Raw genomic sequence first — 72,089 nt, forward strand, 5'->3', positions numbered from 1 at the left:
TATAAATGTAGATGTAAATGTAGATCCATATGCGGACCGACTCTCTGGGACAAAGCCATAGAAAACGCAAACGGGGTGGTTGCGTACGCAGGTGTATGCAAACTCCAGGTCTCAATTAGAGAGTAAAGTCACGCGTTCATCTGTGAGTGATGCACGAACTGGTTGGTTCAAATGGCTCTGAGCACTATGGGACTCAACTGCTGAGGTCATCAGTCCCCTAGAACTTAGAACTACTTAAACCTAACTAACCTAAGGACATCACACACATCCATGCCCGAGGCAGGATTCGAACCTGCGACCGTAGCAGTCGCACGGTTCCGGACTGCGCGCCTAGAACCGCGAGACCGCCGCGGCCGGCCCAATGCACGAACTACAAACTCGCAATAGCAACAAATAAAATTCTTTACCTACTTATGAGGGGCACACTGAAGTGAAATCGATTTATTAGGTTAAACAACGTATCTATAAATAGGAAAGGTATGACAAGATACCTTGGCATTTACACTGAAGAGCGAAAGAAACTGGTACACCTGCCTAATATCGTGTACGGGTCCCGCGACCACGCCGAACAGCCGCAACACGACATGGCATGGACTCGACTAATGTCTGAAGCACTGCTGGAGGCAACTGACACCAATAAACCTGCAGGGCTGTCCATAAATCCTTAAGAGTACGAGGGCGTGGAGATCCCTTCTGAACAGCATGTTGCAAGGCATCCAGATATGCTCACTAATGTTCAGGTCTGAGGAGTTTGGTGGCCAGTTGAAGGGTTTAAACTCATAATAGTATTCCTGGAGCCAGTCTGTTGCAATTCTGTACGTGTTGGATGTCGCATTGTCCTGCCGGAACTGTCCAAATCCGTCGGAATGCACTATGGACATGAAAGGATGCAGGTGATCAGACAGGATGGTTATGCGCTTGTCACCTGTCAAGAGTCGTTACTAGACGTATCAGGATCCCCATATCATTCCAACTGCACACGTCGCACACCGTTACAGGGCCTCTACCAGCTTGAGCAGTCCCCTGCTGACATGCAGGGTCCATGGATTCATGAGATTGTCTCCTAACCCGTACACGTCCATCCGCTCGATATAATTTGAAACCAACAGTCCACTGTCGGTGTTGACGGGCCCAGGCAAGGCGTAAATCTTTGTGTCGTGTAGTCTTCAATGGTATAGGAGTGACCCTTCGGCTCCAAAAGCCCATATCGATGACGTTTCTTTGGATGATTTCCCTGCTGACACTTGATGGCCCAGCCTTGAAATCTGCAGCAATTTGCGGAAGGGTTGCAATACTGTCATGCTGAACGATTCTCTTCAGTCATCGTCGGTCCCCTAGTTGCAGGATCTGTTTCGGCCGCAGCGATGTCGGAGATTTGATGTTTTACCGGATTCCTGATATTCACGGTACACTCGTCAAATGGTCGTACGGGAAAATCTACACTTCATCGTTAACTCGGAGATGCTGAGTCCCACCGCTCGTGCACCGACTATAAAACCACGTCCGAACTTACTTAAATCTTGATAGCCTGCCAGTGCAGCAGACACTAGATCTCTTATATAGCCGTCGCCGACAGCAGCGCCATATTTTGCCTGTTTACATATCTGTGTACGAGGTGTGGCTAGAAAAAAACCGGACTAGTACTGGTGAAACAATAAAACGAATGCAATAAGGCTGAAAGTCGCGTGGCCTGTCACGTGACTCTCGCTCCGCCTACTGCTCGAGTTTCATCTGCCTCCTGCACTCAGTCTGCCCGTGGCGTCTGTTTTAAGTAGTTGACGTTTTGTCTGTGCGTCGGAAAATGTTGAGTGTACAGAAAGAACAGCGTGTTAACATCAAATTTTGTTTCAAACTAGGAAAATCTGCAAGTGAAACGTTTGTAATGTTACAACACGTGTACGGCGATGATTGTTTATCGCGAACACAAGTGTTTGAGTGGTTTAAACGATTTAAAGATGGCCGCGAAGACACCAGTGATGACACTCGCACTGGCAGACCGTTGTCAGCAAAAACTGATGCAAACATTGAAAAAATCGGTAAACTGGTTCGACGAGATCGCCGTTTAACAATCAGAGCAGTGTCTGAGTTAACAGGAGTTGACAAGGAAAGTGTTAGGCAGATTCTTCATGAAAGTTTCAACATGAACAAAGTGTGTTCAAAAATGGTTCCAAAGTGTCTCACAATTGAACAGAAGGAACGCCGAAGAATGATTTGTTCTGACATCCTGGAAAACATTGAAAGTGATCCCACCTTCTTACAAAATGTTATTACTTGCGATAAATCGTGGTTTTTTACTTACGATCCCGAAACTAAACGCCAATCGATGCATTGGAAAACTCCTGGTTCTCCACGACAAAAAAAAAGCACGAATGTCAAAATCGAAATTCAAGGCAATGATGACTGTTTTTTTTTTTTTTTTTTTTTTTTTGACATCAAAGGGATTGTGCACATTGATTGGGTACCAGAGGGACAAACAGTGAATCAGCATTACTAAATTAGCGTCCTGGCTACCCTACGTGAGCGAGTACGGAGAAAACGGAACGATTTGTGGAGAAAAAAGTCATGGATCCTTCACCAAGACAATGCCCCAGCTCACAGTGCGTTGTCAGTGAAGACGTTTTTGGCAAAACACAACATTCCCATCTTAGATCATCCACCCTACTCACCTGATTTGGCCCCCTGTGACTTTTTTCTTTTCCCTAAAGTAAAGTCAGCTTTGAAAGGAACTAGATTTGAGACTGTTGAAGCAGTAAAAGAAAAAGCGACGGAAGTAATGTATGGACTTACCGAAAATGATCTGCAGCATTGCTATGAACAGTGGAAAACTCGTATGGAGCGGTGTGGAGACCGAGGAGGAGAGTACATTGAAGGAGATAACATGAAATTGTAAATAATTGTAAATAAATGTTTTTTCCAGCATCAGTCCGGTTTTTTTTCTAGCCGCACCTCGTATTTGATGCCGCGCAGGGTAGCCGCGTGGTGTGAGGCGGCTTGCTATTGCCCGCGCGGCTCCCTCCGTCGGAGGTTCGAGTCCTCCGTCGGGCATGGGTGTTAGTGTTAGTGTTAGTTTAAATTAGATGAAGTAGTGTGTAAGCCTAGGGACCGATGATCCCAGCAGTTTTATCCCAAAGGAACTCATCACAATTTTCCAACTTTCTGTACTTGATTACGCTTGTCTATACCCGTTTCTTTGGCGCTTCAGTGTGTAATGACAAACATTTATACTTTAAAGAACATGCCAGACTGAAAATTACTAAGCGACAAACTAATGCATGAACTTGCAATACTTAACACTCTAACACCAATAACGTCTATTGCGGCTAGTACTTGGGCACATCAATTATGCTTCGATACGCATAAAACCATTGTGAGACGCGGCCAGAACAGCGCTCTGCTTAGAATCCCGGGGATTTCGGCACGACCTCGATTGAGGCACTGCGCGCGGTATTGGGAGTTTTCCATATGGATATTACAATTCGCCACAGAGCAGCTGCCTACTGGCTGAAAATGGAAAGACGCGACTGAATAAGAGAAATAACAACACAAGAAAGAACTGACAAACAAAAATTAAACAAGTGGAGAAATGATACATGACAGACAGCATGGGACACAACCGATAAGGAAAGATGAGTCTACTCTTTCTTACACGAGAGCGTATGAATGTGTAGTACATAAATGGAAAACGCGGCATGATGCACTTTCTCAGAGGCCACGGTCCGTATCCTATGTATCTCCACCGGTTTGGCCTAAAACAGACTCACACTTGTGCCTGTGGTGAGAATGGCAAACCCGATCACACAATGCTCATCTGCGATGCCCTAGGACACATAGGACCGAGTTTAGGAAACCAGGGCGTAGGACAGTTAACACGAAGACACGATGGCAGACTCTATAAACAACATCGCGGTGAAGTATCGCGAACACTACATACGGCATGCAAACGGGAGAAAGCATAAGAACGAATAAGACAGGCTCCACATCGGACAGATCAGCAGTACGTAGTAAACGACACAGACACGGAATCGGATGCTGTATCACACACAGGGAGTGAAGACGAGATAAACATACAAACATGGGAAAAGTTACAGAAGGTTCTACAGCACTAAATCGAATCAGTCTGAAAATGTAACTCTCTATGTAGCTGTTTGGTATACCATTTCGTAGCATGCAATACTATCTGAAGACGTGACGTTTCTTCCTCTTTCGTTGCATCAGGTGTCACTGGCTGGAAGTTTTACCGAGCCCTCGCATCTGATGCGCCTATGACATTTTAAATCGACTCGCAATCTCTACTGTTACATTAAGTTCGGAAACACATTGTAACCTAACTAACCAATACATTAAATTAAGTGTTACCACTGCCGAGACCGTCTACGTTTCTACCATACACGTAGACAGTATAAAAGAAGAGTTTTCACATCATATCTAAATTAAATTCCCATCTCCTGTTTCTTCCATTGAATATATTTTTAATTTAAATTTAAAATACCTTCACAACCTATTATGTATCTTATTCATCATCATTACCGAAGGTAGTTTCAAATTTAAATAAATTGTGCTTGTACATTTGTACTTATTACATAAACTTTATTTTTTTCTTTTTTCCTTTTACCCTTTCCTAAAATTTTCGACAAAGAAAAATTGTAATAGTAACAAGACTGAATTTGTATGATATAAAACGTAAAATCACACAATGTACGACCTGCTATATAACAACATGCAGCAGGTCTTTATTTGACAAACAAACAAATAATAAATAAATGTTCTTATTCTCGTAATGTCATAACTGACGCGAAAATAACCTGCCTGCCGTCACATGACCAGTCTAAGCATATGTAACTTCGTACCAGGATACAGCTTACCCCTAATTAGCGTTCTGAAGAAAAAAAAAAAGAAAAAGGAAAAGTTCATGGTGACAACTTGGTATGTGCATAGCGCGAGGTATAACTGGGAAAGAAACCGAGCGTGATGACTGGGTGTTGTGTGATGTCCTTAGGTTAGTTAGGTATAAGTAGTTCTAAGTTCTAGGGGACTGATGACCATAGATGTTAAGTCCCATAGTGCTCAGAGACATTTGAACCATTTTGAAACTGAGCAAGTGCAGTTACCTTATGTGTCTGTCAACTAAAAGTAGCATATTTCACGTCTTATAATATTTACACTTCCGAGTGGGTGTGATACTAGGGTCGATAATTTCCCTTCCTGCTCCCCTACCTCCGATACTTCATCTGCAGCAAAGTTAGTTAGTTTCAAATTCCATGGGTCATTTTGTAAGATCAATCGTAATGATGTGGGACGAGTTATTTTGCATTCATGTCGTAGTTAATTTCTAAAAGGCATGTGGCTACACGCTGAACGTTCATAGATAGGGTCCCGTGCCTCAATTTGGAGAAATGGAACTCATAGAATCTTTCTATCCCTTTTCCTCAGGAATCAGTAAATATATCAAGTTCATATCTATGTGACGTATTGAGGTCTATGGTCCACTGGCGGTGTAAAAAGTTCGACCTTCTGAGTCAGTCCAGTCAAAAGATACTGCTATTTATGTCACACATTTTGTACCCAGTACACCCGCGTGTTCGATCACAGGGTTAGATCTCCTCTCCAACTAAAAAACTGAATGAATAGATCAACAATGAACTGCAACGGGTGTTATATGCCGTCCGCTGTGAACAAATGCAACACGAACAATAACGAACAAAGTAAGATAAAAAGAGGGATAGCGTCTTTGATTAGTAACCAAAACCTTCTCGATCCCCGTTCCGGACCCACCCACGGCTTAAACCGAATAAAAAACATCAGCTGTGGCGGCAGAAGGCTTCCCGCGTAAGAAGTCACCACTCATTCAGCCAACGACCTTCTGAAAGAGGGGGGAGGAGCGGACAGAGCTTCAGGACACCCCCTTGCGCTTGGGGTGGGAAACTGCCCCAATAGACGGATGAATCGGCAATGATCAACAGCATGACGATGTCGAAGGCAATGCAAACCACTGCATTAAAGTATCCGTAGAGCACAATGATCTCCTTATTGATAAAATTCAATTCTTTGGGACTGCCAAGGTGTAGGTGACCATGAGAAAAAGATTGAATAACCAAAGAAAAGATAACGCTGTACGCGTCAGAGCGTGGTATGTCAGAAGTTCTTAACGTGGCAGGGAAGTTAGAAAATCTGAAAAGGGAAATACACTCCTGGAAATGGAAAAAAGAACACATTGACACCGGTGTGTCAGACCCACCATACTTGCTCCGGACACTGCGAGAGGGCTGTACAAGCAATGATCACACGCACGGCACAGCGGACACACCAGGAACCGCGGTGTTGGCCGTCGAATGGCGCTAGCTGCGCAGCATTTGTGCACCGCCGCCGTCAGTGTCAGCCAGTTTGCCGTGGCATACGGAGCTCCATCGCAGTCTTTAACACTGGTAGCATGCCGCGACAGCGTGGACGTGAACCGTATGTGCAGTTGACGGACTTTGAGCGAGGGCGTATAGTGGGCATGCGGGAGGCCGGGTGGACGTACCGCCGAATTGCTCAACACGTGGGGCGTGAGGTCTCCACAGTACATCGATGTTGTCGCCAGTGGTCGGCGGAAGGTGCACGTGCCCGTCGACCTGGGACCGGACCGCAGCGACGCACGGATGCACGCCAAGACCGTAGGATCCTACGCAGTGCCGTAGGGGACCGCACCGCCACTTCCCAGCAAATTAGGGACACTGTTGCTCCTGGGGTATCGGCGAGGACCATTCGCAACCGTCTCCATGAAGCTGGGCTACGGTCCCGCACACCGTTAGGCCGTCTTCCGCTCACGCCCCAACATCGTGCAGCCCGCCTCCAGTGGTGTCGCGACAGGCGTGAATGGAGGGACGAATGGAGACGTGTCGTCTTCAGCGATGAGAGTCGCTTCTGCCTTGGTGCCAATAATGGTCGTATGCGTGTTTGGCGCCGTGCAGGTGAGCGCCACAATCAGGACTGCATACGACCGAGGCACACAGGGCCAACACCCGGCATCATGGTGTGGGGAGCGATCTCCTACACTGGCCGTACACCACTGGTGATCGTCGAGGGGACACTGAATAGTGCACGGTACATCCAAACCGTCATCGAACCCATCGTTCTACCATTCCTAGACCGGCAAGGGAACTTGCTGTTCCAACAGGACAATGCACGTCCGCATGTATCCCGTGCCACCCAACGTGCTCTAGAAGGTGTAAGTCAACTACCCTGGCCAGCAAGATCTCCGGATCTGCCCCCCATTGAGCATGTTTGGGACTGGATGAAGCGTCGTCTCACGCGGTCTGCACGTCCAGCACGAACGCTGGTCCAACTGAGGCGCCAGGTGGAAATGGCATGGCAAGCCGTTCCACAGGACTACATCCAGCATCTCTACGATCGTCTTTATGGGAGAATAGCAGCCTGCATTGCTGCGAAAGGTGGATATACACTGTACTAGTGCCGACATTATGCATGCTCTGTTGCCTGTGTCTATGTGCCTGTGGTTCTGTCAGTGTGATCATGTGATGTATCTGACCCCAGGAATGTGTCAATAAAGTTTCCCCTTCCTGGGACAATGAATTCACGGTGTTCTTATTTCAATTTCCAGGAGTGTACTAAGGCTCAATCTAGATACAGTGGGCGCCAGTGATGTGAAATGGAAAGAAGCAATGGTATAACGGAAGTAGAATCATTATGAATAGGACGGTATGGCAGAGAGAAAGTTACTATGAACCGTCTCAGTGACAGTCTGGTTTTAGCAGCGGAGCACCTCGAATGTGTTTACGTCGCGGCTTCGAAGCGCTCGAGGAAGAGGCGGTGTTTACACCAGCGGTACATGTTTGAGCAATATCATTGGTACGTAAGTTTCGAAAAACTGCGGTATGGTATACATTCTGTAAAGAATACGCAAGACCGAAATCATTCGAAATTGAGCGATTCTCGAGAGATGAGGTACATATTAATTACACGGAGCTCACTGGAATTCATTTATCAGCCGCGAGCAGCACTGTTGATGTCACGACGGTTGATGACGTAGCCTGTGATACGATTATACAAGCCCCCAAACGAGGATTCCAGTTTCGACACTGTGATGGTCATGTTAGCGGCGTGTTAGTGACTCATGTGAGCCTCAGCGTGTACAATATTCGCATCTTCGAGCTGCCCTTCGAAGTGCTTGAATCACCGATTAGCGAATCAATCCAGCCATATGGCGGAATAATTAGTCATACAGCCTCACGTTGGGCAAATTTTTGTACGTATCCAGGGGTGAACGGTGTTTTGTCAGGTGCGAATCACACTTACAAAACATGTGCCCTCCTATTTAAATACATTAGTTTGTTGAACCATTGTTATCTACGATGGTGAACCCTGGACGTGCCCTGGATGTAGTGGTGAAGGACGCCTTCGAGCTGAGTACATGAAGAGGAGACTCGCGCAACTGTGCAGTGGAGATGTGCCGACGCAGGCGACCCCTAACTCACTACCGTTGATACACGTGCCCGCGCTCCACGAGGTGGTGACGCCAAGGTCGGAGCGTATGTTCGACACAATTTCGCAGATGACGGAGGGGCCATGGGACCACAACGATGCTGAGATGGCTACTGCTCCACTCCAGCCCCAGATGTTGCAGTTGGTAGATCACGAGGACGGCCACACAAGAAAGGGCGTGGAAACTGAAGTGGAGATGGTCCAAGGACGCTGCGGCAACGGTGATGCAACAGGAGCTGTAGTGTTCAGCAGCAGCTGAGGTCGAGATCCGATAGCGTGAACAACGCTCCCAGAAGCGTCGCAAGAAGCGCCGCCTCGACTCTGGAGAATCGTCCCCTCCTCATACAGAGACACCTGATGACTCTGGCGATATGGACCTCTCTGACATGGACCAGCAGCCGCCGCTCGTTGCAGAACAACTGCATTCGAAAGGAGAAAAGGCGTCGTGTCGTTCTGACGATCCGTGCCCTCAGGCGTCCAGCGACCCTTCATCAGTGGGGCATGATGCGGCGGAAAGTGCATGAACGCCACATACCATTACAGCCGTGGGAATAGTAGATACCATCGCTGGTATAAACTGGGCTGACCGGGACGAAGAGATCCCCGACGCGAATTCTTTCTTTGGTAGAGACTCGCATCCCTCTTCCACAACTGAGCGTAACTAACGACGCGGAAGGACGTCGGACACGCAACCTTCTGAGGACGTGGAATGAGATCACCGACTTTGTAGCATTACGCCAGTTCATTTTGCGCGGATAAGGGATACGGGGAACAAGGCACACAAAATAGGGACAGTTAACGTTCATACCATTAAGTCGCTTCTGAAATAACAACTTTTCCGGGACATGCTGTATATCTCAGATGTGGATACATTGATGTTGCAGGAAATCTGCGTTACAGGATGTACACGGCTACTACTATTATACAGCGCCGAACTCGGACGACAGTGGTTCAAATGGCTCTGAGCACTATGGGACTTAACATCTGTGGTCATCAGTCCCCTAGAACTTAGAACTACTTAAACCTAACGAACCTAAGGACATCACACACATCCATGCCCGAGGCAGGATACGAACCTGCGACCGTAGCAGTCGTGCGGTTCCGGACTGCGCGGACGACAGTGGTATGTCGATATTGGTCTGTGAGGTTATGAAAGTTCGTGACGTGGCCTAAATACCTTCGGCACGGGGATTGGCGATAACAGTTTATGGGATCCGTATTTCATCTGTTATGCACAATCCGGCATAGAAAACAGACGAGCACGTGCGAAATATTATTCGGAAAAGATAGTACCCTTATTTTCCGGTGGATGGTGACTTCAATTGTATACTGGCGCCAAAGAATCAAACTCCACATTACAATACCTGTCGTTTATTACAAGTGATGTACCTGGAAATGGACTTATGATACACACTGGACAGGATCCATGGGAATCTCAAGGGTGTACGTTTCTTACAACTCACTCGGCAAGCCGACTTGTTGGGTATGAGTTTCTGTTGGGCTACGAGATAAGAAGGCCGATACTAAACGACATTCCATGCCTTTGCCTGTCATCTACGTCATCTGTGTACCATCTCCCTTTCTCAACAACGTATTTGGAGAAGCCACGGCACATAGAAGCTCTATTCGTCTCTGTTGGCGGATCCCGAATGCCGTCAGCAAGTCGAGAATATATGGACGACGTGCCAACGCCGCGTTAGAGCATACACCTTGGTGTTTCTGTTGTGGTTAGAAGGTGTTAAACAGATGTTACAAAGAGTTCTTATTCAATACGGTGAGGATAAGACGAGGTGCATGCGGGTCACTCTTGATTATCATTGCACGATGCTTCGTGAGTTGTCATTTCAGGACCCGTCTCCAGATCATCGTGTAGAAGTTCATCGTGTCATCCATCGATCACACGACGTCGACTGGTAGACATCCCGGTCCAGGCAAGGTGTCCAGACAACATCGCTGGAGAATGGGCCTCGATGTATCATGTATCTTGAGAACACAAACGCTACCACCGATCATTGGTCACAGTTCTTCATGACTCAAGAGGGACGTCAGCTGATGAGACAAAAGGAAATTTCGGGTGGATTTTTGGAACATTTCCGTCACCTACTTGCCGGCGTACCGACGGACCATCGTTTTATAGTTGATTTTTGGACAGACAACATTGCTGTTAAAGGTAGTCTGCGAAAAACAGTTATAGACGTTGGCCACTGATGCGTTGCGTACACGGATGGTGTCAGCTGAGGCCTGAAGATGATGTATTGAAGGAACGAAACTGGTAGACATAAGGTAAATGACATCGTAAGGATTGCTGTAGGTATTATATTTTACTACACTATTTTTTATCGTCAGTTATGAGCCTAGTGGCGGTGCCAGCAGCCTTCCTCTCCATAGTTACGTGACTGACACGAGGAGCTGCATCAAAGATGTTGGTAAACGGTCGGGAAGCAGGCTCAATTCCCATTAACAGCTCCGTCCACTGGTTCAAATAGCTCTGAGCACTATGGGACTTAAGGGGCTCCGGAAAGGCTCAAAATCATGAAAAGTTCAATTTTTACTTTTTTGCGTTTTCTGAATCTGCAGACTATTACCTTTTAATAGATATATAATTTATTCAATTCCGAAGACTACAACTATTTTTAAATTTGTTTTGAAATGTGTTCTATATGGGCGTGACCCACTGTGGCGCTGTTAAATGCTGTCAAATGGTGTTTTTATTAACGTCCGTGTTCATCAGGTACATTTTAGTGATGTGAGATAAAGTATAAAACCTATTTTCAGAGACTTAGCAGCACCTGAAATGTTGAAAAAGTGTATTCACGGAAAAACTCAAGACCCCAATGAAAGTGTAAATAGTGTTATATGGTCGAGAATCCCCAAGACTGTATTTGTTGGAATAGAAACACTTCACTTTGGTGTGTATGATGCTGTTGCGACTTTCAATGATGGCAACATTGTAAGGTGCAAGGTATTTAGAAATATGGGAATGAAGATAGGTTCTAACATGGTACGAGCGATGCTTGCTTTAGACAAGGAACGCCTTCGGGCTGCAGACAGGGCTGTAAAGAGTCTAGAAATACAAGCAAGAGTAAACAGGAGGAGGAACAAGAGGAAGCTGGAGGAGGAGTTTGCAGAGGATGAAGATAATCCATCCTATGGACCTGAAATGCACTAAAAAGTTAATCCAATCTTTGTCGCTCGATTCCCAAAACTTTTATTTTCTCATACTAATTACATGTTTTCTAAGGATCCTCCAAACATATTTGTTTCAAACTTTCAGTAAATGTTACACAGTATCTTCTGCATAATTTAACACAGCCTTTTTCCAAAAAAAACTGTATATTTTTGAATATATAAATAAAAAATTGCAAAAAAATGTTGTGAATTTTCATTACAATTGAAAAAAAATCATCTTTAATAACTGAACTAAAATTTTGTAAAATCCCTGTGTTAAGTTGTAGCCCATATTCCAATAAATAATCTGTAAAAAGTTCAACTTCCTACCTCAAATACTTTGTGAGGAAAGATGTAATTTATAAGCGTTATTTTAACATTGCAAGTATAGGGCGTTCTGGAGCCCCTTAACTTCTGAGGTCATCAGTCCCCTAGAACTTAGAACTACTTAAACCTAACTAACCTAAGGACATCACACACACCCATGCCCGAGGCAGGATTCGAACCTGCGACGGTAGCGGTCGCGCGGTTCCAGACTGTAGCGCCTAGAACCACTCGGCCACACCGGCCGGCTCCGTCCACTGGGATGCCCGCTTTCAATGGTGCTTTCTGCGATAACATCGAACGGCTAATGCTCTCTCACTGGGATATCGCTACATATGAGCTCATTCACCTGTCGTGCTTATGCGGACTACCTGATACTCCGAGTCCGCTCTGGACATGAAATGCGTCAGGCTGTTGGGCGTCACAGTTCTTACGGAATGGCGGCAGGTAGTGTCGTTAACATTACGATGTCCGGAATACTACACAATGGACGAGGTTTTGAAGACGTGCCGGGACGGTTTCTGACGGTGGAAACGTTGCTGTGACTAGGCATCACATTTACTCGTTTTCTGCGGCGGTCAGCTTCGGCGAACAACTGGCGGTTGGTTAAGAATGTTCGATTGTCTATACGCGACAGTTCTAACGTGTAGCGTACACCAACGTTCACCTCGCGTCACGACCGCCACGTTTAGCGCAGGTCCAACCGATATCGAAGGGTATAGCGGACCACCTCACGGCTGCCTTTGAATACTATGTCTGTATTAAACTAAAAAAAATTTAAAATCCGTCCGCATAGGCCATGAGGACCCAACGGTACCGACCGGCCGCCGTGTCATCCTTAGCCCACAGGCGTCACTACATGCGGATATGGAACAGCATGTGGTCAGCACACCACTCTCCCGGCCGTATGTCAGTTTACCAGACCAGAGCTGCTACTTCTCAATCAAGTAGCTCCTTAGTTTGCCTCACAAGGGCTGAGTGCACCCCATTGGCCTACAGCACTGGTCAGACCGGATGGTCACCCATCCAAGCGCTAGCCCAGCCTGATGGCTCTTCACTTCGATGATCCGTCGTTACCACTGCGGCAAGGCCACTGCCATATGTCATTACTAGGATGTTATTTAAGATCAAGTATGACCCGCCAACCCTATCGATATGGAACCGTGGTGTGGTGTCCCCGCCAGACACCACACTTGCTAGGTGGTAGCTTAAATCGGCCGCGGTCCATTAGTACATGTCGGACCCGCGTGTCGCCACTGTGTGATCGTAGACCGAGCGCCACCACAAGGCAGGTCTCGAGAGACGGACTAGCACTCGCCCCAGTTGTACGACGACTTTGCTAGCGACTACACTGACGAAGCCTTTCGCTCATTTGCCGAGCAGATAGAATAGCCTTCAGCTAAGTTAATGGCTACGACCTAGCAAGGCGCCATTAACCATTTGTAACGTTGCATGTACCTCCAGATAGAGTCTCACTTGTCTCATCCAGAATGCTGTATACCAAAGGACAATATAAAAGTTAAGTGTTCTAGTAGCTACGTTCTTTTCTTTATCACATTCATTACGACTCCTGTTCCAGACGGCGTGAGTTGACGCGTGCCCTTTCGGCTACTTCACTGTGGACTGGCTGCCTTGTCAGTCCACTACACGTGGTATCAAACTTACGAATGTACGCATCAAAGCTTTGGCACTACATCTGCGAGCAATGGTTCGTGTATTTTGTTTGTTTTGTTTTAGGGTCCAAAAACAACTGGGATCAAACGCTCCCAAGTCAAAACTATAAAACACGGAGAGAGGACTTAAAAAACGACTATACGTCAGTCCCAACTGAAGTAAGAGAAGACAGCTAAAACAGGGACGTGGAGAAAGGGCTACAAAAGACACCATACAGAAACAGAGGTCCAGATCTAAAAATTAAATGGCTTTCAACATATTGCTACGACGGATAAAAAGCAAAACGCGGTCGACAGCCCGGGGCGAAAATTTGCTAAAACGGCCATTAACTCAAGCCGCTAGGAGAGGCTTAATAATCTGGAGCTTATTCCCATGAAGGAAGGACTAATGGCGACGCCCAAGTGACACCACCTCCTGACAGAGGGCAACACAGAGATCGTTGGAGGGAATACAGGAGCTATTGGACTGAGGTACGACGACTGCAGCCTTGGCAGCAGCATCAGCCGCATCTTTTCCTGGCAGGCAATTGGCAACAGCGAGAAGACACCATTACAGCATCTCCGCCGTCGTTCGAACCTGCCATAGCGGTGGGCAGTATCTCACCTTCACTTGCGCACATTTAGTGGATTACTGTTACGCTCATCTGGAAGTGTCTTGCATGAGAACGACGGCTCAGAAGATCTAACGCTGTTTGATGAATCACAACTGCCGCAACGTCATGGAAATCAGACACCCAACAAGAGCCTGCAAGAACATCTGGCTCGCAGTGCATACGCCACTGCTGCCAACGGCACCACGGTCGACGTGAAATACCCTCATCAACCATAAAATGTCCTCCCCCGGTAGCTGAGTGGTTAACGCGACAGAATGTCAATCCTAAGAGACTTGGTTCGATTCCCGGCTGGGTCGGAGATTTTCTCCGCTCAGGGACTGGGTGCTGTGTTGTCCTAATTATCATCATTTCATCGCCATCGACGCGCAAGTCGCCGAAGTGGCATCAAATCGAAAGACTTGCACCAGGCGAACGTTCTACCCGACGGGAGGCCCTAGTCACACGACATTGTTATTACTAACCGCAAAATTGTCACATGGAAACGGTTGTACTCCATTCATGTAGTTGATTCTCCCCTTTGTATAACCTGTCGTTTCTTGGACACGGAAGAACATGGCTCAGTGTGCGCAGCGGCGAAGGACGTTTGGATGCTGACCCGTCGTATACTGGACTTCCTTCGGCACACCACAGATACAGAAGTCACATGAGATGCACATTTTTTTTTTTTTTTTTTTACAGGACACGACGTTCTTTCCGAAACATAAGACGCATTTCGGTCAACTGCATCGCTGTACGTACGACGCAATGCAAGTTTCAACGAAATGTATTGTCTGTGATGAAAACATAAGCTCATACGCTGTCATACGAAATACAGAACTTACTTTGATAACTATCTAGGAAGCGTATTTCACAGTCCACCCGACAGCTGGCCTGTCCCAGGAATGAGATGAGTCGTGGGGCCGGACTTTTAAAGTCGATAATGTACACGGTTTATGGCTTTTTACATACTGCATATTGACAGGATGACCGGCCCTAAGCTGTTGGCGCCATATGTAAGTTTGCTAGTCCTACGAACGATGACACGCGGTTACCACGACACACATAATGTTCCAACAAATGGTCCACACCCAAAATAGGAGTGCATCCCCAGTGGCTGGAATAATTTAGCTTACCCGAATCAACGCAAAATTTAATGATACAACATTGCGTGCAGCTGATAATGTGATGCAGGGGACGGTTTTGACTCCTGCACGTGACCAGGATGGCCACACGTCATTCCATTTCGTTATATTAAAAATAATATAAAATAAACCCGTACAAGGAGTATAAATAAAAAAAACAACTTCCTACTACGCAGCTGGTAAGAGGACCGCTCTCGGGAAAACAAGCGGTCGGTCCGAGCGCCTGCGTAAGCTGGAAAATCTGGTTTCGAGCCCTGGTTGCATTTCATAGGTGATAGTTGTTAATATTCACAACTGCGAATACATTCCAGTAGGTTTTTTTTCTTTTTTCAAGATTGGCAAAGCCAACTCAAAAATCTTGTAAGTAACTATGTAAAATGTCGCACAGAATCTTAATACACTCCTGGAAATTGAAATAAGAACACCGTGAATTCATTGTCCCAGGAAGGGGAAACTTTATTGACACATTCCTGGGGTCAGATACATCACATGATCACACTGACAGAACCACAGGCACATAGACACAGGCAACAGAGCATGCACAATGTCGGCACTAGTACAGTCTATATCCACCTTTCGCAGCAATGCAGGCTGCTATTCTCCCATGGAGACGATCGTAGAGATGCTGGATGTAGTCCTGTGGAACGGCTTGCCATGCCATTTCCACCTGGCGCCTCAGTTGGACCAGCGTTCGTGCTGGACGTGCAGACCGCGTGAGACGACGCTTCATCCAGTCCCAAACATGCTCAATGGGGGACAGATCCGGAGATCTTGCTGACCAGGGTAGTTGACTTACACCTTCTAGAGCACGTTGGGTGGCACGGGATGCATGCGGACGTGCATTGTCCTGTTGGAACAGCAAGTTCCCTTGCCGGTCTAGGAATGGTAGAACGATGGGTTCGATGACGGTTTGGATGTACCGTGCACTATTCAGTGTCCCCTCGACGATCACCAGTGGTGTACGGCCAGTGTAGGAGATCGCTCCCCACACCATGATGCCGGGTGTTGGCCCTGTGTGCCTCGGTCGTATGCAGTCCTGATTGTGGCGCTCACCTGCACGGCGCCAAACACGCATACGACCATCATTGGCACCAAGGCAGAAGCGACTGTCATCGCTGAAGACGACACGTCTCCATTCGTCCCTCCATTCACGCCTGTCGCGACACCACTGGAGGCGGGCTGCACGATGTTGGGGCGTGAGCGGAAGACGGCCTAACGGTGTGCGGGACCGTAGCCCAGCTTCATGGAGACGGTTGCGAATGGTCCTCGCCGATACCCCAGGAGCAATAGTGTCCCTAATTTGCTGGGAAGTTGCGGTGCGGTCCCCTACGGCACTGCGTAGGATCCTACGGTCTTGGCGTGCATCCGTTCGTCGCTGCGGTCCGGTCCCAGGTCGACGGGCACGTGCACCTTCCGCCGACCACTGGCGACAACATCGATGTACTGTGGAGACCTGACGCCCCACGTGTTGAGCAATTCGGCGGTACGTCCACCCGGCCTCCCGCATGCCCACTATACGCCCTCGCTCAAAGTCCGTCAACTGCACATACGGTTCACGTCCACGCTGTCGCGGCATGCTACCAGTGTTAAAGACTGCGATGGAGCTCCATATGCCACGGCAAACTGGCTGACACTGACGGCGGCGGTGCACAAATGCTGCGCAGCTAGCGCCATTCGACGGCCAACACCGCGGTTCCTGGTGTATCCGCTGTGCCGTGCGTGTGATCATTGCTTGTACAGCCCTCTCGCAGTGTCCGGAGCAAGTATGGTGGGTCTGACACACTGGTGTCAATGTGTTCTTTTTTCCATTTCCAGGAGTGTACAAGAACCACACTGATTCATTGCCTGCTCAACCAGAAGACAGAGCAGCTGGTAAGACGGTGCAACTCTCACATTTTGATATAATTTGCATCCTGTTAAAATGTCCGGTGGGCAACGTCTTTGATTGGTAATGAAAACATCTTCGGTTTGATTTCGAACCCAGACAACGCTTAAATTTTGAATGAAAGTCGTCAGCATTGGGTGACCGACGACTACCTGCATAAGAAGTCACCCCCATTCAGCCAACGGCCTTGTCAAAGAGGGCGGAAGAGTGGAAGATGCCCAGGGCACTCTTGCCATTGGCGTGGGAACTGCCCCTGCAGGTGGAAGAATCAGCAATGACCAATGGCATGATGATGCAGAAGGAAAGGGAAACCACTGCATTAAAGACACAAATGGTTATCCACCGGACATGTAACCTCTAATAATGATCTCTCCATTGGTAAAAGATCCCGGTCTAGTCCCCCATTCATATCTTCGGTAGGGGACTGCCTAGAGCGAGGTGAACATGAGAAAAAGACCGAATAACCTACGAAAAGATAAAGTTTTACGAGACGGGGCGTGGAATGTCAGACGTTTTCAGTATGGTAATCAAGTTAGAAATTCTGAAAGGGGAAGTGCTAAGGTTGAGTCAAGATATACAGGGTGCGAGTGAAGTAAAATGGAAAGACGACAAGTATTTTTGGTCAGATAAGTACGGGGTAATATCAGCAGCAGGAGAAAATGGTATCACGGGAGTAGGATTCGTTACGAGTAGGAAGGCAGAGGAGAGAATAAGTTAATGTGAACCGTTCAGTGATAGCGTTGTTCCCATCAGTGTCTTCAGCAAACCAACACCGACAACGGTAGATCAGCTATACATGCCGACGTCGCAAGCCGAAGATGAAGAGGCAGAGACAGTATATGAGGATACTGAACGGGTGATTCATTAAGGGAGATGAAAATTAATAATTATGGGCGACTGAAATGTGGTTGTGGGGGAAGGAGTAGAAGTTACAGGACAATATGGGCTTAATACTAGGAGTGACAGAGGAAGACAGATTAATTGCGTTCTGCAATGAATTTCAGCTAGTAATAGCGAAATCTCTGTTCACGAATAAGAGGAGAAGTTATACTTGGAAAAGGTCAGGAGATATGGGAAGATTTCACTTAGATTACATCATAGTCAGGCAGAGATTCAGAAATCAGATACTGGATTGTAAGACGTACCCAGGAGCAGATATAGACTCACATTACAATTTAGTTGTGATGAAGAGCAAGCTGAAGTTTACGAGACTAGTCAGCAAGAATCAATGCGAAAAGAAATGGGATACAGAAACACTAAGGAATGAAAAAGTAAGTTTGAAGTTCTATAGATACTACGATAAGGAATAGCTCGGTGTCAGTTCAGGTGAAGAGGAATTGGCATCTCTAAAACGTGCAATCAAAGAAGTTGGAAAGGGTAAGGACATTCAGTAATAGACAAGTACAAGTCACTCAGGAGTGAAACAAATAGGAATTGCTGGAAGCTAAGGCAAAATAGCTGTATGAAAAATGTGAAGAAATCGAAAAGAAATGATGGTTGGAAGGATTGTCTCAGCGTATGAGAAAGTCAAAACAACCTTCGCTGAAACTAAAAGCAATGGCGGTAACATCAAGAGTGCAATGGGAATATTCCACTGTTAGATCCACAGGAAAAAGCAAACAGGTGGAAAGAATACTCTGAAGGCGTCTTATGACGGGGAAGATTTGTCTAATAACGTGATATAAGAAGAAACAGGAGCCGATATAGAAGAGATCGGGGGCCCAGTATTACAATCAGAATTTGGAAGACTTACAATCAAATAAGGCAGATAATATTCCATCAGAATTTCTAAAACCATCGGGGGAAGTGTCAGCAAAACGACTATTCACTATGCTGCGTAGAATGTAAGAGCCTTACGATATACCACCTGACTTTCGGAAGAACATCATCCACACAGTTCCGAAGATTGAAAGAGCCGAAAAATGCGAGAATCATAGCACAATCAGCTTAACGGCTCATGCATCTAAGTCGATGATAAGAATAATATACAGAAGAATGGAAAAGAGAATTGAAGTCGTGTTAGATGACGACCAGTTTGGATTTTGTAAAGGTAAAGGCAACAGAGAGGTAATTCTGATATTGCAGTCGATAATGGAAGCAAGTCTGAAGAAAAATCAGTACACTTTCATAGGATTTGTCGACCTGGACAGTGAGTTCGACAATGTCAAATGGTGCCAGATGTTCGAAAGTTTGAGAAAAAAATAGTTGTAAGCTATAGGGAAAGACGGGTAATATAAAATATGTGCGAGAACCAAGGAGGGATAACAAGTACGAGTGCGAGTCCATCGCCCTTACTGTTCAATCTGTACATCGAAGAAGCAATGACGGAAATAAAAGAATGGTTCAAGAGAGGAATTAAAATTCTAGGTGAAAGGATATCAATGATAAGATTCGCTGATGCCATTGCTATCCCTCACCAAAGAAGACTAAGTAAATATTCCGTAATTCGAATCAAGAACAGCTGCCAACGTGAGTAACTTCGAAGTTTATATATTCGGTGTAGTGTAGCAACTTAAATCACTTAATAGAAGCAAGTCTTCCGGTCCAGACTGTACACCAAGTAGGTTCGTTTCACAATATGCTGATGCGATAGCTACAAATTTATCAGTCAGACAGAACCGCTCACTCGACAAGAGATCCGTACCCAAGGGCTGGATAGTTCCACAGGTCACACCAATGTTCAAGAAAGGCAGTAGGAGTAATCCACTCAATTACAAGCCCGTATCATTAACGTCGCTATGCAGCAGGATTCTGCAACATACATTGTGTTCCAACATTATGAATTACCTCGAAGAGAAGGGTCTATTGACACATAGTCAACCTTGATTTCAAAAGTATCGTTCTTGTGAAACACAACTAGCTCTTTACACACACGAAGTGTTGAGTGCCATTGACAGGTGATTTCTACATTTTCAGAAACTTCTGACACTGTACCCCACAACAGGCTTCTAGTGATATTGCGTGCTTATGAAACATCGTCTCAGTTATGAGACTGGATTTGTGATTTCCTCTCACAATGGCCACAATTCGTAGTAATTGACGGAAGGTCACCGAGTAAACAGAAGTAATTGCTGGGGTTCCAGACAATCTGAGAAGCCATCTTAGGTTGTTTCCAGATGATACTATTGTTTATTATCTAGTGAAGTCATCAGAAGATCAAAGCATATTGCAAAACTATTTGGAAAAGATTTCTAAATGGTGCAAAAATTGGCAATCGACCATAAATAATGAAAAATGTGAGGTCATCCACATGAGTGCTGAAAGGAATCCGTTAATCTTTGGTTACACGTTAAACCAGTCAAATCTAAAAGCCGTAACTTGCAGTACATACCTAGGAATTAAAATTACGAACAATTTAAATTGTAAAGAACACATAGAAAATGTTATGTGGAAGGCAAACCGAACACTGCGTTTTATTGGCAGAACACTTAGACTATGTAACTGATCTTAACTAAAGAGACTGCCGACATTACGTTTGTCCGTCCTCTTTTGGAGTAGTGCTGCGCAGTATGGGGTCCTTAACAGATTGGATTAACGGAGTACATCGGAAAAGTTCAAAGAAAAATAGCACGTTTCGTATTACCGCGAAATAGGGGACAGAGTGCCACTGACATGATAATTTATTTGAGGTGGACAACATTAAAACAAAGGCGTTTTTCAATGCTGCGGGATCTTCTCACGAAATTTAAATCACCAATTTACTCCTTCGAATGCGAAAATATTTTGTTGACGCCGACATAGGGAGAAACGATCATCATAATAAAATAAGGGCAATCAGAGATCCCATGGACAGATATAGGTGTACATTTCTTTCCGCGCGCTTTCCGAGATTGGAATAATAGAGAATTATTGTGAAGATGGTTCAATGAACTCTCTGGCAGGCACTGAAGCGTAATTTGCAGAGCATCCATGTACATGTAGACATAGATTCTCAGTGGAAGAGACGAAGAATTACAGGATCTGCTGAATGGAAAGAACAGTCAAATGAGTGTGGATGTGGACTGAGAGAAAATCGAAGAATTACGAAAGTAATAAGTAGTCGCAGAAATGAGAACACTAAGAAACTAAGCATCAGGATTGGTGTTCACGAAGTACAGGAAGGTAAGGGAATCTGCCACTTGTGCAGCAAATTAACCCATGATTGTCGGAGAAAGGAGGACGTAAAAAGCAGGATACCATTGGGAAAAAAGACGTTCCTGGTCAAGCGAAGTCACTAGTGTCAAACACAAGACTTAATTTGAGGAAGAAATTTCTGAGAATGTATGTTTGGAGCGTAGCATTGTATGGTAGTGAAACATGGACTGTAGGAAAACCGGTAAGGGATATACTCGAAGAATTCAAGGTGTGTTGCTACAAAAGAATGTGGAAAAAAAGGTGGACTGATAAAGTTAAGGAATGTGGAGGCACACCGCAGAATGGGACAGGAAAGGAATATGTGGAAAACACTGACAAGAATAAGGGACAGGATTGTAGGACATCAGTTAAGACATGAGAGAATAACTTTCATGGTACTAGAGGGAGCTGTAGAAGATAAAAACTGTAGAGGAAGACAAAAATTGGAATACATCCAGCAAATAACTGAGGATGCTGGTTGAAATGCTACTCTGAGATGAAGAGGTTGGCGCAGGAAACTAATTAGTGGCGGGCCGCATTAAACCAGTCAGAAGACTGATTAACTCGTTGACCTAGAATCACGAAGTTTAAAAGGCAAGGTTTAACAGGAAAAACTTCGAAATTTGTTTGTTGGTAGTTACACAATACGAAAAGACATTTTCTCTTCTTTTTATCCGCCAGTCCATCAGCATATTTACACCATTTTTTCTCGGGAACATGTTGGCGTATAAAATTGTAATTTCCTGCCACATACTAAGGTCGATGGTCCCTCGGCGGTGTAAAACTTTTAAGCCTTAAAATCCATTCATCCAGAAGACACGGGCAGTTGTCTCGCATATTTTGGCACTCGAACACTCACTTATCAAAGTCTTCACAGTACAAATACATGACAAAAATGGAAAGTTGTTCATTGCCAGTTATATAAATGAAAGTAGATAAAATTTATGGCAAACATTGACGTCTATGCTAAGGTGTACGGGCCCTTGGTGGTGTAAACTTTTAAGCTTCCAAGTCAGTTCAGTCAAGAATTACGACCATTTATGTCACATATCTCGATACTCCAAAACTCCCTCATCAAGAACTGTAGGATGGTTTCCGTTGACTAAGAATTATTAAATTTGGCCATAAGCCAGGCTTCACAGTATATAAGTAAAGGGAAAAATTCGAAACTGTTAGTTAACTTTTAATCATATCACATGAAAAATGTTTATTTTTTCATTTGTTATTCATAGCCTACGGCCTTCCCGCAGTGGTAACATCGGTTTCCGTCAGATCACCCAAGTTAAGTGCTGTCTGGCTGGGCTAGCACTAGGAAGGGTGACCATCCTGTCTGCTCAGCTCTGTTGGCCAGCGGGATGAACTCAGCCCTTGTGAGGCAAACTGATGAGCTACTTGATTGAGAAGTAGCGGCTCCGGTCACGAAAACTGACATACGGCTGGGAGAGTGGTGTGCTGAGCACATGCCCCTCCATATCCGCATTCGATGACGTCTGTGGGATGAGGATGACACGGTGGCCGGTCGGTACCGTTGGACCTTGGTAGCCTGTTCGGATGGAGTTTAGTTTAGTTTTTATTCAACTTCAAACTTCAGATTAAAATATCGTCGAATGTCCTGGACAGGTATCTTGCCAGTATAAATGTCAAAAACAGGCAAGTATCGTCAGTATCATCGATTCCCAGAATGGATGAACTGTCTTTATACATAATTAAGTTTGTACGAAAGTCTCAGTGCGCGAGTCTTACTCATACATGGCCAGTTTTTCAATTTTTAAATCTACGGATGTCTGTCAGTTAGAATCCCTTCCACGGAACAGAAGGAGCTGTCAACGAGAAAGTTTTTAGTTTTCAGATTTTACTTTGCTGCCTGTCAGACACTTTATATCACTAGGAAAGTGATGAAAAATATTTGTTGCATTATTGTGCAACCCTTTTTGTGCTAAGACAACCTTGACGCAGGGTAATGGATGTTAATTTTCCGTCTGTTGCTGTAATTATGTGCATCATTGTTCCTTTTGAACTGCAGTGGATTATTTTCAAAGAATTTTGTGAGGGCATAAATATATGAAATGAATCAGTAGTCAGAACGCCCAAATTCTTAAACAGATGTAGCAAGACGATCGTGGGTGAGCGCCACATATTGTTCTTACGGCACGTTTTAGAGGAGTGAAAACTTTCTTCCTTGAAGATGAATTAGCCCAGGACATTAATCCGTATTGCATTATTGAATGCAAATATACAAAATATGTCAACTTACTGATTTCTCTCTCAGTAAGATTTACAATGATTCTAAGTGCAAATGTGGCTGACCTAAGTTGCTTTTGGAGTTCCAAAATGTGCTTTCTGTAGTTTAAATTCTCATCGATTTTGAAATCTAAGAATTTTAAATTTTTCGCCACATTTATTATTTCCTAGCCGTGATGCGTTACTGGTCCCCAATCGGGCTCCTCCCAACGTGGCGGATAGTGGAATGCTCACTAGATATGATGGGTACCGGGGAAATGAAATACTGGGGGCGGACCGAAACCAGTAGCTGCTGCCTTGCAGAGAGAGAGAGAGAGAGAGAGAGAGAGAGAGAGGACCCTCAGAGGCTAAGGGAGAGAACCCCGACAGAAAACTAATGTGAGCTCGATTGCAGTATCAAGGGAGCAGCCCTCCCGTCTAGCTAGGCCGTGTGGGTCGATAACCAGTGAACCTGAGACCAGCGTATCACAGAAATTGCAACAGAGAAAACCAACAATCGGGCGGATTTAAAGATAACAACCTTGGCAACGAAAAAGGTGACACGAATAGGGTTCTGGAACGTGAGGACAATGTGGCAAACGGGTAAACGAATGGAAGTGGTACAATAAATCTACCTCTACGTCTACATCTGCATCTAAATCTACATCTACATGGTTGCTCTGTGATTCACATTTAGGTGCCTGGCATAGGGTTCATCGAACCATTTTCATACTACTTCTCTACCATTCCACTCACGAATTGCGCGTGGGAAAAAGGAACACTTAAATCTTTCCGTTCGAGCTCTGATTTCTCTTATTTTATTATGATGATCATTTCTCAACAAAATATTTATGCATTCGGAAGAGAAAGTTGGTGATTGAAATTTCGTAAATAGATCTCGCCTCAAAGAAAACCGCCTTTTATTCAGTGACTGCCACCCCAACTCGCGTATCATATCAGTGACACTCTCACCCCTATTGCGCAATAACACGAAACGAGCAGCCCTTTTTTTTTCACTTTTTCGCTATCCTCCGTCAATCCTACTGGTAAGGATCCCGAACAGCGCAACAATATTCCAGCAGAGGACGGACAAGCGTAATGTAGGCTGTCTCTCTAGTCAGTTTGTCGCATCTTCTAAGTGTTCTGCCAACAAAGCGCAGTCTTTGTTTCGCCTTCCCCACTATATTATCAACGTGGTCTTTCCAATTTAAGTTGCCCGTGATTGTAATTCCTAGGTATTTAATCGAATTGATAGCCGTTAGATTTGTGCGATTTATCGTATACCCAAAATTTATCGGATTTCCTTTAGTACCCATGTGGATGACCTCGCACTTCACTTCGTTTAGTGCTAATTGCCATTTTTCGCACCATGCAGAAATCCTCTCTAGATCATTTTGTAATTGGAATTGATCGTCTGGTGATTTTACTGGACGATAAATTACAGCGTCATCTGCAAACAATCTAAGGGGGCTGCTCAGATTATCACCTAGCTCATTTGTATAAATTAGAAACAGCAGAGGGCCTATGACACTATCTTGCGGAACGGCAGATACCACTTCTGTTCTACTCGATGATTTACCGTCTATCACTACGAACTGTGGCCGCTCTGAGAGGAGATCACGAATCCAGTCTTACAACTGAGACGATACTCCATATGCACAGAATTTTATTAATAGTCGCTTGTGAGGAACGGTATCAAAAGCCTTCTGGAAATCTAGGAATATGGAATCGATCTGAGATCCCTTGTCGACAGCACTCGTTACTTTATGGGAGTAAAGAGCTAGCTGTGTTGCACAAGAACGATATTTTCTGAATCCATGTTGGTTATGTATCAATAAGTAAATTTCTGCAAGGTTATTCATAATGTTCGACTACATTATATGCTCCAAAATCCTACTGCAAATTGAGGTCAGTGATATGGGTCTGTAATTCAATGAGTTACTCCTATTTCCTTTCTTGAATATTGGTGTGACCTGTGCTCAAAAATGATTCAAATGGCTCTGAGCACTATGGGACTCAACTGCTGAGGTCATTAGTCCCCTAGAACTTAGAACTAGTTAAACCTAACTAACCTAAGGACATCACAAACATCCATGCCCGAGGCAGGATTCGAACCTGCGACCGGAGCGGTCTTGCGGTTCCAGACTGCAGCGCCTTTAACCGCACGGCCACTTCGGCCGGCCTGACCTGTGCTATTTTCCAGTCTTTAGGAACACACCCTTCGTCAAGAGAGCGGTTGTATATGATTGCTAAGAAAGGCGCTATTGTGTCTGCATACTTTGAGAGGAACCTGACTGGTATACCATCTGTCACTCATGCCAACAGCCGTTCTGGTTTCGAATTCTGAAATATTTACTTCGTCTTCTCTCGTGAAGGAATGACGGAAAACTGTATTTAGTAACTCGGCTTTAGTGCCAGCATCATCGGTAACATTTCCATCGCTATCGCGCAGTGCCGGTATTGACTGTTTTTTGTCACTGGTGTAATTTACATACGACCAGAATCTTTTTGGGTTTTATACCATATTTTGAGATATTATTTCATTGTGGAAACTATTAAAAGCATATCGCTTTGACGTCTGCACTAAATTTAGAGCTTCCGTGAAACTTAGCCAGTCTTGGGGATTTTGCGTTCTACTAAATTTGGAATGCTTTGTCGTTGTTTCTGCAACAGTGCTCTAACGTGTTTTTGTACCATGGTGGATCAGTCCCGTCTCTTATTAACTTATGAGGTATGAATCTACCTATTGCTGTCGATACTGTATCTTTGAATTTCAGCCATATCTGGTCTATACTTACCTAATTAGCTTGTAAGGAATGGAGACTCTCCCTTTGGAAGGCATCAAGCGAATTTTTATCTTCTGTTTCAAATAGATATATTTTGCGTTTATTTTTAGCGGTTTGGTTGATACGGTTTTAAGCCTCACTACAAAGACCTTGTGTTCACTAATCCCTGTATCCGTCATGACGTTCTCTATTAGATCAGGATTATTTGTAGTTAAGAGGTCAAATGTGTTTGCGCAACAATTTACAATTTGTGTAAGCTCATGAACTAATTGTTCAAAGTAATTCTCAGAGAAAGGATTTAGTACGATTTCGGAAGACGTTTTCTGTCTACCACCGGCTTTGAACAAGTATTTTCGCCAACAAATCGAGGGTAGATTGAAGTCTCCACCAATTATAACTGCATGCATGGGGTACTTATTTGTAATGAAATTCAAGTTTTCTTTGAAGCGTTCAGCTATTATATCATCTGAGGCGGGGGATCGGTAGAAGGAGCCAATTATTATTTTGGTACGGCCGTTGAGTAGAACCTCTACCCCTTAGTAAATCGCAAGAACTATCGATTTCAAATTCACTACAAGATAACTAATACCAACAGACACAAACACACCACCAACTACTTTATTTAATCTATCCTTACTGAACACGGTTTGCACCTCTGTAAAAATTTCGGCTGAATTTATCTCTGGCTTTAGCCAGCTTTCTGTTCCTATAATGATTTCAGCTCCAGTGCTTTCTATCGGCGCTTGAAGCTCTGGTACTTTTCCAACACAGCGCTACATATTAGAAATTTTTGGATTAAGTGAAACAAGATTAACTGGTTTTGGATTCAAATGGTTCAAATGGCTCTGAGCACTATGGGACTTAACTGCTGTGGTCATCAGTCCCCTAGAACGTAGAGCTACTTAAACCTAATTAACCTAAGGACATCACACACACCATGACCGAGGCAGGATTCGAACCTGCGACCGGAGTGGTCGCGCTGTTCCAGACTGTAGCGGCTAGAACCGCTCGGCCACTTCGGCTGGCACTGGTTTTAGAGAAAGAAGAATAAAGGAAGGACATATCCTCCTCTATTCTGGAAGAATGGATGAAACCCGTAGTGAAGGAGTGGCATTAATACTAGAACGGAGAGCAAATCAGTCTTTGATAGAGTGGCACCCAATTACAGAGAGAATCACAGTCGCTCGCTTGCATCGAGGGTAAGACCAGTGTCCACTTTACAATGTTACGCACCAACAGAAGTGTCTGAGGATGGAGAGAAAGACAAGTTTTCTAGCAAACTCCAAGAAACACTGCAAAAATGTCGAAAAGATATATCCTCCTGCTGATGGGTGACTTTAATGAAATATTTGGGGATGACAACAATGGGATAGAGCTGATTGTCGGATAACGTGGATTGGGCAGCCGAAATGACAATGGAGAACGTCTCACAGACGTGTGCGGCATATTTAACCTGATCATTGGACGTTCCATTTACCCCCATAAACGGTGTGACAAAGTGTCCCGAGTTTCAGCATACGGCAGAACAGAGAACCGGATACAACACCTCGCAATTAGCAGGACCTGGCGAAAATCACTCCTAGATGTGAGCGATAAAAGAGGCACATATGTGGGCAGCGACCACCACCTTATGCTAGCAACAGACCGTCTAAACATATCTGCACAGAAGAGACATTGCTGGTAGAAGAGGATTAAGCGTAATTTTGGAAAGTTGGACAATACAAAAGTCCGAGAGGGGTTCTCGATCCAACTGAGAAATCGTTTTGAGGTGCTTAGCAGAGTAACGGTAGAGAATGACATTCAGGGTCAATGAGATGCAGTGAAAACAACCTATGCACAGACTGATCAAGAAATTCTTAGAATAAAGGACCACAGCAGACAAGACTGGATCTCTGACCGTACTTGAGATGCAATACAGCAAGGGACGATGGCAAAACTGCGGCTAAATTGCGCACAGACAAGGGAAGTAAACGAAGAAATCCAACATAATAAGTAGGATGGTGAAGAGGAGTTTCTGAAAAGACAAGAGAGCGTTCATAAATAATCTCGCAGTTAAGACAGAGGCAGCAGCCAGTAGAGGCGATATGAGAACACTATAAATCATCACAAGGAAAATGTCAAATAAGAAATTTGGGGCTGATATGCCGATCACGGACAAGCAAGGAAAACTACTCACAAATCGAGAAGACCAACTGCAGTGATGGAAACAACATTTTGAGAACGTTCTGAATCGTGAAACTACAGATGACAGTGTAAATCAACTGAATGTGGTTGGGGAAGGACTCCCACAAGATATACCAGTTAACTTAGAACCACCATCCAAAGAAGAAATTGCTGAAGTGGTCCAACAAATCAAGAATGGAGAAGTTCCGGGCCTGGACAGCATCAGAGCATCAGTCCAGAGTTACTTAAAGTAGATCCCTCTATAACAGCTGAAATTTTACATCCACTCCTGACAGCCATATGGATGAATGAAAAAGTATCAAATGATTGGAACAGAAACTTGCTCATCTAGCTCCCCAAGAAAGGAGACCTATCCGTTTGTGATAACTGGAGAGGCATCACCCTGGTGTCAATCCCAAGCAAGGGCCCCTCGCGAATACTCTTAAATAGGATAAAAGCACGTGTAGGCAAGAAAGTAAGAAGAGGACAAGCAGGATTCAGGAAAGACCACTCTTGCATTGACCAGATAAACAACTTGAGAATAATGGCTGAAAATTCTTACGAAAATCAGTCACCACTTTGCTTGCTGATGGTAGACTTTGAAAAGAACAAAAATATGGAACTCACTGCTAACTTTTGGGATTCCCAAGGAAATAATTCCTCTTACCAAGTGCATGTATAAGAACTACATGTGTCAGTTTCAACATCAAGGTCTGCTTTCAGACCCAGTAGCAGTGAAAACAGGGGTTAAGCAAGGCTGCATCCTCTCACCGATGCTGTTTAACATAGCACTGAATCTAGAAATGGCGCAAGCAATAGATAAAGCGAGAGGAATAAAATGGAGCAATGGACCATATCTAGAAGACCTAGATTTTGTGGAGGCATTTGCCTTCTATCCCACAGCCTCAACGGCATGAAACAGAAACTAGAAGATCTTAAATCTACGACGAAGAAAGTCGTTTCCAAAATTAATGCCCAAAACAAAAAGACATGCGGGAAAATGATAATGACACCGCACAGATTAAGCTTGTGAAAGGGTGGATAAGTTTTGCTACCTTGGAAGCATGATTAGACCTTATGGTGGTGCAATAGAGGACATTAGCGGCCGCATCAACTAAACCAAAGACGCTTTTACAAATCTCCGTTCTGCCTGGGGATCGAAGGAAGTATCATTCAGGACCAATGTGGGCAATTGCTGACGGTCCGCCACATTTTAACGTCCTGTCCGGATTTTAACACACTGCGTCTTGATCTTGGCCTGCCGTGTACTCTAGAAGCCATTTTAGCGGATGACCCACGGGCAGCTGCTCGCGTTCTTCATTTTATCAATTTGACAACCCTCTCTAAGGACATTTGATTATGCTGTTTTCTTTTTTTTAATCCTATGCCTGTCAGTCTGTCTTTTATCGTGTTTTCCCTTTTAGTTGTTGTTTAAAACTTGTGCCTCGCGGTGCATTCTTAACGTAGTCTGGGCGCTAATGACCATTGAAGTTGTGCGCCCTAAAACCACAAAAAAGGACCAAATTTCAGATATTTGGATGCAATGTAAAATCTGTGTTTCTATATGGATGTGAAACACTGAAAGTGACAAAGAAGCTAATTCATAAGCTGCAGCCATTCAACAACAGATGTCTAAGAAACATCCTGGGGATACGCTGACCAAATGTCGTCTCTAACGGAACACTCTGGGAAATAACCAGCCAGAAGCCAACTGAGATGCAAATAAGAAGCAGAAACTGGGGGTGGTGAGAACGTACACTTAGGAGGCCAAATGAACACTTGCGAAGGAAGCATTGTATGGAATCCCTCAGGGATACCGGAGACAAGGTAGGGCCTAAATGACGTGGAGATGATCAGTTGAAGCAGGTCAACAGCAACGAATAGGATGGGAAGAAGTGAGAATATTAGCAGAAGGCAGAACAAGATGGCGATCTTTTGTTGCAACCCTATGCTCCACATAAGGAGTTAAACGAATTAATGAAAATAGAATAATAAATATTATTTTCTCATCGTATGTTGCACTTTGGTGTAGTACCCTAGATGTGCATAAGTGAATACGCTGTCTCTTTTTAAAATTGAGGGTGAGACCACTCGCAGAAAATCAGTCAATGGTACTTTTAAGAACGTCGTCTACTGCTTCTTCTCTTTCTGTATTTATGCTTGGCTTGATTACACTACCACCGTCATCTGCAGAAAAGAACTAATTCTGCTTGTGGTATATTAGATGGAAGATGGTGTACATAAATCAGCAATAATATTGGATCTACGATTAAGCCTTGGATCCCGTAAATGATTTCTCCCTTGACTATATTGGCGAAGTACAACTTTCTTAGATATGAAATTATCCATTTATTAGTTATACCATAAGTCCCATAAAACGTCAATTTATCTTGGAAAATACTGTGATTCACATACTCATATGGCTTAGATAGGTTTTAGAAAATACAAACCTGTGCTGTTGCGCTATTAAATGATTGTAAAATGAGTAAACATGTAAGTCGCATTCTCAGTAGAGAATCTCTTCTGTAAACCAAATTGTGATTTTATGAGGAAATTATTATTGGTAAAGTGGGATAGGTTGTAGCCTCTCCCCGATGTTATTCAATCTGTATATTGAGCAAGCAGTAAAGGAAACAAAAGAAAAATTCGGAGTAGGTATTAAAATCCATGGAGAAGAAATAAAAACTTTGAGGTTCGCCGATGACATTGTAATTCTGTCAGAGACAGCAAAGGACTTGGAAGAGCAGTTGAACGGAATGGATGGTGTCTTGAAGGGAGGATATAAGATGAACATCAACAAAAGCAAAACGAGGATAATGGAATGTAGTCGAATTAAGTCGGGTGATGTTGAGGGTATTAGATTAGGAAATGAGACACTTAAAGTAGTAAAGGAGTTTTGCTATTTGGGGAGCAAAATAACTGATGATGGTCGAACTAGAGAGGATATAAAATGTAGACTGGCAATGGCAAGGAAAGCGTTTCTCACGAAGAGAAATTTGTTAACATCGAGTATAGATTTAAGTGTCAGGAAGTCATTTCTGAAAGTATTTGTATGGGGTGTAGCCATGTATGGAAGTGAAACATGGACGGTAAATAGTTTGGACAAGAAGAGAATAGAAGCTTTCGAAATGTGGTGCTACAGAAGAATGCTGAAGATTAGATGGGTAGAACACATAACTAATGAGGAGGTACTGAATAGGATTGGGGAGAAGAGAAGTTTGTGGCACAACTTGACCAGAAGAAGGGATCGGTTGGTAGGACATGTTCTGAGGCATCAAGGGATCACCAATTTAGTATTGGAGGGCAGCGTGGAGGGTTAAAATCGTGGGGGGAGACCAAGAGATGAATACACTAAGCAGATTCAGAAGGATGTAAGTTGCAGTAGGTACTGGAAGATGAAGAAGCTTGCACAGGATGGAGTAGCATGGAGAGCTGCATCAAACCAGTCTGAAGACCACAACAACAACAACAAAGTGCGATACTATTCTAGGATATACCACCTTCTCAAAGATTTCGGAAATGATATCAGCAGTGAAGCAGGTCTGCAGTTCCTGACTTCTCTCTTATCACTTTTCTTAAAGGGGGTTTAACAATGCCATCTTTCAATCAGCCTGGAAAACTGCCTTGAGGTAGTGATGCTCTACATGCTTCAAATGTGACTGTGCTTATTATATGCGAATAAGACATTACGAGTTTATTGGAAACACTACCAAAATCAGATGAGATTTTATTTTTGGGAGCATGCATAATCTTTTTAATTTCACAAGGAGGAGCTGTTGATATATTCATACGATTGAATTTTATGAGAGTTGGTTCTTCGAGATGATTTTTAGATTTTCCACTTGAGTCATTTGTTGCAATACTTTCTTAAATATTTCAGAAATGTTTATTAAACGTATTTGCTACCTGCGACTTGTGATGTATAGCTCCCGCCATTCAGTTAAATAGTGAAATTTTCCTGTTCTGCGGCTGCCTCTCGTTTCACTACATTCCACATAGCGTTACTCGTAAGTCTGTTGACGGAATTATGGCATTATGTGCATGTTCCTTCGTTTTTTAATAACCTTTTTAGTAATTTTGAGAATTTTAATAATGTGCAACTATTGCAGGACCTTTGCTTGTTCTTGCAGACTGATATATTTCTCTTTTCCTTTCACAAGATACTTTAGTTCCCATACTGATCCACGGTTTCTTACATGGCTGTTATTGTCCTTTCTGATTAGCTGGTGCGGCAAGCTGTTTTCCAATAATGACTCGAATTTACCATGGAATAGGTTAAATTTTGTGTTAGCATTTGGTTGATTATAAATCTCATCCCAGTTATCTCTTGTAAACAATTGTTAAAAACAATTGTCGTGGAGTCATTAATCATTCTGATTTCCCTTGCGGGGCATCCACATTTTAAGGGACTATGTTATTTATCCCAACTGCACATCAGTTATTTTCTTGCCTTGAACTTCAGCTAAGGCAACATTACCAATTATCGTCCTACCTTCTTTGTCCATCCATGTTGGAAAGTTAATTACTGAGATGAAACTGTAGGATCCAGATAGGGTTTACACATCACTTTTCTTAACAGAACTCTTTAGAAAATCTGCACTGAAGTCACTACACACTATTAACCGGTTCCCTGCTGTGTGACAGGCAGCACAGTAAGGAATCCAGATTCCACGTAAACAGTTCAAAATTCCCAATAGTGATCTGTACACAGTTAAAAGTGAACTATTTTTCAGTATTAATTCAGAAGGACACACATCTATATGCTAATCACAATAAAATCTACGTCTCTCAATATTTTTGAACTAGTGTTCTGTATTAATATAGGTAAAATCTCCTACTTTCCCGATAGTAGTTTCAGATCAGCGCATACTCCGCTCCAGAGTCAAAATTCATTCTGGAAACGATCCTCCAGCCCGTGACTACGGCATGTGTCCGCAATATCCTTGGTTCCAGGAGCGTTAGTGCGACAGAATAAGCAAGAAACTTCTTTGAAATTTGGAAGGTAACAGATGAGGTATTGGTAGAAGTAAAGCTGTGAGGGGAGTAATGAGCCGTAATTGGATAGCTCAGTTGGTAAACTGAAATGCAGAAGTCCTAGATTCGAGTCCCGGTGCGGCATACAGTTTTAATGTGCTCAGATATATCCGTTTTACATTTTCTCCCTCACTAAGAAAACATGCTGTTGACGAAACAGTGTTGTTTATGATCCGATTTGTTGCTCTAAAAGCGGCGAAAAATGTAACATCGACAGACTCCACAGGCTTGTCCCTGCAATTTGTTCGTCCAGTTTCATCTTTGGTGAATGGCACCTCACACGACGATGTAATTTCCTTAACTTGAGTACAGTACCATACATAACTATTTGTTTAAAGTCTGCACTGGAGCTACCGCACACTATTAACTGGTTCCCTGCTGTCTGACAACCAGTACAGCAAGGAAGCCAGGTTCCTCGTAAACACTTCAAAATTCCCCAGTATAGATCTGTATGCAGTTAAAAGTGAACTGTTTTTCAGTGTTAATTCACAAGCACACACATCTATGTGGTGATCACTATACAATCTACGTGTCTCGATATTTTTGAACTAGTGTTCTTTCGTAGTATATGTAAAATCTCCTACTTTGCCGATATTAGTTTCAGATCAGCACATAAAAAATGTTACATTGGTCCACCCAAACGGAATCTTCATATCCAAAAAATATCGTAAGATACTGCTGGTCATACTTTCCCGAGTCTTAGTACGCACATGAAGACCTAGAATGTCTATCGGAGTATCACCTTGCAAGAGCACGACTAGTCTCCACAACATTGTACGCTGACGGGAAAAAAAATTGCAACACCAACAACAAGTTGTGCAAATAAACGAAAGTTTGTAGGAGTAATTGTACAAATGAATGATGATGTCTATTCAAGTTTCGCGCTAGTCGCTAGCAGCGCCACTATGAGGATGCAAATCAGGTTTGCTTTAAATGCATGCTCTAACGTTAGTTACCTTTGAGAATGGTTGGTTGGTTTTTGGGGGAAGAGACCAAACAGCGAGGTCATCGGTCTCATCGGATTAGGGAAGGAAGTCGGCCGTGCCCTTTCAGAGGAACCATCCCGGCATTTGCCTGGAGCGATTTAGGGAAATCACGGAAAACCTAAATCAGGATGGCCGGACGCGGGATTGAACCGTCGTCCTCCCGAATGCGAGTCCAGTGTGCTAACCACTGCGCCACCTCGCTCGGTCCTTTGAGAATGGACATGGTGAGTTGATGCTAGTCAATAACCCCTTTAAGACGAAAAGGCGCCCTGGGCATTGAGTTTGAACGAGACCGTGTAATAGGGCTATGGGAAGCTGGATGACCCTTCTGCGATACTGCAAAAAGTCTTGGCAACGCTGGTCACGAAAGTACACGGCCACAAGAAGACAGGGCTGGGGACGTCCACGTGGCAGTAGCGAGAGGGAATATCATCGTGTTCGGCACCACAATGACACAATGAACTGTTACAAATCGAGTACTTCAAGGAGAGATCGCAACCACACGGCCTGCAGCGCGCTTTCCCCTCACCCCAAACCACCGCCATTTCCGAATTCAGTGGTGTCAAAAGAGAGCTCATTCGAGAGCAGGTGGAGGACTGTTACGTTTTCTAGTGAACTCTGGTTCTGCTTGGTGCCAGTGATGGCCGTATGTTTGTTAGAAGGAGGTCAGTTGAGGGCCTACAACCAACTAGTGGGCGTGCTACACACATTGGACCTGCACGTGAAGTTATGGTCTCGGGTGCGATTTGGTGTGACAGCAAGAGTTCACTCGTGGTTATCCCACGCAGCCTGATTTCAAATTTGTACATCAATCTGGTGAGTTGACTTGTTGTGCTGCCCAAGATGAACAGCGTTCTAGGGGGCGTTTTCCAACATGACAATGCTCGCGTGCACACCACTGTTGTATCCCAAAAGGCTCTACATAGTGTTGGTGTCTTGCCTTGCTCCGCTAGATCATCAGATCTGTCTCAAATCGAGCAAATATGAAACATCATCGGATGACAACTTCAGCGTCATCCACATCAGCATTAACCGTCCGTCTACTGACCGACCAAGTGCAACAGGTATGGAACTCCATCCCACAAACTAACATCCGCAGCTGCACAACACAATGCATCCACGTTTGCATGCTTGCATTCAACACTCTGGCGGATGCGCAGCTTAGTAATGTACCAGCATTTGACATTCGATATGGCTTATATCCTGCTTACATTAACCCGTGATCTTGCTATGTTAATCACCTACATTTATTACCTAGACAAATGGTTTCCAGAAATTCCATTACTCTACATTAATACGAGGCACGTTTTTTAAGTAAGTATCGTTTTGAAATTTAAAAAAAAGATGTGCTAAGATATCTCAATAATTTTACTTTTACATGAAAGCCTCTACCTTAGTCTACTTTTCTACATAATTTCCGTCAATAATGAAGCACTTGTCATAACGTTGTACCAGTTTTTGAATACCCTCCTTATAGAAGTCTGCCGCCTGACTTGTTAACAACTGCATCACCACTGTTTTGACTTCCCCATCGTCTTGAAGGCGCTGATCGCCCAGGTGTTTCTTCAAGTGCAGGAAGAGATGGTAGTCACTGGGCTCAAGATCGGGCTCTACAGAGGATGATCTAGAGTTTCCCATCGAAAAGATGTGGTGAGATCTTTGATCTGATTCGCCACATGCGGACGGGTATTGTGTTGCAGCAAAACGATGCCCTTGTTCAACTTCCATGGACTGTTGCTTTGATTCTGGTGTGACGTAGGCCACCCAAGCATCGTCGCCCGTAACAATTTGGCTGAAGAAATCATCACCGTCGTTGTGGTACCGCTCAAGGAAAGTCAATGCACTGTCTAAACGTTTGGTTTTGTGCACATCCGTCAAAATTTTTGGTGCCCAACGTGCGCACAATTTTCGGTAATTCAAGTGCTCGGTCACAATGCCATACAAAACACCACGAGAAACATAAGGAAAGTCATCCCGCAAGGGGGAAATCGTAAAGCGTTTGTTTTCTCTCACCTTATTGTTCAATTCCTGCACCAAACTTTCATTAACGACTGAAGGACGCCCACTCCGTTGTTCATCATGCACATTTGTGCGGCCATCTTTAAATGCTCTCACCCACATTCTTACCATTCCATCACTCATAATGTTTTCTCCATAAACTGCATAGATCTAACGATGAATATCGATCGCTTTTAGGCCTTTAGCACAAAGAAATTTTATAACAGCCCGTACTTCACAGTCGACGGGACTCACGATTATCAGAGGCATCTTAAACACTCAGTACACAACGTAAACAAGGAAGAATCAGACTGTAATGGCGTCAGTGCGTAGATTGAGGTACAGGCTTTCATGTAAAAATAAAATTTTTGAGATCTTTCCACATATTTTTTTTTAATTTCAAAACGGTACTTACTTAAAAAGCACACCTCGTAATTTGGTGGTGTTGCGATTTTTATTTCCCTATCACGGCTGCTAACATGTCTTCTACGTGTGTGTTTGAAGACGAAAATAGCGAAGTAGTAGCACTCATTGTAGCCATCAAACACGTGAAGGTAGTTCGAGTCATGTGTTCAGCTAACGAGAATATTCTTGCGATATCAATTAACTGAAATATTAGCTACTAGACTGAACACTAAAAATTGCAAGTGTAAAATTTTCGTTATATTGACTGTGTACTTTACATCGCGACAGACGTTTGGTTTCTCTTGAAGAGCGAGCTATGGTCGTTAGAACCTTCAGCTGAGATGTAGGATCCCTCACAGCAGGGCACCAAAGGAGCCCTTTTGGTTTGTGAATTGATACAGCTTCTTTGGCTTTTTCCAAATTACCCACGTGATGTTTAGTTTAAACTCTTAAATATCGTGCCTGTTTGTGTGGTTACCAGGCACAGTTTCATGCTTTAGCAGTTGTCTAGAGTATATTTCCGCCGTCTTTTGAATGGATACTGACTGTGACTGCTGTGTTCAGGTGCCACCCCAGTTTGTGATTCTTCGCTCACAGCTCCAGGTGTCGTTGGTCGCACAGCTTGAGGCTGGTGCCAACGGGCGTCGCCGAGAGGAGCTGGACGTGGGGATCGAATGGACGTCCAGTATGTCCCACGTGTCCCCCCCATCAGTCCACTACTGCGGCCGCCACGGGTACTGCCCGCCCTGAGGTTGACCCCTCATCTGTGCTCCATTGGGAGGTAGCTGCAAGGTGTGGCAGGCCGTGAAAGACTTTCAAGGGAGCCGATGAAAGGGTCTCTTCGGTTCACCTTACGAACAGGTTTCAGGCGCTATCTGTGTGTGACAATTTCCCTGAGCCAGATGCAGTCACTTGGACGCTTCCTGGGGAAGTATCTCGGCCTGCATGATTTGGGCGGTGACAGAAGGCGGGATTACTGGAAGCTGGATCATCCAACATTAGCCACATGATGGGTCTCCTTAGGCATATAGCTACCAAGGAGAGTAAGAAATCCAGTGTGCAGTCCCTTGTTATACCGGGAGGAGTCATTGCCGACGCGGAAGCGGTGCTTCCGGATGCCATGAAGACTGTAGTGACTGATGTTGGTGCCAACGATGTGTGTCGCTTCGGATCACAAGATTTCGGGCGACGTCATGAAATGGTAAACGCTGGAGGTCTTGCTTGCGAAATGAAAGCCGAGCTTAGCATCTGCAGCATCGTCAACATGAGCTACAGCGGACCTTCGGTAGAAAGCAGAGTGAGGGTCTGAATCAGAGTTTCAGACACGTTGGCGACAATTTTGGCTGCAGGTTCCTCGACCTGCGCCGTAGGGTGGTGGATTTTCGGGTTCCAATTAGAAGGTCAGTGGTCCACTACACACAGGATGCGCCTACACTGGTAGCGGGGATGTGTTTTTTTTTCTTTTTAGGACGCAAAAAGGAACTGGAGCCATACGCGCCAGGTCTAAATTATGGAACACGAAGACAGAGAGGAGTTAGAAAACGACTATACGTCAGTCCCAATTGAGATAATAGAAGACAGCTAAAAACAGACACGTGGAAAAAGGGCTAAAAAAGACGCCATACAGAAAAGGAGGTCCAGAAACTAAAAATTAAGTGAATTCGCCATATTGCTTTGGCGGATAAAAAGTAAAACGTGGTCGACAGCCCGCAAGTCATTTGCTAAAACGGCCGATTACTCAGACGGCAAACCCAAGCGGGAACGTAAAAGGTTAAAAGCGGTGTTGTGTAGAGGGGACTGGGGGTTTACTGAGGCTAGGGGATCACAGGAACCTACAGAAACGGCGTCATCTAAAAGAGTGCAGGTCAGACACGGGACGAGGGCACAGCTAGAAACAATCGGCGTTGTAGTTGTAAATTGTCAAAGCTATGTTGGAAAAGATCCAGAGCTGAAAGCGCTAATAGAAAGCAATGAGGGTCAAATTCTTATAGGTACCGAAGCTGGGCCAAAGACGGTGATAAGCTTAGCAGAAATTTTTACAAGGAAACTAACCGTGTTCAGAAAGGATAGATTAAACACATTTGGTGGTGGAGTGTTTATTGCTAACAGGAGTGATTTACTGAGTAGTGAAATTGAAGTATATAGTTCCTGTGAGTTAATGTGGATAGAGGTTGTACTTGACAACAGGAGTAAATTAATAATTAATTGGTTCCTTGTAGCGACCAACAACCCCCCTTCCCCCTCCCCCCTCCCCCACGATGTTATACTTGCTGAAACATTTTTAAAAAGATAAAAGTAGGTGACAGATGTAAAATTTCGTCCGAAATCGTACTGAATGGTTTCTCCGAAAGTTATTTTGAACAATCATTTCAGGGTCCCACACGAAGTATCAATGTTTGCGAAAACACACTTGACCTCTTCTTAGGAACAAACAGGTAGCATCACGACAGATACAGGGGTTAGTGATCACAAAGTCGTTCTAGCAATACTAAATACCGTAACGTCCAAATATACTAAACATAAACGCAAAATACATCCATTTAAAAAAGCAGACAAAAATTCGTTTGGCGCCTTCCTGAGAGACACTGCTCCCAAATTGATTGTATAAGCGTATACCAGGTGTGGTTCAGATTCGCAGAACTATTATCGACGGCAGATGAGAAATATACACCAGACGCTTTAAAAAGACATGATGCTGATCCTCCGTGATGCATAAAAATGTTCAAAACTTTGTGTTGCAGAACTGAAGGCAGCAGGCCACATTTAAAAGAACGCAAAAACGCCAACATTGACGAAGTTTCCAAAGTTCTAAATATAACACGAACGTCAGTGCTAGATGCTTTCAATGGTTTCCGCAACGAAACTCTGTGTCGAAGTCTGGTAGAAAGTGGAAAGAGTTTCTGGTTGTACGTTCAAATGTGTGTGAATTCCTAAGGGACCAAACTGCTAAGGTCATTGGTCCCTAGACTTACACAGTAGATAAACAAACTTATCCTAAGGACAACACACATACACCCATGCCCGAGGGAGGACTCGAACCTCCTGCGGGAGGGGCCGCGCAGTCCGTAGCAGGACGCCTCAAACCACGCGGCCACTCCGCGCGGCTGGTTGTATGGAAAGTGCACCAGTGGGAAGACGCAGTCAGTATCTTCACTGCACGGCAGCAATGGTAATGTTACTGATGACAGTGCTACTAAGGCAGAGTTACTAAACACGGTTTTCCGAAACACCTTTACTAAAGAAGACGAAGTAGATGTTCCAGAATTCGAATAAAGAACAACTGCGTACGTGGTAAGTTAGACATGGACAGCCTCGGTTAAGTTAGACATCGATGGCCTCGGTGTAGCGGAGCGACTTAAACCTCCGTTACTCGCGCGATAATCAGCGACACGGTACCTCGCGCAGATAACAGGCGTCATTCACAACATAAACGGTGTATGTGAGCTCTTTAAGCGGAGCTTATAAATGAAGCACAAACGCCAGTACATTAAGGTATACACTTGGTGATAAACATTTTTGACAATTGTTCGTAAACAGCTTCAGTACCTCTCTGATAGCAGCAAACGTGTCATTCTCTCTGCGAACACCTCTGTCACGGATACTGTCGAACATCAGACATCTCAAGTGCAGCATGAATTGGTTTCTACTCATACGTAAGTGCCATGATTCATGGCTGTTGCTTTCTGATTTATCCCACAACTTCGATAAACTCTGTCTGAACGTCTCAGAGATCCACACAGATATTGCAAATCAAAGAAAGCTCTGCTCTTTCTAAAATCTGTTTCCTTGGCACACCTTTCGATAGAAAAGTTACCGCGATCTTCATTGATATAACGTGTTGTATAAATGGGTATTATACTTTCTTCCAAAAATAACTTCGTAGTATCTATTTTCGTCTTTGTTATACGAGTTTCAATTTTGGGTCCAGGTAATAATGTAATAATATTACAAGATTTTTGTGTAACATTGGTGGTATTTTTTCTCTCCGTTTAGCTATTCCACCTTTTCCTAAAAGAAATACATCCTCTTTCCTTACTTCTTGTTTGAGTCATACGAGGTGTGGCTAGAAAAAAACCGGACTAGTACTGGTGAAACAATAAAACGAATGCAATAAGGCTGAAAGTCGCGTGGCCTGTCACGTGACTCTCGCTCCGCCTACTGCTCGAGTTTCATCTGCCTCCTGCACTCAGTCTGGCCGTGGCGTCTGTTTTAAGTAGTTGACGTTTTGTCTGTGCATCGGAAAATGTTGAGTGTACAGAAAGAACAGCGTGTTAACATCAAATTTTGTTTCAAACTAGGAAAATCTGCAAGTGAAACGTTTGTAATGTTACAACAAGTGTACGGCGATGATTGTTTATCGCGAACACAAGTGTTTGAGTGGTTTAAACGATTTAAAAATGGCCGCGAAGACACCAGTGATGACACTCGCACTGGCAGACCATTGTCAGCAAAAACTGATGCAAACATTGAAAAAATCGGTAAACTTGTTCGACAAGATCGCCGTTTAACAATCAGAGCAGTGTCTGAGTTAACAGGAGTTGACAAGGAAAGTGTCGAACAAGTTTACCGATTTTTTCAATGTTTGCATCAGTTTTTTCTGACAATGGTCTGCCAGTGCGAGTGTCATCACTGGTGTCTTCGCGGCCATCTTTAAATCGTTTAAACCACTCAAACACTTGTGTTCGCGATAAACAATCATCGCCGTACACTTGTTGTAACATTACAAACGTTTCACTTGCAGATTTTCCTAGTTTGAAACAAAATTTGATGTTAACACGCTGTTCTTTCTGTACACTCTACATTTTCCGACGCACAGACAAAACGACAACTACTTAAAACAGACGCCACGGCCAGACTGAGTGCAGGAGGCAGATGAAACTCGAGCAGTAGGCGGAGCGAGAGTCACGTGACAGGCCACGCGACTTTCAGCCTTATTGCATTCGTTTTATTGTTTCACCAGTACTAGTCCGGTTTTTTTCTAGCCACACCTCGTATTCACTATTTTCTAACACATCAGGTTCTGTTCCTGAATCATGACCTATTTCAAGTATACAGTCCTCGTTATCTGAGCCAGCAATATCTGTGTCAGGATCCTACAATACTTCTCAAGTGTTTGGGACCCGTACCAGATAGAATTAACAGGGGATATTGAACGTATACAGGGAAGTTAGCACGAATAGTTACAGGTTTGTTTAATTCATGGTGAATGTCACGGAGATACTGAAAGAATCGAAATGACAGGCTGTTGAAGATAGATTTAAACAATCCCGAGAAAGTCTATTAACGAAGATCAACCCCCTACGTACCACTCACACGTGGACAGCGAGGATTAGACTGGAATAACTGCTGCACGCACAGAGGCATTGAAACAATCATTCCTCCCGCACTCCACACATGAATGGGTCTGGAAGGAATCTTAATAACTGGTACAATGCGAAGTACCCTCTGCGATACACTTCACCGCGGTTTGCAGAGTATAGATGTTGATGTAGATGAAGACCTTCATCACTCAGCTGAAGGAGCAATTCCAGCTATACATCAGTATCTCTGCTAAACTCTGTTCTACGTTATTTTATCTTTGACATTTATTCCACAAACTGAAACCATAGAGAATATTTACTTTTTGTAGGTATGTGTTCTAGATAAAAAGCTAATTAAATGTAATTAGTTTTGGTATGCATAAAATTACGCACATTAAAGTTGTGTTGAATCTAGGAGAGCAGTTAAGTAATATACTATTAATTTGTTTGACGCTGTAGCAATAGCGCTCGTGCGGATGAGCAGTGTCCTCCAAGACACAATAACGTTTCTGAAAACCAGTATGGCTGAAGGTAATGGACGGAGGGTTAACGGAAAGGTTTTGAGAATGACGCGAATTCAGTCCAGCCCAACCAGACAAAGCAGAGCGGGAAAATGAATTGCATGACGTGTGTCATCCGCGCAGGTACCGGAGGGTTGAATCACTTAATAAAGGCAAGGCCTTGAGCCCAGATTGTATACCAGTTAAGGTCTTTTCACAGTATGCTGATACAATAGCTCCATACTTAACAATCACATACAACAGCTCGCTCGTTGAAATAACCGCACCTAAAGACTGGAAAGTTGCGCAGGTCACACCAATACTCAAGAAAGGAAGCAGGAGTTATCCGCTGACTTACAGACCCGTACCACTAACGTTGATTTGCAATAGGCTTTTGGAACTAACGCTTTGTTCTAACATTATGAATTACCTAGAGGAAAAGATTTATTGATAAACAGCCAAATAGGTTCGGAAAATATCGTTTTAATGAAACTCATCTAGGTTGGTTGGATGGATTAAAAGAAGGGGGAAGGGACCAAGCAGCTAGATCATCAGTCCTTTGTTCCGAATAAAACAGTGCCACAGTGGTGAGAGTAAAACAATCAAGACTGACAACAGAAAATGGAGAGAAAGGAAGAACCAGAAGAACGACGGAAGGGCAACAAACACTTAAACGAAAAAAAGGGGAGAAGGAAACCACAGAAACGCAAAGAACCAGGTAGAAGAGATTAAAACGACATAACAGATTACCATGGTGGGCTGACCATGAGAATTAACAGGAGAAGCCAGCCACTCTGCAACACTTTAAAACCTCCACCCTGAAAGCACTAGGGTTGAGGACATAGAGGGACAAAGGACATGGGCTAAAATTTAGATAAAATGATAAAACTCACCCTGACGAATAAAACATAAAACTAAATCAGCCGATGAGGTGTTGTCATATAAAATTAGCGGCAACGAGTCCGGTAACCGAAGATTTCGTCGCAGGACAGATAAAGTGGGACACTGCGCCAGAATATGGGCCATTGTCAACCGGGCGACGCACCGAGACTGAGTTGGGTCTTCAAGGCGCAGAAGGTAGCCGTGGGTCGTCCAAGCGTGGCCAATGCAGAGCCGGCGGAGAACCACAAAGTCCCTGCGAGAGGCCCGCATGGAGGGCTGCCACACATTCGTAGTCTTCTTAATGGCACATAGTTTGTTGTGCGTACTGAGACTATGCCATTCCTTCTCCCAAAGCCGAAAAACCTGGCGACGTAAAATCGAACGCAGGTCAGCTATTGGAATGCCGATCTCCATAAGCGGTTTCGGTATAGCCTGTTTGTGCCGGCCTGTCAGCATGTTCGTTGCCTGGGATTCCGACGTGTCTTTGGGTCCACACAAACACCACTGAACGACCGGACCGTTCCAGGGATGACGCGGGTAGCACTGGTCTATAGCTTTCAAGCTGCTCAAGAAGTCACTACACAGAAGACAAGGGTCCCCAGGGCATGAACGGATGTGCTCAAGAGCACGAGATACAGCCACCAGCTCTGCAGGGAAAACACTGCAGCCATCGAGCAAGGAATGCTGTTCAATATGTCCTACATGGACATCCGCGAAGCAGACGTGAGCATCAGCCATCGAGCCGTCCGTGTAAACCACTTCGCGGCCTCGGTACTTGTCAAGAATCGAGAGGAAGTGGCAGTGGAGAGCCGCGGGGTTAACGGAGTCCTTTGGGCCACGTGAAAGGTCCACGCGAAGACGCGGCCTAGGTGTACACCACGGAGGTGTGCGTGAATGAACCTCACGTATTGGTGTAAAGGCAACGACTCCAGTTCAGTTAGAAGGGATCGGACGCAAAGTGCAACTGTATGCCCTGACCTCGGCCGCCGATGCGAGAGATGAACCGCCGTGGATGGGAAAAGGAGAAGGTGATTTGGATGCGCAGGAGAACTACGAACGTGTGCAACGTAACTGGCGGGCAGTTGTGCGTGCCTGACCTGCAACGGAGGAACTCCAGCCTCCGAAAGGACGCTGGTCACCAGACTCATCCTAAAAGCTCGCATCGCTAGTCGAGTAAACGCAACACTGAGGGCGCCTCAGAACCATAAACCAGACTCCCATAGTCAATGTGGAATTGAACAAAGGCTCTGTACAGCTGCAGTAGCGTAGAGTGATCTGCACCCCATTTGGTGTTGCTCAGGCAGCGGAGGGCATTGTGGTGCTGCCAGCACTTCCGCTTAAGCTGACGACGGTGAGGTAGCCAGGTCAATCGGGCGTCGAAAACCAGTACTAAAAATCGATACTTCTCCAACTACAACGAGGGGATCGTCAGTAAGGCAGAGTTCTGGTTCCGGATGAACGGTACGACGCCGACAGAAGTGAATAACACACGACTTTGCGGCCGAAAACTGAAAGCCGTCGGCTAGAGACCATGACTGCGCCTCTCAGCAACAGGAGTACTGGTGGAGCAGTACGAAATGCAGAAGTTGTCTGCATACAGTGAGGGTGAGGCGGACGGTCCTACAACTGCTGCTAGACCGTTAATGGCCACTAAAAATATACACTCAATACAGAGCCCTGCAGGACCCCATCCCCCTGGATATGGGGAGGAGGGGGGGGGGGGAACTATGGGAGGCACCAACTTGGACACTGAAACTACGAAGCGACAGGAAATTCTGGGTAAAAATCGGGAGCGGTCCTCAGATACCCCACTCGTATAATGTGCCAAGGATATGATGTCGCCAGGTGGTGTCATGCGCTTTTCGTAAATCAAAAAAGACAGCGACAAGGTATTGGCGTCTGGAAAAATCAGACTTGTGGGACACAAGATTATCGGTGGTAGAGCGGCCCAAGTGGAAGCCGCCCTGGCACGGAGCCAGTAGGCCACGTGACTCCAAGACCCAAACGAACCGCCGACATACCATACGTTCCAGCAGCTTACAAAGATCGTTGGTGAGGCTGACGGGCCGATAGCTATCCACATCAAGCGGGTTTTTGCCAGGTTTGAGCACTGGTGCTCTCCCACCAGTGCGATGGAAAGAAGCCATCGCACCATATCCGATTGTAGATCACGAGTAAATGTCTCTTGTAGTCACACGAGAGATATTTAATCATCTGACTGTGGACCCGATCCGGCCCAGAAGCTGTGTCGGGGAAATGTGCAAGGGCAGTGAGGAGCTACTACTCTGTAAATGGGGCGTTATTGGGTTCACTGTGGCGTGTAGTGAACGAGAGGACTTACTCTTCCATCCGCCGTTTGAGAGTGCGAAAGGCTGGGGGATAACTCTCCGACGCAGAGGTGCGAGCGTAGTGCTCAGCAGTTGCGTTTGCGTCGGTAGATAACACGCGATTTATGTTAACACCAGGAAACCATGTTTGGGTTTGGTACCCAAAAACTCTTTTGATCTTTGTCTAGACTTGGGAAGTTGACGTATGGCACCCCATGGTCGGCACATACCTCTCCCAACACTCCTGTTTCCGCCTTTCGATGAGCTGGAGAACGCGGGCACAAAGCCGCTTAAAGGCTATGAGGTGCTCCAGGGAAGGGTACCGCTTATGCCGCTGTAGAGCACGCCGACGCTCCTTAATTGCCTCAGCGACTTCCGGTGACCACTAAGGGACTGTCTTTCGCCGGAGTCACCCTGAAAAAGGTGGGATCACGTTTTCCGCCGCAGAAACGATCGTTGTAGTTACCTGCTCAACCACCACATCGATGTTACCGTGTTAGGGAGATTCAACGTTGACTGTAGACGTGAAAGTTTCTCAGTCCGCCTTGTTTAAAGTCCATCTGGGCAGGTGTCGGTAGGCCTGACTTCCGGGCAGTGACAGGAAGATGGGCAAGTGGTCACTATCACACAGGTCGTTATGTGCTCTCCAGAGGATAGATGGGAGAGGACCAGGACTGCAGAAAGAGAGATCAATGGCCGAATATGTGTCGTGTGCTGCACTGAAATGCGTGGTGGCCCCAGTATTTAAGAAGCAGACGTCGAGTTGTGACAATGAATTTTCGACATATCTGCCTCTGCCAGTAAGAACAGTGCCACTCCAAAAGGGATTATGAGCGTTAAAATCTCCCAAAAGTACGAAAGATTTATGGAGTTGATCAATCAGTACAGCAAATGCGTTCAGGGGTACTGCACCATCTGGTGGAAGATATACGTTGCAGACAGTGATTTCCTGCGTCGTCCTTATCCTGACACCCACAGCTTCTAGAGGGGTTTGAAGTGTCACAGGTTCACTGCATACTGAGTTCAGGACATAGACGCAAACTCCACCTGACACTCTATTACACTTCCTACAGTTCCTGTAATATCCCTTATAGCCACGGAGGGCAGGGTTACGCAGTGCCAGGAACCAGGGTTCCTGGAGGGCAATGCAGAAAGCAGGTTTGAAGCTTAAAGGTTGCCATAGCTCAACCAGGTGGTGGAAAAAACCGGCGCAATTCCACTGGAGGATGACGTTAACGTGAGGCTGGGAAGGCATGAAGCATGCAAAGAAGCAGGTTATGCCACAGGGTCACCTTCTGCCACCGATTAAGTATTTTTAGCCATTTCTATGGAGGATAAGGCATTAGTAAGATCCAGGTCCGTAGGGGACGTTAAGATCTCCACTGCATCGTCAGGTGCAGAGTTGATAGGGAGTGGTAGTATTGGAGCCAGCAGGTGGTCCTGTTTCTTAGCAGACTTCTTCTTACTTTGCTAACTATCTCGCTTCTCTTTAGGGGCTTGCTGGGAACATATCTCTGAAACAGCTTCAGGCATGGAAGAAGACCGTGAAGCTCTTTGTGCAGCAGGTTTTGGCCTCTTGAGCCACTGACGAGTGTCTGCTGTAGCATTAGTGGTGACCTTGGAAGAGAGGCCCCAAGGGACCCCTTCTGCACGACAGGAGCCGGATTAGGTTGTTACTACTTCGGCAAGGGGGAGGGCACCAGTATCCCCTGCGTTTTGACGGGCCTTGCTCCCAAAGTAGGTGCTTTGGGAGCAATGGAGGAAGATTTGACCCCTACCACCAAGGGGCTGGATGTATTCTGGCGGTCCGCAGGGCCCACTGTTCGTGGCACAGAGTGAGGAACCACAGGCACTTGGGACGGCGATGGTGATGTAGCTGCAGTGTGTGTCGAAGTCAACCGAATGGGGTGTAATCTTCCGATTTTACGTTTAGCCTCTGTGTAAGTCAACTGGTCCATAATTTTCCGCTCCTTTTGGAGTAAAGGGCGGTCTGGTGAGCAGGGGGAGTGGTGCTCTCCACAGTTGATGCAAGTGAGAGGTGTCACATGTGGAGTATCTGGGTGCAGTGGACGTCCGCAGTCTCAATGTGTGGTGCTGGAAGTGCAGTGGGAAGACATGCGCCCAAACTTCCAGCACTTAAAGCACCGTATAGGGGGAGAGACGTATGATTTAACGTCACAGCAGTAAACCATCACCTTGAGCTTTTCCGGCAATGAATCACCCTCAAAGGCCAAGATGAAGGCACCGGTAGCAACCCTGTGGTCTTTGGGTCCCCTGTAAATGCACCAGATGAAATGAACACCCTGCCGTTCTAAATTGGCACAGAGTTCGTCGTCAGACAGCAAGAGCTGGTCACGATGGAAAATAACCTCCTGGACCATGTTGAGGATTTTATAGGGAGTGACAGACACAGGAAAGTCTGGACATGTCCGAAAGAGCAAATACCATCTTCATATATATATAGTTAAGGCTCACTGGCCATTTGACCATCTTCTTCTGTGCGGTTGCACAAGCAGTACCCGGACTCTTACGGGAATCAGCGGTAAAGCTGTGAGTAATGAGAACAATGGGCAGGGGCACTATGAATATAGTGCGGCACAATAAGTTGCGAATGTGGGCCTCACGGGAGACGTGTCAGAGATAAGTCCCTGCTGTCGCACCATCCTCTGTGTCCTCGGTGCCTCAGATGGATAGAACGTCTGCGGTGTAAGCACGAGATCCCGGGTTCGAGTCCCGGTCGGAGCATCCATTTTCAACTGTGCCCGTTGAGTTACATCAACGCCTGTATGCAGCTAGGGGTATTCATTTCATTGTAATTTCATGTCCGAAAGAACAGATACCATTTTCATATATATACTTTACATAAATCCAATATTGTCACGGGGGCGAAAAAGGACAGGAGACAACGGAAGAAGACAACATAGCCCAGAGAGTGTCCTCGCCGAAATAGTTCAAACACAGATGGAGATGCAAAGCCATGGCAAGAGACTCAGCAGATCAAATCTAAGGGCACTCGTGCACCACCTTCCCCATATAGCCCGCCCTTCTGTATAATTTTGAAAGTAGCAGGTCAAACCATAGAATGGGATCTGAACTCATATGGCCGAAAAGTGTGAGACTCCTTTTAGTCGCCTCTTATGACATGCAGGAATACCACGGGCCTTTTCTAACCCCCGGATCCGCAGGGGGAGAAACACAACTGTTTCTTTATTCTCACGAAGTAATGAGTGCTATAGACAGGGGATTTAACGCTGATTCCTAATTTTTTGATCTCCAGAGGGCTTTTGACACCGTTTCACACAAAAGAGTTCTACCAAATTATGTACCTATGCATTATTGCCCAAGTTACGTGATTGAATTTTTGACTTCCTGTCAGAAAGATCACAGTTCGTGTTAACTGACAGTAAGTCATCGATAAAAAGAGAAGAAATATCTGACTTTTCCCAAGGAAATGTTATAGGCCCTCTGCTGTTTCTGATCTATATAGGCGACATAGGAGAAATCTGAGCAGCTCTCTTAGACTGTTTGCAGGGGAGACTTATTTACCATCTAGAAAAGTCATCATGAGAACGAAACCAACTGCAGAATGATGTAGACAAGATATGTGCATGATGGGAAAAGCGCCAACATTCTCTGATTAAGAAAAGTGTGAGATCATTCCCAAGGAGACAAAAAGAATTCTGTAAAATTTTGGTTGCGTGATAAATTACACAAATCTAAAGCCAGGTGTGTCACTTTTTGGTGTCAACACTGGTCTTCCCTTCATGGAAACATGCTGCGGTGAATGAAAGCTCTCCCGGTGGCTTGGCCGACGTCCTCTCGTCCCTCTCGCCACGACGAGATTACTTTAGCTAGGTTGCGCACTGGGCACAGTCTTTCTAGCCATCGCCATTGGTGACGTGGTGACCCCCACCACTTTGTGCTCATTGCCCATATTGGCGCTTCGCCATTTGCTGACGGAATGTCTTTTTTTTAAACCACTTACGTTCTCATTTATGATAGCCGACCGAGTTATCGGCCGTTTTGTGAACGCGCTCTGGGTGTCGACCGCGTTTTACTCTTTATCCGACGTAGCAATGTGACGAAGGGCGTTTAGTTTTTAGTTCAGGATCTCCGTTATCACAACGGCGTATTTTACTATCTTTTCTCCAAGTCCCTGTTTTTAGCTGTCTTTCCTTCCGCCGATTGGGCTTAACGTGTAGTAGCTTCTGACTCCCTTTTCGTCTTCGTGTTCTACGGTTCTGACATGGGCGCGTATGACTTTTGCGCCCTAAAATGAAACGAAACAAACCACCATTAATCAAACTTAGCACAACGACATAGATAATGTTGTGGGGAACTGAAGCAAAGACTGCGATTTATTGGCAGGACTCTTAGAAAATAAAACAGGTCTACTAATGAGTCTGCGTTACACTACGCTTCTCCGTCTTCTTCTGCAGTATTCCTACGCTGTGTGGTATCTGCATCGGGTAGGACGGACGCGGAGGACATCGAAAAAGTTGAAAAAGGGGAGCTCGTTTTCTGCTATCGATAAATATGGGGGAGAGTGCCACGAATATGATACACGAAGTAGGACTGCAATAATTAAATCAAAGGCGTCCTTCGTCCCGGTTGAATCTTCTCATGAAATCTGAAATACAAACTTTCTCCTTCGAATGCGAATGTATTTTGTTGGTGCCCCCCTAAATAGCGAGAAATTATCATCATAATAAAATAAATCAGAAATAGCACGGAGAGGTTTAAGTGTTCGTTTACCACGTGCGCTGTTGGAGAGTGGAACGGTAGAAAATTACCTGAAAGTGTTTCGATGTACCATCTGCGAGGTACTTGTGAATTGCAGCGCAATAATGTAGATGTAGTTTCATGCTCAATATGAATGCAACGTCCGCAAAGTGAATGAAACGCCTAATTTCAAGTGACTGTTTGCTAAGATTCGGTTCTGTGTGCACGAGCTTGTGAATTTTTACTCCGCTTACATAGAAACAGAAGAACACACTGTTAGGCTACAATGACGTCCCCATTGAAAAGACATTTTTTAGTGAATTTCGCCACAGTTTAGTTTGACGCAGGACGATTTGAACTATCCGACATTACAGACAGGTGTGCAAAAGAACATCTGTGACATAAATACAACATTTCATAGGTTTTTATAGCTATGATGAATTACAAGCACGGTGACGCATGTCTAAATGTTAAGTAATATCCCAGTTGTAGCCATCTTTTTCTCTGTCAACTCTGTTGTCATAGAAGCATAATACCCAAAGTTCAGTTGATGATAACATAGCAAAATACTTTTTTAATCCAAATCGCCTTCTTCTTTCTCATATTTATAGTGCGATGGTGGTGAAAAAAAATCATGAAAGCAGCTAGGAAAGAAAATAAACAATTCATAATGAACAGTTCTGTTGGTTAACAATAGTACCTCACTAAATGTGTGTGCCGAGTGAGAAATATTGTGTGATAAAATTCGGTGATCATAGAATATTGTCACTGAAAGTATCTACATTAGTTTCTTCTACATAAAATTTATATCTACTGATCGATAAGTAACAGTTCTCACAGTTGGTAAAAAAACCTTACATTTGTATTGCATGTTGTAACAGCCAATATTTTAAATCTAAATGTCAAAAGATGCAAAGCTACAAATGACGCATCTTTCGACGAAGAGAAACACTCCCACAACGCAACTATTCGGTGACTGCCCCACTGGAGTTACTTTCTTAAATTCCATTTGCACTGTAGTGACATGCTGAAAAGAAACATTCAGATTCTTGCATATTTACAGATATACGCTTACATTATTTGCATATGGATATGTCATATAACTTGTAGGTACCATACACCCTGCATCCAATACTGTTCAGTAAACACTAAGGCTTAAACACCAAACTGCCATACACATGAGGCGAAAGTTACGTTTCACTAGTAAACCACTCAATTTGAAAGTACTGCACGACTCATGGTTTTGGGGATACACAGCGAGTAAAGGTCTCTGTGGTACACTTCATCGCCAGCACAGGGACAGTCATTAATTTACACCCAAAATTTCCACCAGTGAAAGAAGGGCAAAGGTACGAAACGGTTGCAGCTAAGATTAAACACAATGTACACTACTGGCCATTAAAATTGCTACACCAAGAAGAAATGCAGATGATAAACGGGTATTCATTGGACAAATATATTATACTAAAACTGACATGTGATTACATTTTCACGCAATTTGGGTGCGTAGATCCTGAGAAATTAGTACCCAGAACAACCACCTCTGGCCGTAATAAAGGCCTTGATACGCCTGGGCATTGGGTTAAACTGAGCTCGGATGGCGTGTACAGGTACAGCTGCCCATGCAGCTTCAACACGATACCACAGTTCATCAAGAGTAGTGACTAGCGTATTGTGACGAGCCAGTTGCTCGGCCACCATTCAAGTGGTGGAGATCTGGAGAATGTGCTGGCCAGGGCAGCAGTCGAACATTTTCTGTATCCAGAAAGGCCCGTACAGGACCTGCAACATGCGGTCGTGCATTATCCTGCTCAAATGTAGGGTTTCGCAGGGATCGAATGGAGGGTAGAGCCACGGGTCGTAACACATCTGAAATGTAGCGTCCACTGTTCCAAGTGCCGTCAATGCGAACAAGAGGTGACCGAGAGTGTGACCAATGGCACGCCATACTATCACGCCGGGTGATACGCCAGTATGGCGATGACGAATACACGCTTCCAATGTCCGTTCACCGCAATATCGCCAAACACGGATGCGACCATCGTGATGCTGTAAACAGAACCTGGATTCATTTGCTATTCGTGCACCCAGGTCGTTGAGTACATCATCGCAGGCGCTCCTGTCTGTGATGCAGCGTCAAGGGTAACCGCAGCCATGGTCTCCGAGCTGATAGTCCATGCTGCTGCAAACGTCGTCGAACTGTTCGTGCAGATGATTGTTGTCTTGCAAACGTCCGCATCTGTTGATTCAGGGATCGAGACGTGGCTGCACGATCCACTGCAGCCTTGCAGATAAGATGCCTGTCATGTCGACTGCTAGTGATACGAGGCCATTGGGATCCAGCACGGCGTTCCGTATTACCCTCCTGAACCCACCGATTTCATATTCTGCTAAGAGTCATTGGATCTCGAACAACGCGAGCAGCAATGTCGCGATACGATAAACCGCATTCGCGATAGGCTACAATACTACCTTTATCAAAGTCGGAAACGTGATGGTACGCATTTCTCCTCCTTACTCGAGGCATGACAACAACGTTTCACCAGGCAACGCCGGTCAACTGTTGTTTGTGTATGAGAAATCGGTTGGAAACTTTCCTCATGTCAGCACTTTGTAGGTGTCGCCACCGGTGCCAATCTTGCGTGAAAGCTCTGAAAAGCTAATCATTTACATATCACAGCGTCTTCTTCCTGTCGGTTAAATTTCGCGTCTGTAGCACGTCATCTTCGTGGTGTAGCAATTTTAATGGCCGGTAGTGTATTAAAATGTCCCAGTGATCGATAAGGTACCAACATCAGAGGCACTAATGGTCCTTGCATACGCGGAAACCATGAGGGCAAAACTACTAGCGTCCAGGTCCGCACAGCATGGATAAACAGGACCCGCCCGGCTAGCCGTGCTGTCTAACGCGCTGCATCCCGAGCGATAAGGCTTCCCGGTCCCTGGCATGAATCCACCCGGCGGATTTGTGTCGAGGTTCGGTGTGCCGACCATGATTTTCAGGGCGGTTTTCCATCTACCTCAGCGAATGCAGGCTGGTTCCCCTTATTCCGCCTCAATTTCATAGTGTCGGCGATTGGTGAGCAAACACAGTTTCCACATACGCATACACCATAATTATTCTGCCACGGAAGTATCTGGGGTTACACTCCTCTGTTATGGGACGTTCCCGGGAGTTGAACTGGGAGGGGGGGATGCGAACCGCACAATAAGACTGGGTTCGTGGGTTCGGTCTGGGGCGGCCGTGGGGCGGGTGGCCTGCTGTGGCCTCTTTAGGGTTGTTAACTGCTGAAGGCTATGGCGAGACGAATCTCACCGTCGTTTCTAGGTCCCCGGTTCAATACACAATGGATACTCGCCTAACCTACTTCTTCCCGTCGAACACCAAAATCTAGCATGTTGATATTATCTCTTTAATAAATCATAAAATTTCTTTATGCACAGTCCGCCCTTCTTCGTATCGCATTCAAAAATAGCACATGCACGAGTATGATTTTGTCGTTCCTTATAGTGACTTTCTGCCAGCAGTGATGCAGGATGGGAGACTAATAACGTAGCGATTATATCTCCGCAGTCGCATCCTGACTTTAAGAGTTGCAGGTACTGCAGCCAGTTCTGTTTCCATTGTTCCATTGTTCACAACTTCTAAAGCAGTTTGCATCGCCCAGGCTGCAACGTTTAGTGTTTTGAAAAGTTCTTGTAGATCTATTTAATTTCTCTCCGGTTTTATGTTCGTGCAGGATGTTATCTCAGCAGAACTGTGTCGTATTGCAGTCGTCGAATGTCAAAGAAACTGCTGACAAATTCAGGCTGTTAGAAATCCAGCAGCTATAAGGAGCCATCAACATATCGCTTCGGTTCTGCGCGTTCTCGAACCACTGCCGATAGGCTCTGACTGACAATTTCGCAGCGAGATTCACCAGTCGCGAGTATAATGGAAATTCCAGTTACTTTACAAGAAATGGAGTCGCTGGAGTCAGTTTGGTTCTCCAATACGATTGTGTCAGTACTTGCACTACACTTTGTCGTTTTCCGAGAATAGTTCAGACATGGGTGACCTGTAACACACTGAGCCTCAGTCTAAATAACGCATCATTGGTATTCGGTAAAGTATCACAGGTGCTCTACTTTTGGCTCCGAGTTATGGAATGTCCTTGCATTGAATACGTTAGTAGAAGCCACACATTTATCGGATGTTGCACTGAGACGACAAAAGTCATGGGATAGCCATACGAATATTAACAGATGATGGTAGCATGGCGTACACAACGTATAAAAGGGCAGTTCATTGGCGAAGCTATCACCTGTACTCAGGTCAAGAGGTTTCCGACGTGTTTTTCACCGCAGGGCGGGAATTAACACGCTTCGAATGCAGAATGGTAGCTGGAGCCAGCCGTGTGGGACATTACATTTCGGAAATCGACCGGGAATTCAATATTATGAGATCTGCAGTCTCGTGAGTGTGCAGAGAAGACACTACTGGCCATTAAAATTACTACACCAAGAAGAAATGCAGATGATAAACGGTTATCCATTGGACAAATATATTATACTAGAACTGACAGGTGGTTACATTTTTACGCAATTTGGGTGCATAGATCCTGAGAAATCAGTACCCAGAACAACCACCTATGGCCGTAATAACGGCCTTGATACGTCTGGGCATTGAGTCAGAGCTTGGATGGTGTCTATAGGTACAGCTGCCCATGCAGCTTCAACATGATACCACAGTTCATCAAGAGTAGTGACTGGCGTATTGTGACGAGCCACTTGCTCGGCCACCATTGACCAGACGTTTTCAAGTGGTGAGAGATCTGGAGAATGTGCTGGCCAGGGCAGCAGTCAAACTTTTCTGTATCCAGAAAGGCCCGTAAAGGGATCGAATGAAGCTTAGAGCCACGCGTCGTAACACATCTGAAATATAACACCCACTGTTCGAAGTTCCGTCAATGCGAACAAGAGGTGATCGAGACGTGTAACCAATGGCACCTCATACCATCACGCCGGGTGATATGCCAGTATGGCGATGACGAATAGAGGCTTCCAATGTGCGTTCACCGCGATGTCGCCAAACACAGATGCGACCATCATGACGCTGTAAACAGAACCTGGATTCATCCGAAAAAATGACGTTTTGCCATTCGTGCACCCAGGTTCGTCGTTGAGTACACCATCGCAGGCGCTCCTGTCCGTGATGCAGCGTCAAAGGTAACCGCAGCCATAGTCTTCGAGCTGACAGTCCATGCTACTGCAAACGTCGTCGAACTGTTCGTGCAGATGGTTGTTGTCTTGCAAACGTCCCCATCTGTTGACTCGTTACAGCTATGCGGATAAGATGCGTTTCATCTCGACTCCTAGTGATACGAGGGCGTAGGGATCCAGCACGGCGTTCCGTATTACCCTCCTGAACCCACCGATTCCATATTCTGCTAACAGTCATTGGATCTCGACCAAAGTGAGAAGCAATGACGCGATGCGATAAACCGCAACCGCGATAGGCTACAATCCGACCTTAATCAAAGTCGGAAACGTGATGGTACGCATTTCTCCTCCTTACACGAGGCATCACAACAACGATTCACCAGGCAACGCCGGTCAACTGCTGTTTGTGTATGAGAAATCGGTTGGAAACTTTCCTCATGTCAGCACGTTGTAGGTGTCGACACCGGCGCCAACCTTGCGTGAGTGCTCTGAAAAGCTGATCATTTGCTTATCACAGCATCTTCTCCCTGACTACACCGGCAACAGTTTCGCAACTATGGGCGGCTGTGGAGGATGCACGGCTCAGTATTTCTGCAGGGGAATTACGATGACTTGTTGAGGCGACGCCTGCACTATGCCAGGAAAAAGGACGTCCGAAACAATATTAGGAGGTATCCCATGACTTTTGTAACCTCAGTTTATATAACAGTTTGCTTGACGTGGTCCTAATCGCGCCTATGTAGCCTGTGCGTTTATTTGGTGCTGTCCATCGTTTTCTGCCACAAGTTGAAATCAGGAGGCAGCATGTTCCATAACTGATGCATGCGTTTCCGGCGTGACGTTCAAAATGTGTTGCTTATTGCGTGCTCGCAATGCAGCTTAGTTTGCAATCGGAACACTGAACACAACATCTTTCCGACATCCCTACAACCAGAAGTCACACGGTTAAGATCTGGTGATCGGGACGGCCAGGCTGTAGGGAAATGGCGGCTGATAATTCCAACATTTCCAAAATGTTGTTTCAGAAGCTGTGTAACAGCATTTGCAATGTGCGAAGCTGCGCCATCTTGTATAAAAATGATGTCATTCACACATCCACGCTGGATTGACGTGGTTGTGCAAAAGACACTCATAGCGCTTACCGGTGACGGTACAGGTAACAGGACTGCAAGCACCTGTCTCTTAGAAAAATGTGGCCCTATAATAAAGGATGCTGTAAGCCCGCACAACACAATGACATTTTCAGGATGAAGATGTATTTGGTGATTAACGTGTGGGTTTTCCGTTGCCCATATTCGATAATTCTGTGTACTGACATATCTTGTCAGATGGAAGTGGGCTTCGTCTTTCCACAAAATATTCCCCGGCCAATCATTGTCCACTGCCATGCGAGCATGAAATTCTAAAGCAAAGGTCTCTCTTGCTGGCAGGTCAACAGGAAGCGACTCGTGCACATGGGTAATTTTGCATCGCTAGGAAAAAAGGATGTTTTGTAGGATTTTACTTGCCGTGCTCACGGGTACGTCCAATGTTCGGACAATTCTCCGTGCACTACACGTTTGCACACCACCACTCGTCTCCTCCTGCATTGCTGTGGCCACTGCTGCCACTGACGTCGAATCAATTCGTTTCCTCCCTCTACCAGTTTGCACAGCAAAAGAACCCATCTTTTCGAATTTCTGAATCATTTTCTCCAGACCCACGGCAGTCATCGGAACAGCGCCTTCCTTTAAACCCTTCGCCCGCATCTCGTGGTCGTGCGGTAGCGTTCTCGCTTCCCACGCCCGGGTTCCCGTGTTCGATTCCCGGCGGGGTCAGGGATTTTCTCTGTCTCGTGATGGCTGGGTGTTGTGTGCTGTCCTTAGGTTAGTTAGGTTTAAGTAGTTCTAAGTTCTAGGGGACTTTTTTTTTTGTAATTTTAATCACCTCATACAAGGCGGGCTGGCAGCAGCATAATACGCTGCTCTTCAGCCTTAAGGGGTACAATAATATGATATAGGTGACACAGACAATACAAAAAATGGCGGGCAAAGAAAGTAGATACAAAAAAACAAAAAACAAGAAGCCGTTCACGTTGGACGATAAAAACATTAACACTTGTTGACACGGCGCACAAAACACGGAGAACGGCGACGGCACATGTGAACAGTTGAGTTGTAACTGCACGAAACACAAAACGAAGCACACACACGAGACACTGAGGGCGATGATCTCCGGCGCGCGAATGTTCACTATGCGTGTGCGAGTCCGGGGACTTGCCAAGAGAGGAGGATGAGGAAGGGGCGTGGGAGAGGGAGAGGGAGAGGGAGAGGGAGAGGGGAGAGCAGAGATGCCACGGGCAGGGGGAAAGGGGGGAGGGAGGAAGGGGGAGGGGAAGCCCGGGGGAAGAGGGTGGAGGGAGGGGACGGGGGAAAAGGAAAGAGAAGGGATTCTAGGGGACTGATGACCATAGATGTTAAGTCCCATAGTGCTCAGAGCCATTTGAACCATTTTTTGTTAAACCCTTCAGTGTCCGGAACTTCTGCAGAGTGACGTGTGCACAGTCATCATTCTTGTAATACAGCTTTACAAGAAGAGTGCGGTCCTGAGTTGAGAAAGTCATGGCGAACGTCGCAAAGGCGAAAGGAGGAAAAGCCGTGTACCCGGCGTGTTTACACCAATTTCAGTGGGTCGTGCGGATGACACATTTTCATTTACGTATTCAGACACATACAGCGCCATCTATTGATCAATTTTTGCACTATTTTTTTCTTCTGCCATACACATTCCCCGTTTTCCGATAATATTCCGTTGCCATTTGACGTCATTCTGACCAGTGGTGTTATTTCTACAGAGTTTTGAAAGTTTACCTTTAATTATAATCACGCTGTACTTCAGTGATTTATTTGATGAAAACGAAATTCCATTTTGTATTACCGATTGCTGTATCCAAATTCATTACATATTTCATCACTGAGTAGCAGTATTTCAAATGGTGCGTATACACCTGTGCGCGTTGCGGCTAATCACTTGTCGGCTGTTGCTTGTCGCACAGGGATGTAGAGGCGCCCACTGTTAACACGGGTGTGAATGCAATCACTCAGACGCACACGTTAAGGAAGAGGCACGCACCTGCACGCATGCCTCTGTTTGCGTGTGCGGCAAGCTACAGCCGCACGTCGACCACCTGCAAGACGCAACGGTGTAAACGCACGTTCTGACAATCTGCCGTCATACATTACGCGTCGAGATACTGCAACAAATGATTGTCGTTTCTGATCTCAAGTGCAGGGTTATATGTAGAATAACCGTTACTGAATATACACTCCTGGAAATTGAAATAAGAACACCGTGAATTCATTGTCCCAGGAAGGGGAAACTTTATTGACACATTCCTGGGGTCAGATACATCACATGATCACACTGACAGAACCACAGGAACATAGACACAGGCAACAGAGCATGCACAATATCGGCACTAGTACAGTGTATATCCACCTTTCGCAGCAATGCAGGCTGCTATTCTCCCATGGAGACGATCGTAGAGATGCTGGATGTAGTCCTGTGGAACGGCTTGCCATGCCATTTCCACCTGGCGCCTCAGCTGGACCAGCGTTCGTGCTGGACGTGCAGACCGCGTGAGACGACGCTTCATCCAGTCCCAAACATGCTCAATGGGGGACAGATCCGGAGATCTTGCTGGCCAGGGTAGTTGACTTACACCTTCTAGAGCACGTTGGGTGGCACGGGATACATGCGGACGTGCATTGTCCTGTTGGAACAGCAAGTTCCCTTGCCGGTCTAGGAATGGTAGAACGATGGGTTCGATGACGGTTTGGATGTACCGTGCACTATTCAGTGTCCCCTCGACGATCACCAGTGGTGTACGGCCAGTGTAGGAGATCGCTCCCCACACCATGATGCCGGGGGTTGGCCCTGTGTGCCTCGGTCGTATGCAGTCCTGATTGTGGCGCTCACCTGCACGGCGCCAAACACGCATACGACCATCATTGGCACCAAGGCAGAAGCGACTCTCATCGCTGAAGACGACACGTCTCCATTCGTCCCTCCATTCACGCCTGTGGCGACTCCACTGGGGGCGGGCTGCACGATGTTGGGGCGTGAGCGGAAGACGGCCTAACGGTGTGCAGGACCGTAGCCCAGCTTCATGGAGACGGTTGCGAATGGTCCTCGCCGATACCCCAGGAGCAACAGTGTCCCTAATTTGCTGGGATGTGGCGGTGCGGTCCCCTACGGCACTGCGTAGGATCCTACGGTCATGGCGTGCATCCGTGCGTCGCTGCGGTCCGGTCCCAGGTCGACGGGCACGTGCACCTTCCGCCGACCACTGGCGACAACATCGATGTACTGTGGAGACCTCACGCCCCACGTGTTGAGGAATTCGGTGGTACGTCCACCCGGCCTCCCGCATGCCCACTATACGCCCTCGCTCAAACTCCGTCAACTGCACATACGGTTCACGTCCACGCTGTCGCGGGATGCTACCAGTGTTAAAGACTGCGATGGAGCTCCGTATGCCATCGCAAACTGGCTGACACTGACGGCGGCGGTGCACAAATGCTGCGCAGCTAGCGCCATTCGACGGCCAACACCGCGGTTCCTGGTGTGTCCGCTGTGCCGTGCGTGTGATCATTGCTTGTACAGCGCTCTCGCAGTGTCCGGAGCAAGTATGGTGGGTCTGACACACCGGTGTCAATGTGTTCTTTTTTCCATTTCCAGGAGTGTATATCTCCGAGGGCCACTTTTGCTGATAATTCTCCGTCCAAAGACTTTTCAGTATCCCCCTAATGGTCGTCGCGATGAAGGCAGATGAGGTGGCACGGGTAGAACGGCGGTGTAGCTCAGAACGCTGCCATGAAAGACGAACGCATCGCCCCATACGGTCAGACCTGCTGACGCGAGTGTTTGCTTCTGAGCAGGAGTATGGAGAGCGGGCCAGTACTGCCGCGGAGTTGGGCAGTCGCTTCGTGCCGACAGCTGTCGTGTGCTCGTGGCTATTTCACCCGCACCAGCCGCGTCCTGGGTATAGTGCGGAGCCCATATGCAGGGTGGTACATTGATAGTGACCGGGCCAAATATCTCACGAGATAAGCATCAAACGAAAAAACTACAAAGAACGAACTCGTCTAGCTTGAAGGAGGGAACCTGATGGCGCTATGGTTGGCCCGCTAGATGGCGCTGCCATAGGTCAAACGGATAGGGACCCCCATTTTTTATTACATATTCGTGTAGTACGTAACGAAATATGAATTTTTTAGTTGGACCACTTTTTTTTGCTTTGTGATACATGGCGCTGTAATAGTCACAAACATACGACTCGCAATTTTAGACGAACAGTTGGTTACAGGTAGGTTCTTTAAATTAAAATACAGAACGTAGGTACGTTTGAACATTTTATTCCGGTTGTTCCAATTTGATACATGTACCTTTGTGAACTTATCATTTCTGAGAACACATGCTGTTGCAGCGTGATTACCTGTAAATACCACATTAATGCAGTAAATGCTCAAAACGATGTCCGTCAGCCTCAATGCATTTGGCAATACGTGTAGCTACATTCCTCTCAACAGCGACTGGTTCACCTTCCGTAATGTTCACACGTGCATTGGCAATGCGCTCACGCATGTTGTCAGGCGTTGCCGGTGGATCACGACAGCAAATATCCTTCAACTTTCTCCACAGAAAGAAATCTGGGGACGTCAGGTCCGGTGAACTTTCGGGCCAGGGTATGGTGCTTCGACGACCAATCCACCTGTCACGAAATATGCTATTCAGTTCCCCATCAATCACAGGCGACCTATGTGCCGGACGTCCACCACGTTGGCAGTAGATCGCCATTCTCTCATGCAGTGAAACATCTTGTAGTAACATCGGTAGAACATTACGTAGGAAATTAGCATACATTGCACTCTTTAGATTGCAATCGATGAAATGGGGGCCAATTATCGTTCCTCCCATACTGCCGCACCATACATTAACCCGCAAAGGTCGCTGATGTTCCACTTATCGCAGCCATCGTAGATTTTCCATTGCCCAATAGTGCATATTATGCCGGCTTACATTACCGCTGTTGGGAACGCGTGTATAAAATCTGTCATCGTCCCGTATTTTCTCTTGTGCCCAGTGGCAGGACTGTACACGACGTTCAAAGTCGTTGCCATGAAAGTCCTTGTGCATAGAAATATGGTACGGGTGCAATCGATGTGTATGTAGCATTCTCAGCACCGATGTTTTTGAGATTCCCGATTCTCGCGCAATTTGTCTGCTACTGATGTACGGATTAACCGCGACAGCAGCTAAAAACACCTACTTGGGCATCATCATTTGTTGCAGGTCGTGGTTGACGTTTCACATGTGGCTAAGCACTTCCTGTTCCTTAAATAAGGTAACTATCCGGCGAACGGTCCGGACACTTGGATGATGTCGTCCAGGATACCGAGCAGTATATATAGCACACGCCCGTTGGGCATTTTGATCACAATAGCCATACATCAACACGATATCGACCTTTTCCGCAATTGGTAAACGGTCCATTTCAACTCTGGTAATGAATCACGAAGCAAATACCGCCCGCACTGGCGGGATGTTACGTGATGTCACGTACTTATACGTTTGTGACTATTACAGCGCCATCTATTACAAAGCGAAAAAAGTGGTCCAACTAAAACATTCACATTTCTTTACGTACTACAAGAATATGTAATAAAAAATAGGGGTTCCTATTTTAAAAAAACGCAGTTGATATCCGTTTGACCTATGGCAGCGCCATCTAGCGGGCCAACCATAACGCCATCTGGTGTCCCCCTTCAAGCTAGACAAGTTTCGTGCTTTGTAGTTCTTTCGTTTGACGCTTATTTCGTGAGATATTTGGCCCTGTCACGATCAGTGGACCACCCTGTGGAAGTGGGTTCGGACGCTCCTCTTCCCGTAGTTCAGTTCGCACGGCGAGTTCGTTAAGCTCATGCGGTTATTTTCCCCGATTGTTACTGACAAGGGAAACTCCCCATCGCATCCCCTTCAGATTTAGTGCTAAAATGGTCCAATGTGTATCCCGTCAAAAACTGAACACTGATGAAACATGAAAACGTGAAGACAGCGTACTGAACTATGAAAAAAAAGTAAAGTAGAAAATGTGAACGGTCCGATTCCAACAAGTGCAATATCGAACAGAATTCATCAGCCGCGGAATCGTGGTTAAGTGGTCATGGTGTTACACTGCAGACCGAAAGGCCAATTTTTTTCACGGCATTAGGAAGTGTCCGTCTGGTTATTTAAACGTTTGTTCTCTTTCTATAGTCTTGGCTGTTGTTGGTTGGTTTGAAAGGGGGGGGGGGGGGGAGGAAACAAACTTCTTGGTCACCCGTCCCTTTTTCCTATTAAAACAACTGCACAAGGGAAAGAAGAAAACAAACGAGACTTACAGCACAAAACCGGGAGAAAGGAAAAAACTACAAGAACAAAAAAAGGGCAACAAACATTACAACAGACAAAACATGACAAGAAAACCATAGAGAGACGCAAGAAACAGGTAGAATGGATTAAAACGACAGTTCACATGACCGTGGATAGCTGATCACCAGAATAAACGCACATTAAAACCTGGAACCTAAAAAGCACTTGGGTAGAAAACCCAGAGGGACAAAGTAGATGCCCTAAAACTTAGATAGAATGATAAAAAGAACCCTCCTCGCGTATAAAACGTAAAACTAAAACAACTGACGAGGCGTTGTCAGCTAAAATTAACGGTAATGAGTCCAGCAACCGAAGATTTTGCCCCAGGGTAGTCAAAGCAGGAAAGCGCAACAGAATATGTGCCACTGTCAACCAGGCGCTGCACCGACACTGAGGTGGGTCTTCGCGGCGCAGGAGATAGCCGGGGTCACCCAAGCGCGGCCATTGCGGAGCCGGCAAATTACTATGGTACATAAAAGAAACTGAAGAGTAAAAACTTTGAAGAAGGAGCGCAACGACAGAGAAACTGTATGATTGTGAAACTGTTCCGTTCATTTGCTGCAGCTTGTGTGACAAACTATTATGTTTTTATCATTTCCTTGGGAGTCATCACAAACACATTCATATGAACACCTGAATCTGGTAAGGTGGCATATCCCACTCACTTTACCAGGCGTACAAATTAGGTGCGTCGATACGAGATTCCTATCATATGACGCACGTACTGTCAGTACTGCTGTGTACGACACACCAGACGTGTTTTCCGGTGGAGGATTCGGTTGAGTTGTCGCCTCGTCGTCAAACGTTTGCAGTTCAAAAAAGGCTCTGAGCCCTAGGGGACTCAACAGTGGAGGTCATCAGTCCCCAAGAACTTAGTACTACTTAAACCTAACTAACGTAAGGATATCACACACATCTATGCCCTAGGCAGGATTCGAACCTGTGACCGTAGCGGTCGCGCGGTTCCAGACTGTAGCTCCTAGAACCGCGTTTGCAGTCCCCATTCGAAAGCCAGTTCCTTCGGACTGCTAACAGAATAGTTAAATAGCTCACCGCAAGATAGAAGTCACGAACGTGTTTTAACTCGTAATTTATGCAATCAACATCAATTGGGTGTTCACGACTAGCAGGACGGACACAGATAAATATATGAGACGTGAATGTGTAAGTTTCTTGTGTTATCATCAAAAAAGTGCGTCGCACATATAGCATCTCTGTCTTCCTTCGTATGTCAGCCAGACCCAACCTCCCAAAGGAATGAGGCTTCGTGACCACCTCATACCGTAAGCGAAAGGCATGTCTTTTCCATAAGAAACGATCCGACAGTTGCTGCAGTTTCTTTGCCATCTTCGACGTAAGCGGATAAAACTGATCCACGTAATAATCTTTGCATAAAACTTAAGTATCCAGTATTCGGACTTTCGGGAGCAGAGTAAGAGAAAGCCTTTCATATTCTAGTATCGCTCCCAGAATTTTTTTTCTTTTTTCCTAAGAGACTCCCATTTCAGCGTCGCCATTTTGAGTGGACAACGATCAATGATGATACCGAGAGACTTATGCCGATCCACTACAGTAGCCCATGGAACAGCGACGTCATCAAAGCCTCGCAAATTAACAAGCCTGCATTTACCTTCATTAGGTAGTGTATCCGAACTCCGACACTAATTATCGACTGCAGCCTTCAGTCGAGGTATCTCCGCAGAATTGCGGAGTAGTACCATCACGTCATCCGCGGATGCACGAACAGCTACAGTCCCGCCGGAGAGCGTCCAACCTTTAAGGTGGGATTCTAGCACCCTAAGTAGGGGCTCCAGAGACAACAAAAACAAAGTCATTGACAGCGGGCTTCCTTCACGCACTCACCAAAGGGTATTTATCGGAGGCGTCGATTGGCCATTACACCCGTAAACAGATTTGAGAGCACTCGCCGTGTGTCAATAATGAAACCAACTGCCTCCAGAATCCGAAGTAAAATGTCGTGATTAACACGATCAACTGCCTTTTCAAAGTCTAAGAAAGCAAGGGCACAAGGGATGGACGTTATAGCAGCAACTGAAATCACGTCACGACACTCGACTATAGGAGTAAGAATGGTAGACAAGGCACGCAGCTTTGATGTTTGGCAACAATCATCCCCACCAGAGCCGACATCCTACTGTTTACTGCCCTCGCCACAGTCTTATAATCAAAGTTCAACCAAGTAATTGGGATAAAGCTATAAGGGGAAGCCAGTTAAAGGCGGTTTGGGACTTTGAACGAGGTCAGCACTGACCTACCTTTTAACACTTCATTCAAAAGAGACATAAAGGTAACACCCAACAGAGGCAAAAAGCGCATATAAAATTCCTTTGGAAGTCCATCCAGACCCGGATACTTTTGAGAAGGCCATCCCACAATAAGTTTGTAAACTCCCCGGGATGAAATGTAGCTAAGATCGATTCGTTATGTTCAGGTGTAATTGTCGTATCCAAGATGCCGAGTAGCGGTCGTAAGGCGTCGCACTAGACTCATTGATGTCTACATACAGGGTGTTTCAAAAATGACCGGTATATTTGAAACGGCAATAAAAACTAAACGAGCAGCGATAGAAATACACCGTTTGTTGCAATATGCTTGGGACAACAGTACATTTTCAGGCGGACAAACTTTCGAAATTACAATAGTTACAATTTTCAACAACAGATGGCGCTGCAAGTGATGTGAAAGATATAGACGACAACGCAGTCTGTGGGTGCGCCATTCTGTACGTCGTCTTTCTGCTGTAAGCGTGTGCTGTTCACAACGTGCAAGTGTGCTGTGGACAACATGGTTTATTCGTTAGAACAGAGGATTTTTCTGGTGTTGGAATTCCACCGCCTAGAACACAGTGTTGTTGCAACAAGACGACGTTTTCAACGGAGGTTTAATGTAACCAAAGGACCGAAAAGCGATACAATAAAGGATCTGTTTGAAAAATTTCAACGGACTGGGAACGTGACGGATGAACGTGCTGGAAAGGTAGGGCGACCGCGTACGGCAACCACAGAGGGCAACGCGCAGCTAGTGCAGCAGGTGATCCAACAGCGGCCTCGGGTTTCCATTCGCCGTGTTGCAGCTGCGGTCCAAATGACGCCAACGTCCACGTATCGTCTCATGCGCCAGAGTTTACACCTCTATCCATACAAAATTCAAACGCGGCAACCCCTCAGCGCCGCTACCATTGCTGCACGAGAGACATTCGCTAACGATATAGTGCACAGGATTGATGACGGCGATATGCATGTGGGCAGCATTTGGTTTACTGACGAAGCTTATTTTTACCTGGACGGCTTCGTCAATAAACAGAACTGGCGCATATGGGGAACCGAAAAGCCCCATGTTGCAGTCCCATCGTCCCTGCATCCTCAAAAAGTACTGGTCTGGGCCGCCAGTTCTTCCAAAGGAATCATTGGCCCATTTTTCAGATCCGAAACGATTACTGCATCACGCTATCTGGACATTATTCGTGAATTTGTGGCGGTACAAACTGTCTTAGACGACACTGCGAACACCTCGTGGTTTATGCAAGATGGTGCCCGGCCACATTGCACGGCCGACGTCTTTAATTTCCTGAATGAATATTTCGATGATCGTGTGATTGCTTTGGGCTATCCGAATCATACAGGAGGCGGCGTGGATTGGCCTCCCTATTCGCCAGACATGAACCCCTGTGACTTCTTTCTGTGGGGACACTTGAAAGACCAGGTGTACCGCCAAAATCCAGAAACAATTGAACAGCTGAAGCAGTACATCTCATCTGCATGTGAAGCCATTCCGCCAGACACGTTGTCAAAGGTTTCGGGTAATTTCATTCAGAGACTACGCCATATTATTGCTACGCATGGTGGATATGTGGAAAATATCGTACTATAGAGTTTCCCAGACCGCAGCGCCATCTGTTGTTGACAATTGTTAACTACTGTAATTTCGAAAGTTTGTCTGCCTGAAAATGTACTGTTGTCCCAAGCATATTGCAACAAACGGTGTATTTCTATCGCTGCTCGTTTACTTTGTATTGCCGTTTCAAATATACCGGTCATTTTTGAAACACCCTGTAGTATTGGTGTAAGACTCGCACTATATTAGCTTGCTCCGATACGGTACGTCCATTATTTGTCGTGAGAGGATGAATACAAGCGCATCGGCGACGAGTCTGATGCCGAAGCAAATGATATAAGGAAGTCAGTTCTTCCATCACCAATGACCGTGGCTTGGATCGCATTTTCAGCCCTTCCATTTGTATTCTTTTCAGGGTCAACAATTTTGCCTTTACACGCTTAACATGTGGGGCGTAATCCGCAGCATCATAAAGTTCACGCAGGATGGAATAGTAATATTCGTAACTTCTCCGAAAGTCTCGCACTTTGGCAGCACAGAAAAGTATCAAAGTTTACCTGAGCCTCGGTTTGGCGAACTGTGTCCACCAGTCAAGGATGGAAGAGTATTTCCCAGTGGACCGTAGAGCACGCTCCCACACGGCTCGCATCACGTCGTCGACAGAGGTCAGCAAGGTGAGCAACGTTTAACATCCATGGAGTGCGAAACAATTTGACCGATTGCCATTCTAGATGGAGGGTCGCAGTCACAGCATAGTGATCCATAAAGGAAGCTGGGATGACTTCAACATTAAGAATACAATCGCGCAAGCAGTCTGATAAGTAAAACCTATCTAACCGGCTACTAGAAGTCGTAGTACAGTGAGTAAATTTAACCAACTTAGGATATTCGTAACCCAGAAGTCATGCATGCTTAAGGAGTGGACCAGTTCTTGTAATTTGCAGACAGAAATTAAAATTTGGAGGATGATCAGCAGGACGCAACACACAGCTAAAATCACCACCCAACAAAATACCCAGAGGACTCTTACGCAACAGATAAACAATATCCTCTTTATAAAAACGCGAACGATCCACTGCACTACCAGTGCCAGAAGGAGCATATAAAAGATCAAATGTAAGATTAAAAAGTTGACAACCTATGCCCCTGCCAGAAACCAACGTTTTCACCTCAGAAATAGGAATGCCTTCGCTACATTAAGATAGCACAAAAAGCCAGGCAAGGAGAAATGCCTAAATGACACCTCCTAGGTAACACCTATGCCCCCACATGAGTCATAAATGAACTGACGCAGCGAAGCAAATCGCAATTCGGATTCTACACGATTAAGATTTAAGTAACGTGTAAGCTTGGGTCATTGGCCACAGTGGCCACGAGTGGAATTAGGCAGACAGCTGACAGTGAAGGTTCATTGCGGAATACCTTTTTCTTTCGGTTTCTTACGCGCCACTGCACGGTCAGTTTGTACACGCTGTTTCTGTCGGCTACGTGGCATGGCGGCCTCTCCAGACGGAGGTGTGGGAGCGGTCATAGGCGCAGTCTCCTGTCCCTCAGAACAATGGTCGTGCAATGCAGCTCCAGTCACTAAGATGGAAGCCTCCTGTGGAACTGCCAATGCAATAGGTGATACTTTGCCCTAATTTTATTCTCCTCGGGAGATGCTGTAGTCGGCAAATTCAGGAAACCGTCGGCGGCTGAAGACGAAGGTGCAGAAGGACATTGCATCGTCTAAGGCTGTAACGGAGGACACAAAGACAATGGGGGTGACTCCGCTCCCTCTCCACCCACCGGCAGTTCAGACGCAGCCACTTCGCGAGCAGGAGGGATGCTGGTCTTCGCCACTCACCGTACCACGGACAGGAGGTATCGTAGCATCGAGAGAAATAGGGGACACAATTGACGTGGAGGAGGTCGGCACAGAAGGCACAGCGAAGTCCTCACTATCACTACACTGCGTCCGACGTCGCTTGTTTACCACCGTTAAAGGTTCTATTCTGGAGGCAATAGGATACGGAACCTGTCGCGGAGGTAAAGGCGGAAATTCATTGACACGACTATCAGAACTGACTGTTTGGTCATTATAATCCGAAGCAGAGGTAGGTCCGACGGCGGGAGTGGAAGGAGCAAGATCAGCAACCGTCATTTAGCGACGTTGCGCTAATGACGGCCTTAATACAAAAGCCTTCCGCGGGAAATTAGACCGAACGTGTCCACTTTCACAACATAGGAAGCAGGTTACCTCGTGACCAGTATACATGTCACGGACGCGGTACCACACACTTGTAAATGTGATGGAATATTGCGTCTGACGTGCATTTCCACAGAACGAATTCCACTATAGCACTGTCATTTGTGTTGAGTAGACCAACGTTCACAACGGACGTTTTTCACCTTACCATAAGGAGTCAATATGTTCTTTAGAAAGTTGTCATCAACCTCCGGCAGGAGGCTGAACACTCGAACATTGATATATTCGATTTCAGCATCTGTGAGTGACACCGTACTAACGGAATTATCGCGATGTTTGAAAGGCACTTGAGAACCATGTCGTAACAGTAATCGTTCAACGTGAAGGGGATCCATAAATTTCACGTAAAACACAAACTCGCGCATCAAAATAAGCGGTGTGGACCTGATCAGAGTTCACATGAATGGTATCAACAAGCCAATCGTGGATTTCTAGAGTCCCAGGCTGCACATGTCGCGTTGTTTTACCGAAAGTAAAGCTCAAAGTACCTTTTCGTGGAATACACGTGGAAACAATGGTAGCCATAGCAGAGCGGCCGACGCCGCCACAAGCAGATGAACACAAACAGACAGTAAGGCGCAACAGAGGCGCTACGACTCACTCGGCAGGCAGAACAACACTAACGAGGGAAAGCTTTACACAAGCAACGCTACGGCAAGTGATATAAACAACAACCTTCCCGCTCGGCGCTCGAAACGGAAGTGAACGACGACGCCACTACTCCCTGAAGTTCGTTCAAAATGGCTCTGAGTGTTGTGACTTGGCAAGACAGCCAAGCCACTATGAGAGGAAGCCGAAAGGCACGCGTTTAAGCTCACGCAGGCTGGCGTGAGGTCTGGAACACTTACAGGAATAGAGACTAGCAAAAAAGGTACGTAGCTTCTGGAATACTTAACTTTAATCCATAATTGGTGAACATCGGTCTGACGGTACATGCATCACAAGATAAATAGCAAATGATAATGGCGCCTTGCTAGGTCGTAGCAAATGACGTAGCTGAAGGCTATGCTAACTATCGTCTCGGCAAATGAGAGCGTAATTTGTCAGTGAACCATCGCTAGCAAAGTCGGCTGTCCAACTGGGGCGAGTGCTAGGAAGTCTCTCTAGACCTGCCGTGTGGCGGCGCTCGGTCTGCAATCACTGATAGTGGCGACACGCGGGTCCGACATATACTAACGGACCGCGACCGATTTAAAGGCTACCACCTAGCAAGTGTGGTATCTGGCGGTGACACCACACTGAGAACTATGGGACTTAACATCTGAAGTCATCAGTCCCCTATATCTTAGAACTACTTATACCTAAGTAACGTAAGGACAACACACACATCCATGCCCGAGGCAGGATTCGAACCTGCGACCGTTGCGCTTGGCCACACCGGCCGGCGGAAGTTCGTGTATATTGAATTTCATGTCGTAGGACCGTTCAATGCTTCTAATTTGCTTCTTTTCACAGTCCACTTAACCTTCTAGCTGTTTTCATGCTTGATTCCTGTTCAGCTTTTGACGAGCTGTACACTGGCTCATCTTACCACTCAATCTGAGGGGGATGGGATAGGAAGTTTCCCCTGTGAGTCACCGTCTACTTTATTGCACCGACCGTGTTAGTAGTAACGAGGCCACGCCTTCTGAAGATACTAAAAGCTTTACCATTGTATTTGAGAGGCAATGTTCTCGACTGACGTCTGGGCTAATTTGCAACGGAATACCCGAGCAATAGAGTAAACAGCAGTTGGAAATGAGTATACAGGGTGTATCATAATTAATGGCATAAACGCATACAGTTGAAGGTAGGCGATAACAGAAGCAAAAAAGTTTCAGTAAACATAGGGTCGAAAGTGCATACCTTAGGAGCTATAAGCAATTTTTTATCTTCAGTACTGTGAAGCAAATCTCTGCTACTGCAGGCTCTTTGCTTTCCATATTTTGGGAAGTGATAATATAGACCAAAACAAGAAAAAATATCCAGTAAACATGTACTTTAAAATGCATACCTTAAAACGTATGAGCACTTGTTCATTAGAAGAGTTGTGTTTCAAAGTACCGAAGATAAACAGGTGCTCATAGCTCATAATGTATGCTTTCTAGAGCATATGTTCACTGGAAATTTTTTTCTTGTTTTGGTCCGTATTATCACTTCGCAAAATATGGGAAGCTTGCAGGAGAAGAGATTTGCTTCACAGTATCAAAGATGAAAAATTGCTCTTAGCACTTAAGGTAAGCATTTTCGACCCTATGTTTACTGAGACCTTTTTGCTTCTAGTATCGTGTACTTTGAACTGCATGTGCTTACGCCATTAATTATGATACACCCCCTACACATCCAATCACAACAGATGGGCTCAATAAATCCAATCAGTACGGATAAGGAACACTTTCGACCTGGAACACTCGGAACCGCACGTAACAATGCTCAGAATAACATTAAAAAAAGTGACATATTTGTAGGGGGAATCAAAGTAACAAGGTATCAATATCACAGGAGGGAACTTACATGTAGTTCAATGACGTCAGAGAACCTTAGCATTTTCAATCAACAGTACCAAAGCCCTATGTTTAAAGTTATTATAATAGCGCAAAACAAACATGTCGAAACGTAACTAGTGTGACATTTGAAATTGGACTGGTTGA

The sequence above is a fragment of the Schistocerca nitens genome, chromosome 5, assembly GCF_023898315.1.
Source record: "Schistocerca nitens isolate TAMUIC-IGC-003100 chromosome 5, iqSchNite1.1, whole genome shotgun sequence".
NCBI classification, from domain to species: domain Eukaryota; kingdom Metazoa; phylum Arthropoda; class Insecta; order Orthoptera; family Acrididae; genus Schistocerca; species Schistocerca nitens.